Genomic DNA, 72,089 nt, shown 5'->3' on the forward strand with positions numbered 1-72,089 from the left:
GTTAATATTAATTGTTCCTCAAGTAATGTTACTTTTGTGCTTGAAATTTGACCATTAGAAACATGCCAGATGGCCATTGGTTAGGCTTTGTGTCCTAAATTGTCATTTCCCACCACGGAAGGTTGCAACTATAAATAGCCACCACGCTCCAACATTTTTTGTTGGCTGCTCCGCTTGAAATGTTGAGAAGTTGATTTAGCACCCCTCTCGAGAGATTTGAGTGTAAGATCCAGTGAGGGAAAATCAAGAGCCGAAACATAGATAGTGGTTGAGCATCACAGTAGATATCTGAGTTAGAACACTTGTACATATTACTCTTAAGAGTTGCACACTCTCTAGACAGATAGGTGATGGCTTGAGTGTAGAAGAGTAATTGTCTTCACCAAGCAAAGTCTTAACCAACCAAGAGTAATTGTGGTTCATGAAGAAGTCTATCGAAGGTTTGTAGATTGTTGATAAGAATCTACCCCGAGTGAGTTCAACTAAAGTCTGGTAAGCTTTGGGTTGAAGGAGAACAGGACAGACAGAGGTTTTCTCTTGTGTTCAATCACAAGTCCCTCCAACCAGACGTAGCTCTTTTGTAGAAGAGTGAACTGGTCTACAAATCATCTATCAAAATCGATCACCACTGGTTCACTCTACTCTACTTCATTTCTTTAGTAGTTTATTTTCTATGTTGTGTGTCTCGATAGATGTCACTAATTGTAAGTGCATCTAGTGCCACCCCTAGTTGGTTTTGGAGTACTGACGACAAACTTGGTTGAGGGACTAATGTGTTTGTGAGAATTGTAGGATAACATAGGTAGTAGTCCCTTATTGATTCGGTTTACCTACCGGAGATGGCCCCTAAAAATGTGTGAAGACATTGAAGACAATGGTGCTCTGTGAAGATATTCACAGTGAAGATTATGACACGAGAAGACATGCATGTGAAGACTATGGAGTGCGAAGACGTAGTTGTTTCTTAGTTTTCTTTTCTTCTTTGTTGAGTCATAGGAACCACTGTACTGTTAAGTGGGGTTCAAGTGAAAAAGTCAGAGTGACTGAAGTGATGCTCAACCAAAATCCTATGTCTTCGAGCGAAGACACTGAGAGCAAATCTCATCCAGAGCTGGATGAGTCAGCTTTACTTGTAGCCCAAGTCAAGCTGCCGCGTGTGTTTGAAATCCGACTGTTGGACACATGTCGGTTCCTTAGTAATCTAGGGTCATTTCGGACATATCATGTCAGGTTGCCTTCGGGCTATAAATAGCCCACCATAAATTGGTGGCTACTCAGGGTTAGTGCACGGCTTTTGTCGTTTGACAGCAACCCACCTCCGAAGCATTTGAGAGAGAGATCCTTGCGAGGACAAAGCCCAAAACATCCAGAGCCAAAGAGTGTTAGGCATCACTGAAGTCTTTCTGTCCGCGTGACCTGAAGACTTGCTACACTTGAGGACTGTGAATCCTCCAGCCGGTTAGGCGTCGCGTTCTGAGCATCCAAGAGCCATTGTGGATTGCCAGTGAATGAAGTCTGTGAAGGTTTGGAAGTCTACCTTGAAGACTTACCAGAGTGATTGGGCAAGGACTGGGTGTCCTTAGCTCAAGGGGAATAAGGTGAAGACGCGGTCTTCTGAGTTAAATATCAGCCTCCCTAACCAGATGTATAGTTTTCACAGCAACTAGAACTGGTCTACCAAATCCTTGTCTTCACCAAGCAACTAGTTCTATCCTTCACTTCCCTTTACTTTAGAGTTTGTCTTCATGAAGTCATTGTCTGCCTGTCTGATCTGATTGACTTCAGTGAGTGAAAGTCTATCAATTGTTTGGCTTCATACTGTCTTCCATCCTGATCCATACTACCTAGCTATCGATAGTCTTCGTGCTTTCACTTCATTGCTTACTTGACTATGGCTTGTCTACTGTAGTCTACCTTCCACTGCATATCGATTGGTTCATTTCTACTGTTTGTCTTCAAAGACCTCATGTTTTGAAGACTTCCGTAAAAATCACCTATTCACCCCCCTCTAGTCAATAACTAGCACTTCAATTGGTAACAGAGCAAGGTGCTCCCTTGTTCTGTGTGATTCGGTTTAACCACCTGGACTTTTAGCTATGTCGACTGCAGGGATAATCAAGGTCTCTGCTGCATGCCCGGTCTTCACCCCTACTGGAAGAATAAGATGCGCATGCATCTTGAAGCCATTGATGTCGACCTCTGGTATGTCGTCAAGAATAGCATTCCCAAGGTCGGTGAAGGTGTCACCACTGTTGATGTCAAGCGGTTCATTCAACCGGATTCAACTGCCAAGAACATCATCTGTGGTCATCTGACCAAAGGACAGTATGGCCGTGTGAGTGCACTGGAAACTACGAAGCTGGTCTGGGACTGGCTCTCGAAGGTCAACGAAGGCGTCTCAACTCAGAGAGATTCAAGGATTGATGTTCTTCGCAACCTCTTCAACCGCTTCAAGAGAAACGACAATGAGAATGTCCAGCTGACATTTGATCGCCTCACTGATATCACAAATGAGCTTCGAGCACTTGGCGCCACCGAGATCACCAAGCACGAAATCATCAAGAAGCTCCTGAGATCACTTGACAGCTCATTCGACACACTGGCCCTGATGATTCAAGAACGTCCTTGATACGTCTCCAACGTATCTATAATTTTTAATTGTTCCATGCTATTATATTATCTATTTTGGATGTTTAATGGGCTTTAATATGCTCTTTTATATTATTTTTGGGACTAACCTATTAACCGGAGGCCCAGTGCCAGCTTCTGTTTTTTTGCCTATTTTAGAGTTTCGCAGAAAAGGAATACCAAACGGAATTCAAATGGAATGAAACCTTCGCGATGATCTTTCTTGGACTGAAAGCAAACCAGAAGACTTGGAGTGGAAGTCTGGAACTCTGTGAGGCGGCCACGAGGCAGGAGGGCGCACCTAGGGGGTAGGCGCGCCCTCGCCCTCATGGGCCCCACGTGGATCCACCGACGTACTTCTTTCGCCTATATATACTCTTATACCCTAGAAACATCGGGGGGAGCCACGAAACCACTTTTCCACCGCCGCAACCTTCTGTACCCGTGAGATCCCATCTTGGGGCCTTTTCCGGTGATCTGCCGGATGGGAAATCGATCACGGAGGGCTTCTACATCAACACCATAGCCTCTCGATGAAGCGTGAGTAGTTTACCATAGACCTTCGGGTCCATCGTTATTAGCTAGATGGCTTCTTCTCTCTCTTTAATCTTCAATACAAAGTTCTCCTCGATGTTCTTGGAGATCTATTCGATGTAATACTCTTTTACGGTGTGTTTGCCGAGATCCGATGAATTGTGGATTTATGAACTTGATTATCTATGAATATTATTTGGTTCTTCTCTGAATTCTTATATGCATGATTTTATATCTTTGCAAGTCTCTTCGAATTATCGGTTTAGTTTGGCCTACTAGATTGATCTTTCTTGCAATGGGAGAAGTGCTTAGTTTTGGGTTCAATCTTGCGGTGTCCTTTCCCAGTGACAGTAGGGGCAGCAAGGCATGTATTGTATTGTTGCCATCGAGGATAAAAAGGCGGGGTTTATATCATATTGCTTGAGTTTATCCCTCTACATCATGTCATCTTGCTTAATGCGTTACTCTATTCTTATGAACTTAATACTCTAGATGCATGCTGGATAGCGGTCGATGTGTGGAGTAATAGTAGTAGATGCAGAATCATTTCGGTCTACTCGACACAGACGTGATTCCTATATTCATGATCATTTCCTTAAATATCTTCATAACTATGCGCTTTTCTATCAATTGCTCGGGAGTAATTTATTCACTCACTGTAATACATGCTATCTTGAGAGAAGCCACTAGTGAAACCTATGGCCCCTGGGTCTCCTTCTTATTATATTTCGTCTCTTTTATTTACATCGCATCTCGTTTACTATTTTGCAATCTTTACTTTCCAATCTATGCAACAAAAATACCAAAAAATATTTACTTTACTATCTTTATCAGATCTCACTTTTGCGAGTGACCATGAAGGGATTGACAACCCCTTTATCGCGTTGGTTGCAAGGTTCTTGATTGTTTGTGCAGGTACTAGGTGACTTGTGTGTTGTCTCCTACTGGATTGATACCTTGGTTCTCAAAAACTAAGGGAAATATTTACACTACTTTGCTGCATTACCCTTTCCTCTTCAAGGGAAAACTAACACATGCTCAAGAGGTAGCAGTCCTGACTTCAAGACTCTCGATTCGTCTGAAATACTTGAGAGGTTCAACACACATGAGTTCCAGTTATCTGAGAGGAGAGATATCTATGGCCCCAACTATGGCCTAACCCGGGCTTTGAAGGCAAAGGTTGTGTGCTCATCAGAAGAAGAATCTGACTGCAGCTCTGGGGATCCTAAAGACATTGGAAAGGAGCTAGCTATGCTCATGAAGATGTTCCAGAAGTTCTCCAAGAAGAAAGGATTCAGAAAGTCTTCAAGATCCAGCTCATGAAATGATGAAGCCTCCTCTCGTGACCACAAGAAGAGAACATGCGACAAGTGCAAGAAACCTATTCACTACATCTCTGAATTTCCTCAATGGGACAATGAGACCAAGAAGAAGAAGAAGAAGAAGAAGAAGAGCAAGGAATATGATTCTGATGACAACAAGAAGAAGAAATCCTCAAAGTCTTCTTCAAAGTCTTCATCAAAGCCTTCATCATACAAGAAGAGCTCATCAAGCAGGGCTCGTGCGTTTGTTCGCAAGGAGATGGATTCATAGGAGGAGTCTTCTTCTGAGTAGGCAGAGGAGGAGTCCGATTCAGGCGTGGCAAGCCTGGCTCTAGCTTCAGCTTATGTCGCCAAGTCCATCTTCAACACTGAAGACAATGGCCTCATCGCTGACGCCGATGCTGATGATGAGTGAAAGGGCATTTCCCTACTTTATGTTTTGGATGATGATGACAACCCTTTGTGGTCTAATCGTATGCTATATGTTCCAGGTTCTCAATGCTTAGGCTTACATCGGATTGCTATTGCCTCTCGAAGGAAAAGATCGAAGACGTGTCCTCTATGCTTTTATTTTCTTTGGTCGTAGAGTACCCGTACTATCAAGAGGGAATCCTCATTAGGAAGCTCTGGGGGAATCAGTTCATGTACACTTTCCTCACCCCTTCCTTGTCTTCCTCAGTTGTGTGTGTGAGAGAGAGAGTTCCCCCTGTCTTTCCCTCTTGTTTCTGCTCTTCCCAGCGGTTGTACCGCTCCCTGGAGCGGTTGTACCGCTGTAGCTTGACGCTCTCCAGCTTTGACCGAGCAGTTGTACCGCTGCCTCCGGGCGGTGGTACCGCCACCTTGCTCAACAAAGGCTAGGACGGTGGTTCCGGCCATGCACCGCTCAAGTACCGCTCAAGGCTCTGTTCTAATGCGGTTCTCGGGCGGTGGTGGCCCGGTTGATCCGGTCGATCCTCGTTGACCGGTACCACCGGTGGTCTGAGCGGTTCTTCCGCTCAGAACTTCGCCGTCCAAGAGCTCAGAGCCATGCAGTTGTTCCGGTCTTGCACCGCTCAAGTACCGGTCTCGTCTCTGTTTCGAGGCGGTAGTTGTGCAGTGGCTGGGCGGTTGGTCCGGTCATTCTCTTAACCGGTACCACCGCCTAGTGGCTCGGTTGTACCGCCTGGTAGGGTTCTATAGCTACACCGTGAGTCCCGGTTGTACCGGGACAAGGACCGGTTGTACCGCTGCGGGGCTGAAAGCGTAGCAACGGCTGGATTTTTAGGGTTGGTATTTAAGAGAGCTTCTCCCACCTACCACACTCACCTTTGACCCCTCTCACTCCACCATTAATGCACCTCTAGATCTCTTGCCCGATCTCTCTCTCTATCCACCCAAACTTGTTGATTTGCTAGGGATTGAAGGAGGAGACCTAGATCTACACTTCCACCAAAGGATATTTGCTTCCCCCATACTTTCTTGTGTGGATTTTGTTACTCTTGGTTGTTTGAGCACCCTAGATGGTTGAGGTCACCTCAGAGCCATATTCCATTATGGTGAAGCTTCGTGGTTTTGTTGGGAGCCTCCAATTAAGTTGTGGAGAGAGCCCCAACCTTGTTTGTAAAGGTTCGGTCGCCGCCTTCAAGGGCACCAATAGTGGAATCACGGCATCTCGCATTGTGTGAGGGCGTGAGGAGAATACGGTGGCCCTAGTGGCTTCTTGGGGAGCATTGTGCCTCCACACCGCTCCAACGGAGACGTACTTCCTCTCAAAGGGAAGGAACTTCGGCAAAACATCCTCGTCTCCACCGTCTCCACTCTTGGTTATCTCGTGCCCTTACTTGAGAAAGCTTATTTGTTTCATATCTCTTGCTTGCTTGTGTTCCTATCCTTGTTGCATCATATAGCTTGCTCACTTAGTTGCATATCTAGACAACCTACTTTGATGCAAAGTTTAAATTGTTAAAGAAAAGCTAAAAATTGTTAGTTGCCTATTCACCCCCCCTCTAGTCAACCATATCGATCCTTTCAATTGGTATCAGAGCGTCGTCTCTTTATTAAGGACTTTACCATCCAAAGAGTATGGTTGATACCGTAGACGGTGTGGAGGAACACTCCGGTGTGAATCCGGTCTCGTCTACGGGCGATGGGGGAACCTCGGTCTCTCGGGAGGAGTTCAATGTGGCCTTGGAGACATTAAAAACCTCCATGACGACCGAAGTTGAGAGCATGTTTACTAAATTTCTTGAGGGGCTTAAACTATCCACCGCACCGTTGAAAGTGGGTGATCCCGCCAACAAGGTGACGGATGCTATCCCCGACAAGGGGGAAGCTAGTAGTGAAAAGGCTCCTTCTTCTAGTGGTAAGAATGGCACCGGCATCTTTGCCCATGTGGAACCACCACTTGTTTATGGTGGACCGATTCCTTCCACTCATTTGAATCATGCCGGTCCTCCTCCTAAGATTGTGAAAAATGAGGACTTTGGTTCTTGGGTTTACCGCTTTAAACGTCATTTAAATCATGTGAACACTAACCTTTGGAGAATCATTGAAGAAGGTTTCTATCCACATGATCCAAGCAACTTCACTCCTCGAGAAGCCGCAGACAATCAATTCAATGAGAATGCTGTCTTCATCATTCAAGATGCAATTCCACCCGAAGACCTACCTCATCTTCGTTCCTTCGCCTTGGCCAAGGATGCATGGCATTGTGTTGTCTCTCTCTACCGGGGAAGTGCAAGCATTCAATGCTCCAACTATGAAGTGGTACAAGATGAGGCCGATGAGTTTGCAATGAAAGAAGATGAAGAACCTCGTGAGCTTTATCGGAGAGTAACCAAACTCGCGGTCTCACTACGAGATCACGGGAGCAAGGACACGGGTGACAATTGGATCAAGCGCAAATTCCTCAAGGCAATGATGCCCTATCACAAGGCCATGTCCTCCGTCATTCGTCAAAGACCGGACTTCCACACTTTGACCTCAAGCGAAGTGTTGGATGAGTTTGTGGCCATGAACATTCTGGACAAGACCGCCGACAATGCGGTGCTTCGTTCCCAAAGGGCAAAGAGGCCTAATCTTGCATTGAAGGCCAAGCTCACCGTTGAAGAAGAAGAAGAGGAAGAAGAGGAGAGCAACCCCGATGATACGAATTATGCATATCATGAACACATGACACTTTCTTCAAGGCAATTTTGGAGCAAGAAAAACTCGAGGCCAAACTTTAGCAAAAACAACTCGAGTGGCACAAGGGGCAAGCAACGTGTAAGGACTTGCTACAATTGCGGCAACGTGAGTCATTTCGTTGCGGAATGCCCGTATGAGAAGAGGGAAGACAATGGTGGCAAGCTCATCCGAAAGGACAAGGCCAAGTCGTTCCCCAACAAGAACAACTTCACCAAGAAGATTGCTCCCAAGGCTTTGGTTGTGCAAGAAGAGTACAATGAGGATGATGACGATGATGAAGATGATGAGTCGGTTGCCATGGCCTCCGTTGCCATTGCAACAACGTCACGGGTGTCTCTCTTCGACTCACCCAATGAGAGCATCACTGCCAAGGGCCTCATGGCTAAAGCCACCAACAAGGTAACCTCCAACATCAAAACTACCATCATTAATCATCCTTCCCCGATGGATAGCATTAATGAACTTGAGGGAGCTAATGTGGAGGCTAATGAGTTTGAGGCCTTTATGGGCAAACTCAAGGGAAAATCCAAGAAGCACTTTGTTGCTCTCTTGGAACATCTTGGTGAAGCCAATGACATGATCGAGGCTCATGAAGACACCATCTCTAAGATGGAAGGGCATAGTCGTGACTATGCCAATGAGATTTCGGATCTCTCCAATGCTCTTGAGGAAGAGCGTGGTCTTCATTTGGCTCTTGAGGAGTCACACAACGTTGATCATGCTAAGTTAAAGAAAGATTATGATCATGTCCTCATTGTTTCTCATGTGCTAAATTCCGAGAAGGCCAAACTCGGGGTTGATCTTGCTAGACTCAAAGAGGAGTTTGATATACTTGACAAGGCCCACAAGGCCTTGAAGGGTATTCACGCTAGTCTCAAGGAGTCTCATGATCAACTCCAAGTGAAGCTAACTAAGGAGAAAGCAACTTTTCCTCATATGGTTTTAATTGATAATGCAAATGCTACTAACCCGTGTTGTGAGCATATACATCTTGTTGAGGAAAATGCAAAGTTGAAGGAGCAACTTGAGAGAGGTCGTGCGACTTGCATACAAGGAAAGAAGAACCTCAATGATCTCTTGATCAACCAAAAGGGAGGTGTGGCCAAGGAAGGGGTTGGGTACGTGCCCGACTCCAAGAACAAGAAGAAGAATGACAAGACCAAACGACCTCCTCCCCTCATGCAAAACTTTGTGAGGGAGGGAGAGAGTGGCCCCGAGGAGAAGAAGAAGAACAATGTCAAGAAGGGCAATGTCACCCCTCTCAACAAAGCCGGCGATTTTAACCCTTCTTATGTGTTATGTCGTGCTAGTGATGGGCATGTTTATGCCAAATTTGTTGGTTCTCTTCATGAGTACATTGAATGGTCTATTTGGGTTCCTAAGACCCTTGTTACTAACATCAAAGGACCCATTACAAAATGGGTACCTAAAACCAAGCATTGATCTCTTGTGGGTGTTTGCTTCTGGTGGTGGATCATGGTTGCTCGATAGCGGAGCTACAAATCATATGACCGGAAGCAAGGACTTGGTGGTGGACGTGCACAAAGTTCCATCTATGCCCACCAATGTCGAGTGGGATGACGCCTCATATTCTAAGGTATTGGGACTTGGCAAGGTGGTCATCTCTCATGATATCACGATCGAGAAGGTCATTCTTGTTGAGTCCCTTGCATACAATTTACTTTCCGTTCGTCAACTTGCAATCATGGGCTTTGCCACGTTCTTTGATATCGATACCGTGGCCCTCTTGTGGAGCAAGACTCTTAAAGTAGCTTTTGTTGGGCATGTCGAGAACGGTCTATATGTGATTAACTTTTCGGAGCGACCCACTAAGACCGCGACATGCCTAATGGCTAAAGTTGATATGGGATGGCTTTGGCATCGCCGTTTAGCCGATGTCAATATGAGATCTTTGCAAAGTCTCGTCAAGGGGGACCATGCCCGTGGACTAACGAATGTTAGTTTTGCTAAAGATCGTGCTTGCAGTGCCTGTATCGAAGGAAAGCTACATGAGAAGGCTCACCCTCCCATGACTATCATTTATTCAAAGAGGCCCTTGGAGCTCCTTCACATGGATCTCTTTGGGGCCCCATCCTTCGATAGTCTTGGAGGTAGGAAGTATTGCTTGGTGATTGTGGATGACTACTCAAGGTACACGTGGGTGTATTTCTTCAAGAGGAAGAGCGAGACCCAACAAACCGTCATTGACTTTGCAAATGAAGCACAGCGTCAACACAATGCAAAGATCTTGACAATAAGAAGTGACAACGGCACCGAGTTCAAGAACTACACCTTGGATGAATTTCTTAGTGATGAGGGAATCAAGCATCAATATTCTGCACCATACACCCCTCAACAAAACGGTGTTGCGGAGAGGAAGAACCGGACGTTGATGGATGCGGCAAGGACCATGATGGCCGAGTTCAAGTCTCCGTACAACTTTTGGGCCGAAGCCATCAACACCGCATGTCATGCATCCAATCGGCTCTACCTCCGCAAGGGCTTGAACAAGACTCCATACGAGATACTCACCGGTAACAAGCCCAACCTCAAGTACTTCCGGGTATTCGGGTGTAAGTGTTTCATTCTCAAGAAAGGTGTTCGGTTGTCTAAATTTGAGGCTAGAGCTTATGAGGGCATATTTGTTGGCTATGCTACAAACTCTCATGCTTACCGTGTCCTCAATAAATCCACGGGACTTATTGAGGAGACGTGTAACATGGAGTTTGATGAGAATAACGACTCCCAAGTGGAGCAAAGTGGCACTTGTGATGTAGGTGATGAAATTCCTCCCCAAGCCATAAGAAGAATGGGTGTTGGCTTTATCCTACCCATTGAGGAACCCCTTGTGGCCGAAGGAGAAGGAAAAAGCTCCACTCAAGTGGAGCCATCACCAACCCAAGGCCCACACGCTTCCAAAGAACAACATGAAGGCTCTCATCCTCAAGAACATGACCAAGGGCAAGATCACGCTCAAAACGGTGTTGACACATCAAGTGATGTCCAAGGTCAAGTTCTCTCCTCCGAGCAAGTTCAAGAACAAGAACAAGCCCAAGACGACGCTCAAGATGATCAAGTGACCACTCCTCGTCTCACCCCCGAGGAGGAATTAGAGCGTCGTGCCACCAAGGTTTCTTCCAAGCTCTCCACCAAGGATCATCTCATGACGAATGTGCTTGGAAGCTTAAGAAAGGGGGTAAGCACTCGTAGACAATTAGCAAATTATTGTGAGCATCGCGCGTTTGTCTCTTGTGTGGAACCCCACAAGGTCTATGAAGTGCTAGAAGATCCGGATTGGCTCAATGCCATGCATGAAGAACTCAACAACTTCGAGCGCAACAAAGTGTGGAGATTGGTGCCAAGACCGACTGGGAATCACAATGTCATAGGAACCAAGTGGATATTTAAGAACAAGCAAGATGCCCATGGGATTATCATTCGCAACAAGGCTCGTTTGGTAGCACAAGGCTACTCCCAAGTCGAGGGTATCGACTACGGTGAAACCTTTGCTCCCGTTGCTCGTCTTGAATCCATTCGCATGTTGATTGCATATGCTTCTCATCATAACTTTAAGTTACAACAAATGGATGTGAAGAGTGCTTTTCTTAATGGTCCTATTAATGAATTGGTTTACGTCAAGCAACCCCCTGGGTTCGAGGATCCCTTGTCGGAGTAAGTGACCACGGGTAGCCTAGCCGGCTCCCCCTGGCCTTTCTGAAAAAATTACGAGCCGATCCGGCTCTCAAGAATCCAAGACATGGGGCCGCCTTCCCCTGGCCGGCTGTCTCCCAGGCTGGCTATTGGAAGGCGGCCCGACTTCAGCCCTCATGAAGAAAGCCGCAGGAGGGCCGGCTCCGAGGAGCCGGCTGCGAGAAGGCCGACTCCAAGGAGCCGGCTCCCATAAAGCGGTCAAGACCGTACCCCCGAAGTCTGCATCCACATAACGACGATGTGACAGAGCGTGGCTACAGTGAAGCCTGCCAGCCCCGAATCCCGGAGTGCGCCTGGCACAGTGCGCCGTACGGGTGGCCACGACCCGTCCGGCGCGGCACTGTTGCCACACTGACCCTGATGTCATCCATGATGGGCTACCAGTACGGCCCACGGGCGGTGGGCCCCTTCAGGAAGAGATACACCTGAAGGCGTCCTGGCCTCCCCCAGTCGGCCCGAGACGGAGCCGGCTCTCTCCAGCCGGCTTGCCACCCCCTCGAAGGAGACGCCCCATTAAGGAGACAAGACGCGGTGAGGCTACAGTGGTCACCCGCCGGACGGCAGCACTATAGCCATGCTTACCTTGGCGAAGCCCTCGTCACCAAGATTGAGCAACAGTAACCAGCCACCGACAAGGCCCTGGACAGTGGGGCCTGCCTATCGACCAGGGAGCCGGCAGCCGGCGGGCCCAGCAGCCGGCGTAGAAGCCGGAGAGTGAAGACACAGACGGCTGGGCCCCACGCCCAGCCGGATTAACATTGTAGCCCCGGGGGGTAGGCCTATATAAACCCCCTGGGACACCCATGCAAAGGGTGGAGCCCTGCTAGTTTTAGAAACCACGTAGGGAGGAAAAGAGAGCAAGCAAAGCCCTTCTTCCTCCTCACGCCAAACAGCTCAAGGAGCATCGTGTAGCTACTTGTTCATCTAGTGATCATGCGGAGACCCCGCAGAGCAGAAGTAGGGGTGTTATCTCCACGGAGAGCCCCGAAGCTGGGTAAGATTCGCCGGCGTGCATGTCTTCGCCTCATCCCGTTTCAGGCACCGGCGATGTTTTATTGGCTCCCACAATGATAAGCCACCCGCTGGCATATGTCACACCTACCACCCGACATTTGGCACCCACCGTGGGGCCAGGTGCACCGTCGTCCGGAAACCTGTTCTGGACGGGAACCCTCTTCCTCCCCCGCGAGCGTAGCCAGCCCGGCACGCCCGATAGCGCTTGCCACGACGCACTGCAAGGCGTCACCAACGCCTGCGCAGCGAGCAGCCTCACTGATCTCCTCGACAAGACCCTCATCTCCGACGAGCTCGCCTCCGATGCGGGCACCGACCACCTCGTCAACCTCCTCGGCCGGCTCCATGTCTCCGGCGAGGCTGCTGTGGACTTGGAGTCGGTTGGCTCCACCGATCCGATGCCTGTCGACTCCGACACGACCTCGTTCGACACCTTCCCCACCAACGTCACGATCTACAACGACCTGCTTCCCCGAGCCGATGGCTGCGACGCTGTCACCACCGAGGTGATGGTCATCGGCCACGACGGCGCTGCTGACGAGAGCGCCCACGACGCCCCGCACGCGGCGGTCCACGACTTGTCCATCCCCCTCCCGGCCGACGCCGACACTGAAGCACTGGAGGCTCGCCGCCTCGCCCTCCTCACGGAAGGCCGGAAATTGGTTTCCATGAGACGCCTCGCTGAGGCCCAACGATGCGAGGCCGACCGCGCCGCCTTTGGCACGCCGACCCTAGGCAGGCCCAGCCGGGTCGGCGTTGTCAGACAGCGCGGCGCTGTCGTTGCCGACACGTTAGGAGTCGACCGCCCAGTCTATGCCACTCCACTCGAGAACCTGCGCGCCGCCCAGGCGGCCGTAGACGAGCTAGACAGACTGGGGGCCAAAGAACTCCCCCACATGACCCGACGCATCCAGCAGCTGATCGATGCAGCCGCGCAACGGCACGAAGCCGACGCCCGCGCGGAAAGCCCTCCCCCGCGCCGAGATTACGGCGCGACGTCCCAGACGCCGACTGCGGGTAGAGACCGCGCACGGCGCAAGAAAGAGCCGGCTGCCTGCCGAAGCCAAACCCGGATCTCCATCAAGCGAGACGCAGAAGGCCACCCTCGGGTCGTGGAGTGGCAGGGCAACCCGCCTCCGCCTCGGCCCCGTGGAGAGAGATATCCCACCCCTCCGTCGGTGGCGCATCTGACTCTCAGCGGCCGACTAGGTCGCCGCGAAGGAGTCGGCAAAAACGACGCCCGCCATCGGATCGACCGCCTGGCGCGATCCCTGGCGCTGGAAGAAGAAGACGATGTCGGTCCGCCTTGCTTCTGCCCCCGCATCCGCGACGAGCCCTTCCCCAAAGGGTTCTCGCTCCCAAGAGACACGCCCAAGTACAACGGCTCCCTGAAGCCGGAAGATTGGCTGATCGACTACTCCATAGCGGTTAGCATAGCCAACGGCAACAGGCGCGTTGCCGTGAAGTACGTGCCCCTCATGCTGCAAGGCACGGCGCGGACCTGGCTCAACAGCCTCAAACCACGCAGCATCAACAGCTGGCTAGACTTCACAGAAGCCTTCGTCCGCAACTTCACCAGCACCTACAAGCGGGCTCCCAAGCCCAGACAGCTCTCCTTGTGCGTACAAGGCCCCGCCGAGTCAACTCGCGACTACCTCACGCGTTGGGCCGAGCTCCGCAACTCTTGCGAAGGGGTGCACGAGGTGCAAGCCATAGAATACTTCACAGCCGGGTGCCGAGAAGGCACCCTCCTCAAGCACAAGCTTCTCTGCGACGAGCCGACTACCCTCGACGAGCTTCTGGACATAGCGGACAAGTACACCACGGCCGACTCCTCAATGAAGACCGAGCTCCGGGTAGACGCGTCCGGAAAAGTACTCAACCCGGCGCCCAAGACGCCGAGTGGGGATTCCGGCCGACGCCCACACTCGAATGACCACAAGCGCAAGGGCCCCGCGCCGCCTCCCGCCAGTCGGCAGGTGGCCACAGTTGAAGACGTGCCGCCCGAAGGGCGGCCCGCGCCCAAGAAACCCAAGGACGGCAGGCCAGCTTGGCAGCCGGCCTTCTCCTACGAGCAAACTCTCGACGCCCCGTGCAAGTTCCACAGCGGCGCAAAGCCGTCCAACCACACAACCCGGAAGTGCCATTGGCTCACCCGAATCTCCAAAGGCGAAGGGCTCGCGCCGCCTCCGCCTGCCGGCCCGCCGCCTCCGGTTCCGCCGGCACCAGCCGCTCGGCCCGCAGTCGGAGCCGTGCATGATGAGTTCCCCGACGAGCATACCGCCTATATCGTCTTTACAAGCTAGCCCGAAGACCGGCGCAGCAAACGCCGAGAGAACCAGGAAGTCAGCATGGTTGCTGCCAACCCCGCCGAGCACATGCACTGGTCAGAAAAACCTATCAGCTGGAGCCGGGCCGATCACCCAGAGGTGATGCCATCTCCCGGCTCTTATGCGTTGGTTCTGGATGCCACCCTTGCCACAGACAGACGCGCCGCCCGCTTCTCCCGTGTGTTGATAGATGGCGGGAGCAGCATCAACATCTTGTACCGCGACACCCTGGAGAAGCTGAACGTCAAGACAAAGCAACTCATGCCTACTCGAACAGTGTTCCATGGCATCGTACCCGGCCTGTCCTGCGCCCCCATTGGCAAGATCAAGATTGATGTACTTTTTGGGGACAAGGAGCATTTCTGCCGGGAAGCGATCTGGTTTGAAGTGGTGGACCTGGAGAGCCCTTGCCATGCATTGCTTGGCCGACCTGCCTTGGCCAAATTCATGGCAGTTTCCCACTATGCATACCTCAAGATGAAGATACCAAGCACCAAAGGCGTCATCACCGTAGCCGGCGATTACAAGAAGTCCTCTGAGTGTGCAGCAGCCAGCAGCCGGCTGGCCGATTCCCTTGTGATTGCCGAAGAAAAGAAGATGTTGGACCGAGTCATGGCCATAGCCGGCAAGCAGTCGGCCTTGTCCCCCGATCCCAAGGAGCATGATGCTCAAGGATCTTTCCAGCCGGCCAAGGAGACGAAGAAGATACCTCTTGACCCCGAGCACCCAGAGAGGTTTGCCGTCATCGGGGCAAACCTAAACAGCAAATAGGAAGGCGAGCTCGCCGATTTCCTCCATGAGAATCGGGACATCTTTGCATGGTCCCCCAAGGACATGCCGGGCGTCCCGAAGGAATTCGCCGAGCACAAACTACATGTCCGAGAAGACGCAAAGCCAGTCAAACAACCCCTCCGCCGACTGTCAGAGGAGAAACGCAGGATTGTGGGAGAGGAGATAGCCCGGCTTCTGGCAGCCGGCTTCATTATGGAAGTTTTCTTTCCAGAGTGGCTCGCCAACCCGGTCCTCGTGCTAAAGAAGAACAACAAGTGGCGCATGTGTATAGACTACACGAGCCTCAACAAGGCCTGCCCCAAAGATCCCTTTGCCCTGCCGAGGATTGACCAAGTGATAGACTCCACGGCCGGATGCGAGCTGTTGAGTTTCCTGGATGCTTACTCAGGGTATCACCAGATAAAGTTGGACCCGGCAGACCGCCTTCATCACGCCATTCGGAGCCTTCTGCTACCTGACTATGACATTCGGCTTGAGAAATGCTGGTGCCACTTTTTAGCGTTGCATGCAGAAGTGCCTCCTCAAGCAACTCGGCAGAAATGCCCACGTCTACGTAGATGACATTGTGGTGAAGACGGAGAAGCACGACACCTTGCTGGAAGACCTCAAGGAAACATTTGAGAACCTACGCCGGTTCCAAATCAAGCTTAACCCCGAGAAATGCATGTTCGGAGTGCCAGCCGGCCAGCTCCTAGGCTTCCTGGTCTCCGAACGCGGCATCGAATGCAACCCAGTAAAGATCAAGGCCATTGAGAGAATGGCAATTCCCACCAAACTTCGAGACATCCAGAAGTTTGCCGGATGCTTGGCCTCCCTAAACCGCTTCATCAGCCGGCTCGGAGAGAAAGCTCTCCCCCTCTACCGCCTCATGAAGAAGACCACTCACTTTGAGTGGAATGACCAAGCTGACCAAGCTTTCCACGAGCTGAAGAAGATGCTGGCCACACCGCCAGTCCTAGCGGCGCCGACTGAGAAAGAGCCCATGCTCCTCTACATTGCCGCAACCAGCCGGGTGGTCAGCACCGTCATCGTAGTCCAACGCCCAGAAGAAGGCCGAGCCCAGCCGGTCCAGAGGCCGGTGTACTATTTGAGCGAGGTGTTGTCTACATTGAAGCAGAACTACCCGCACTACCAGAAGATGTGCTATGGCGTGTACTTCGCCGCCAAGAAGCTGAAGCCCTACTTCCAAGAGCATCCCATCACGGTCGTATGCACCGCCCCGCTGGCCGAGATCATAGGCAGCCGGGATGCATCCGGCCGGGTGGCGAAATGGGCCATCGAGCTGGCCCCTTACACGATCTTCTACCAGCCTCGCACCGCCATCAAGTCCCAAGCATTGGCCGACTTCCTCGTCGACTGGGCCGAGACCCAGTACCTACCGCCGGCTCCCGACTCCACTCATTGGCGCATGCACTTCGATGGGTCCAAGATGCGCACCGGCTTGGGAGCTGGCATCATCCTCACCTCTCCCAAAGGCGACAAGCTCAGATACACGCTGCAAATTCACTTTGCCGCCTCCAACAACGTGGCCGAGTACGAGGCGCTCATACGCGGGCTCCGACTTGCCAAAGAACTCGGCATTCGCCAGATCCTATGTTATGGCGACTCGGACTTGGTGGTCCAGCAATCATCCGGCGACTGGGATGCTAAGGACGCAAATATGGCAAGCTACCGCTTCCTCGTTCAGCAGATCAGCGGGTATTTTGAAGGATGCGAATTCCTCCACGTACCACGAGCCGACAACGAGCCAGCTGATGCTCTGGCTCGAATAGGCTCCACCCGGCAAGCAATACCAACCGGCGTCTCTCTACAACGCCTCCTCAAGCCGTCTCCAAAGTCCGATTCCATCTTCGTGCCGCCTGACCCCGACGCGGCCGGGTCTGACTCGAAGAACCAAGCAGGTGGCCCGGGGACTTCGATAGTCGGCCAGGGGGTATCAGCAGGCGGCTCGGGGACTTCCGTAGTTATGCCCAACCCGGGGACTGCCTCACCCGGCTCGGGGACTGCGGTAGTCGGCCCAGAGACTACACCAACACAACAGGCGGCGGCCGACTCCAGCATTTCACCGCCCAGCCCGCCCGCCCTGGTCACAGTAGCCGTTTTGGCAATAGAAGAAGTCGCAGCTCCGTCATGGGCTCAATCCATCCTGAACTTCCTAATAAACCAAGATCTGTCGGCTGACAAAGTAGAGGCAAGACAAGTCCAACGCCGAGCCGGAGCATACACAATCGTCAACAGAGAGCTCGTCAAGCGCAGTGTCACTGGAGTCCTCCAGCGATGCGTCAAGCAAGAGAAGGGCATTGCAATCCTCAGAGACATCCACCAAGGAGAATGCGGCCACCATGCAGCCTCAAGATCACTCGTCGCCAAAGCCTTCCGCCATGGTTTCTTTTGGCCGACTGCTTTGGATGACGCCAAGGAGTTAGTTAAACATTGCAAAGGGTGCCAACTCTTCAGCTCCAAGCAACACATGCCGGCTTCAGCACTCAAGACCATTCCCCTCACCTGGCCCTTCACCGTTTGGGGACTGGACATGGTGGGCCAATTCAAGACGGCGCACGGCGGCATGACACATCTGCTTGTCGCCGTGGACAAATTCACCAAATGGATTGAAGCAAAGCCAATCAAGAAGCTGAATGGGCCGACTGCCATCACATTTACCACAGATATAACAACTCGGTACAGCGTGCCACACAGCATCATCACCGACAATGGCACAAATTTCGCCAAGGGAGCCTTGGCATGTTTCTGCGCGACGCAAGGCATCCAGTTGGATCTAGCATCCGTCGCCCACCCGCAGTCAAACGGCCAGGTCGAGCGAGCCAATGGCCTCATCCTTTCCGGCATCAAGCCCTGACTGATCGTACCACTAGAGCGTTCAGCCGGTTGTTGGCTTGATGAGCTGCCGGCTGTCCTCTGGAGTCTGCGGACTACACCAAACAAGTCAACCGGCTTCACCCCTTTCTTCCTCGTGTATGGTGCCGAGGCGGTCATCCCAACTGACATCGAGTTCGACTCGCCTCGAGTAACCATGTACACGGAAGCGGAGGCCAAGGAAGCACGAGAAGACGACGTCGACCTGCTGGAAGAAAGCCGGTTGTTAGCCCTCAGCCGGTCCGCCATCTATTAGCAGGGCCTGCGCCGCTACCACAGCCGGAAGGTCAAGCCAAGATCCTTCCAAGAGGGCGATCTTGTGCTCCGGCTGATCCAGCGAACAGCCGGCCAGCACAAGCTCTCGGCCCCTTTGGAGGGCCCCTTCGTCATCAGCAGAGCCTTAGGCAACGACTCCTACTACCTGATCGACGCGCAGAAGCCGAAGGCACGAAAGAGAGACGACTCCGGCAAGGAGTCGGAACGACCATGGAACGCCAACTTCCTCCGAAGGTTTTACAGCTGAAATGCAGTATGTATCACGCTAACTTTTGTACTAAGTACGAGACAATAGGGCCCCTGAGGAGAGCTCGGGGACTACCATCTTTTGTCTATAAATGAAAAGTATCATGCTTATGGCCTTGTCATTGCATTCACTTTTTTCCGTCCGGCACCGGGTTCGACTAGTCGGCCCGGGGACTGGTCGCCTGGAGTTATATTAGAAGTCCTACCCACAGTCAGACAAGTAGTGTGCCGGCTCCCAAGCCTTCTCTTGCCAAAAGTCGCAGTTCGAAGAACCGGCTGTCCGGCTGGCAAGAGTTAAGGGCAGGAACGGGTGCCCACACGAAAAACGGCTAGGGACTAACGGACTAATATAACAAAAGCCGGTTTTTCTCCCACCGCCGACCGGCTACCAAAGTAGCCGGCCGGCCGGCTTCCATTCACCTCGCTCCAATCTAAGAAAGCTCGAGTACTTGCCTTCCCAGAAGGGGAAGACGGCAAAGGAAACAACCTAAGGATAAAAAGCATACGTGAACGGAAACCAAACATGCACACGATAATATTTACATAAAAGACCTTCAAAAGGCCAACATTCAACATAGTTTGGATACACCCCAGTGGGTGGAACTGCGGAAGCTTAATAAAATTGTTCAGAAGGCAATAAGCAGGAAAAAATAAGGACGGAAGATTAAGCCGGCGGAGCAACTGAAGAGCCGGGTAGGTCGGTGGAGACGGCAGTGCCGGCTGGAGGAGCGGCCGGCTGGCGAACCTCGGCATGATCACCCCCTCTCGCAGAGGGCGCGCTTGCGCGCGCCTCGTTGCTGGAGGCACGGTCAGGCTGAGGCTGGCTGGCTGTTCCACCGGCCGTCTCGATGTCTTCATCTTCCTCTACTTCGTCGTCTTCACCTTCGTCGCTGGAGGCGATTTCTTCTGCCGAGTCTTCACCCGCCACCGGATCCAGCCCGAACCACTCCTCCGGCTGGGCAACGCCGTCATCATTAATCTCGGGAGCGAAGACGCTGATGTCAGTACACGCGGCGATTGTCGATGCGCGCTGAGCGATAGCCGGCCGCACCTCCGCTAGCTCCTCGTCGGCCTCCAGCCGCCAGGTGCGCAGCTGGTCCAGGTTCAGCCCTGGATACCAAGCTCGGACGAACTCCAGCGCCCGCCCAACTCCAAGTCGGGCTGCCGACGCCTTCCAGGCCTCGAAGCGGCCAACCGCAACCTCCAGCCAGTCGGCAGTCCGACTCGGGGTGCGGGGAATCGCCTCGCTTGGCCAGAGGGCGGCCAACACCTGCGCTCCGGCGCGCTGGAGGCGGCGGAGCATACGATGAGCCGGCTGCAGCCGCGCTTGGACCGCCAAGAGTTGCTCTTCGAGCGACTTCAGCCCCCGCCTGCCGGCGCGCTTCGCGATGGGCCTCGATGGTTTGGACGGCGAGGACGGAGTAGCCAGGAAAGTAGTCTGCACAGAGAATAAAAAGCAGCTCAAGTCAGAACACAAGTCAAGCGGCAAGGGGCAGGCAAGGAGCGAGGAAGGCGACTTACCGTCGATCAAATCCTCAATACGGCCGAAGCCTTCATTCAGCGCTTGCCTAGTCTCAGCCCAGCCCGCCGCTTCAGTCTCAAACTCGGCCTTCAGGGCGGCTTCGTTATCCTGCGCCTTCTTCAGAGCCGCCTTGTGGCTCTCCTCCTGGTCAGCCAGCTTCTTGGCCAGGTGCTCACGCTCCAGGACCAAGGCGTCGTACTCGGTTTCCTTGTCACGAAGGGCGGCCTGCGCCTCGCTGAGCAGCCCCCTTAAGTCGGCGTTGGCTTTTGCGAGCACGAAAGACAAAAGAAAAACCAGTAAGGTGAAGTCGTCAGGAAAGATCCGACCCGACTGCTCAGCAGTCGGCCCGAATCTCGGGGACTACACCCAGTGGGTGCGCTGACGCGCCCCCACAGGAGATGAACGAAACCAAGTACGTACTCCGGCTGCTGATCAGGTCTTCGGTTCTCCGACCCAGCTCCTGAGCCTGGGAGTTGAAGGCGGCGGCGCGGAGGTTATGATACTCCTGGAAGATTAGACAGGAGGCGAGAATAAGGTAGTCGTCAAGGAAGATCCGACCCGACTGCTCAGCAGTCGGCCCGAATCTCGGGGACTACACCTAGTGGGTGCGCTGACGCGCCCCCACGGAAGAAATCAAGAGAACAAAGCAATAGAAGACTCACCCGGATGACGGCCTGCGTCGCAAGGAACTCCTAGGTGTATTGCTGCAGCGAGGCGGCTTGGGCCTGAAGCCGGTTCCGAACCTCTTGGGCCGCCACATTCAGCTCGCCCGTCCCGCCGCTGGGAGTCCACTCGGACGTGCTGGTGCTGGCCGCCTCCAAGGCCTCCGCCGTCCGGCGGGCACCCGAAGCTCGGTGCGGCTCCGGCGCAGCGGTGCCTCCCCCTGCGCACTGGCGCACTGCCGGCTGCACCTCGAGACCGGCTCCCGCTTCCGGCTCACCCCCAGCCGGCTGCTCTGGCGCCGCAGCCGACTGGCCGCCTTGGCCCGCTCCGGTTGGCGCTGCCGGCGGCGCCCTCTCCACGAAGATCACGGAGTCCTCCCTCCGCTCCATCACCGGCGGTTCTTGGTCGACCTCCTCCAGCGGAGGCACAGGAATGTTGGGGGCCACGGCGCGGAGGGGAATGGCTAGCAGCGGAGGCTGGTTGTGCGAAGCCTCCGCCTCCGTCTCCGCAGCTGCCGCCTCCGTCCGGGCCTTGGCTGCTGCGTCGGCCTGCTCCTTCGTCGCCTGGGCGGCCCTTCGCTCCGCCGCCTCCCGCTCCTCCCGCGCCCCTCGTGCGTTCCGCTCCGTGGCCTCCCTGAGGTCGGCGCGGGGATCCACGCGGCGGGAGCCTGAAGACCCTCCAGTCGGCCCGACTACGGAGCCGCCCGGACCCCGCTCAAGGGAAAGCGGCGCCCTGTCCGGCGAGCAAAGAAAGGTTTAGAAGAGTTTTCAATCGAAAAGAAGAACAACAAAAAATATATCCAAGCATTCGATGACTTACGCTAAGATCGCCTGCGGCTGCTTCACCGCCTTGCGGAAGTGGGCCGCCTTCTCGGCCGCCTCATCTCGCTTGGTCGCCACTGTGGAAGCCTTGGACTTCTTCGGACGGCTGCCGAAGAGGATCAACACGGCCCGACGCTTCTGGGCGCCGCCGCCAGCAGCCGGCGCGGCGGACGAGCTCGCGCTTTGATGATCAGGCGCCGGCTGGCGGCGCGGTGCGACTTCAACCTCGGCATCATCCGACCAGTCCTCGAAGCCGGCCGTTAGCCCCGCGCCTCCGGCCCCGTCGCTTTCCCCCATGATGGCGTCTTCCATGGTGGCCGCTCCCAAGTCCGGGTCGTCGGCGTCGTCCACCGTGCGGTCGGGGAGGAGCTGGCGCTCTACCCCCGCGGCCCCGGCTGCCGGCGGGAGAAGAGGGTTCTGCAAAAGGCAAACGAACTAATCAAGAGTCGGCTATCATGAGGCCGGCTACAAAAGGAAGAAAAGAAGAAAAAACTTACGATGGGCGAAGGGTTGGCGTGAGAGTACGGCCCCTTGCCGTACCGCCAATCCTCGGCGAGCTTGCAGTTGGAGATATAGTTCACCATGTAGGAGACCTCCGCATGAGGCATCTCCCTGGTGCTCAGCCGGCATGGGTCGAAGAGGCCGCTCATCTGACAAACCATGTGAGGCCGGCTTTGGAGGGGAAGAACCCGGCGCTCCACGAAGGCGGCCACCAAGTCGGCTCCGGTCAGGCCCTCCGACTGGATCATCACCCGAAGCCGGGAGACGGCTGCGTTCCCGGCCTGAGACAGCGACCAGGCCCGGTAGCTCCACGAAGGCTGCCTCCCAGCCGACGGGCCGGCTATGTAATCCGGCAGGTTGACGTAGTCGCCTTGCTGGGCGACGTTCCTCATGTAGAAATAAGACTTCTGCCAAAGCTTCACTGACTGGATCAGCGGAATGGACGGGAACGGATTGTTCTCGCTCGCCCGCCTCATGGCGATGAAGGCTCCACAGGGGGCGGGCACGCCCGCGACGACGGTGCCAAGTTTGCTCTGGAAGAATTCTGCCCAGAGCTCGAGCGTGGGGAGGACCCCAAGGAAGCCCTCGCACAGCGTGACGAAGGCCGACAGCAGCATCACCGTGTTGGGCGTGAGGTGATGCGGCTGGATGTTGTAGAATTCGAGGAAGGCCCGGAGGAACCCGCTCGCCGGAAGGCCGAAGCCGCGCAGGCAGTGCGAGCGGAAGATCACCCGCTCGCCTTCCTCCGGTGCCGGCGAAATCTCCTTCTCCGGCGCTAGACGAACCCGAACGAAGTTCTCGCCGGGAAGGCGTCACGTCTGGCGGAGGAACGCGACGTGGTCCTCATGGACGTTGGTGCCATCCCACGAGCTTGACAGCGCCATGGGGCAGCGCGGCGAGAAGCAAGACGATGCGGCGGCGGAACGGCGTGGCAAAGAGCTGCTGCAGGGAAGAGAAGAAGAAGGAGGGCGAGAAGGGGGCGGAGTGAGGGAGAGCGCGCGAGCCTCTGCCGCTCCCCTCCTCCTCCTACTTATAGACCGCGCGGCGGAGCCGAGGAGGCGCGGCGTGGGGGAACGTGGGGATCAACTGCGCCCACTCCCCCACGTCCCGCGATTACTGTGCCTTGATGGCAGAATAAAACCGCCGCGGGAAGGCGAGTGGTCCATGTGGGCCACGGAAGATCTGCGCTCGGACTGAGGCCTGCGAGTGGCGGGCCCGGGCCTGCGGCGGCGTCCCGTCACGTGCGTGCGTTGGCAGGATTTCCTCGCCGCGTGGCCCGCGTTCCCGCCTACGAGAAACGGAGCTCTCCGAAGTCGGCGCACACAAGCAAAGCCGGCCCCTCAGGATAGGAAGCTGACCAAGCTTCTTGTCCCTTTATCAGCCTCGAAGCTCGCTCAGCTTCGGGGACTACTGTCGGAGTAAGTGACCACGGGTAGCCTAGCTGGCTCCCCCTAGCCTTTCTGAAAAAATTACGAGCCGATCCGGCTCTCAAGAATCCAAGACATGGGGCCGCCTTCCCCTGGCCGGCTGTCTCCCAGGCCGGCTATTGGAAGGCGGCCCGACTTCAGCCCTCATGAAGAAAGCCGCGGGAGGGCCGGCTCCGAGGAGCCGGCTGCGAGAAGGCCGACTCCAAGGAGCCGGCTCCAATAAAGTGGTCAAGACCGTACCCCCGAAGTCTGCATCCACATAACGGCGATGTGACGGGGCGTGGCTACAGTGAAGCATGCCACCCCCGAATCCCGGAGCGCGCCTGGCACAGTGCGCTGTACGGGTGGCCATGACCCGTCTGGCGCGGCACTGTTGCCACACTGACCCTGATGTCATCCACGACGGGCTACCAGTACGGCCCACGGGCGGTGGGCCCCTTCAGGCAGAGAGACACCTGAAGGCGGCCTGGCCTCCCCTAGTCGGCCCGAGATGGAGCCGGCTCTCTCCAGCTGGCTTGCCACACCCTCGAAGGAGACGCCCCATTAAGGAGACAAGACGTGGTGAGGCTACAGTGGTCACCCACCGGACGGCAGCACTGTAGCCATGCTTACCTCGGCGAAGCCCTCGTCACCAAGATTGAGCAACAGTAACCAGCCACCGACAAGGCCCTGGACAGTGGGGGCTGCCTGTCGACCAGGGAGCCGGCAGCCGGCGGGACCCACCAGCCGGCGGGCCCCAGCAGCCGGTCCAGAAGCCGGAGAGTGAAGACACAGACGGCTGGGCCCCACGCCCAGCCGGATTACCATTGTACCGCCGAGGGGTAGGCCTATATAAACCCCCCGGGACACCCATGCAAAGGGTGGAGCCCTGCTAGTTTTAGACACCACGTAGGGAGGAGAAGAGAGCAAGCAAAGCCCTTCTTCCTCCTCTCGCCAAACAGCTCAAGGAGCATCGTGTAGCTACTTGTTCATCTAGTGATCATGCGGAGACCCCGCAGAGCAGCAGTAGGGGTGTTATCTCCATGGAGAGCCCCAAAGCTGGGTAAGATTCGCCGGCGTGCATATCTTCGCCTCATCCCGTTTCCAGGCACCGACGATGTTTTACTGGCTCCCACAATGATAAGCCACCCGCTGGCATATGTCGCACCTACCACCCTACATCCCTACTTTCCCGATCATGTGTATCAACTCGATAAGGCACTCTATGGCCTTAAACAAGCCCCACGTGCGTGGTATGACCACCTTACCGAGTTGCTACAAGACCATGGTTTTGAGGTTGGGCTAATCGACCCCACTCTTTTTACTAAGAAGGCAAAGGGGAGTTGTTTGTGTGCCAATTATATGTTGATGATATTATCTTTGGTTCTCCTAACAAAGCTTTCAATGAGGAATTTGCCGCTCTCATGACCTCAAAATTCGAGATGTCCTCCATGGGAGAATTTAAGTTCTTTCTAGGGTTCGAAGTGAAGAAAAGAAGAGAAGGAACCTTCATCAATCAATCCAAATACACTCAAGACATGCTCAAGAGATTCAAGCTAAGTGACATCAAGCCGGCCTCCACTCCAATGCCCACCAAGTGCCAACTTGACTTAGATCCCAATGGTAAAGTGGTGGATCAAAAGGTATATCATTCCATGATTGGATCCTTGCTTTACCTTTGTGCATCTAGACCGGACATCATGTTGAGTGTGGGAATTTGTGCATGATTTCAAGCCGCACCTAAGGAAAGTCACTATGTGGCGGTCAAACAAATCTTTCGATATTTGGCTCATACCCCGAACTTTGGCTTATGGTGCCCAAGAGGATCAAACTTCAAGCTTGTAGGGTACTCGGATTCCGATTGGGCGGGAGACAAAGTGGATAGGAAGTCCACTTTCGGAGGGTGCCAATTCCTTGGTTGCTCTTTGGTAAGTTGGTCTTCCAAAAAGCAAAGTTGTGTGTCTCTCTCGTCCACTGAGGCCGAGTATGTTGTAGCCGGGAGTTGTTGTGCACAACTCTTATGGATGAGGCAAACTTTAAAGGATTACGGTGTCATTTGTGACAAAGTGCCTCTTTGGTGTGATAATCAAAGTGCCATCAAGATCTCTCTCAACGCGGTGCAACACTTCAAGACGAAGCATATTGAGATCCGGTATCACTTCATCCGGGATCACATTAGGCGAGGAGAGATCGAGCTCAACTATGTCAACACTCATGATAACCTTGCAGATATCTTCACGAAGCCCTTGGATGAAACAAGATTTCGCGAGTTAAGGCATGAGCTAAATATCATTGATTCGAGCAATGTTGCTTGAACTCTTGCACACCCCACCGTACTCAACATGTTGTCTTGTTTAGATGTAGGCATGAACATAGGGGGAGTGATGTTCTCTCCATGAACTCTCCCTCCCCCCATTATGCATAAATTGATCGAGTCTTTCACATTAGCCATGTTTGATGGTACTTGTGCTTCAAAGACGAGTTTTGGTCATGGACCCAAGGATAATTCTTCGCGGTGCCATACCAATTGACTCAAACATAGGTGGCCTCGGCCACCGTCCTCTCTTCCAGAGGTTGGCGTTAGCCTTGTTGTTCACGTGTTGTTTTCTCTCTTTCTGTCTTTGCTCTTTGTGTTGGGTTCTCCTAGGGTGTTGCTTCTCTCCTATTGTGTGCCCCTTTCTTCCTCCCTTCGGATTGCACTCATTTGATCTTGGCTTGGGCATAGGTGGTCGGGCGGTACAACCAGTATCACGGGCGGTTCTACTGCTGGTACCGGGTTGTGCCGTCCCAATGGGTCTCCATTCGGTGCTTGGGCGGTTCCACCGCTCAAACCCACGGTAACCTACGTCCGGTACTACCGGTTGACGCCGTGCGGTACTACCGCTGCCTCCCAGGCACCGGAAGTATTGCCTCCAACCACCGGTCTGTACCAGACGAGCGGTACAACCGCTCCCCTAAGTGGTTCTACCGGGGCATGTCTACGGGCCTATATATACTCGACGGGGCTGAAGGGTTGTCTTTTTCCCTTCGTCCTCGTTCCTCTTCTCTTTGCCCTAGCCGCCGACCATCTCTACCCCTGCCCCAGAGTGCATCTCGCGCTTCGGATCCTTGGCTCTCCATGGATTCTCTCCGTGGAGGCCTCCCGATCTCTTCCCATGGATGGTGGTAATGCCTCGTGTTCTTTGCTTCTAGATCTTTCTAGGGTTCTTCCTTGTCTAAGGCATTACTTAACTTTCCGCGTTTAGTGTTCGAACTATGGTATAGAAGAGATCTTTGTTAGCCTCCTGTCTTGTTTGCAGCACTTAGAATTCAGAATATTACTTGTGTGATTCGTATGCCTCGGTTAGATCTATCTTCCCTGGTAGTGCCACTGTCAGCGGTTCTACCGCCCCTACGGGTGGTACAACTGCTGGAGCGGTACTACCGGCGGAAGATCCGGTACAACCGGAGTATATCAACCACAAAGCACCGTTCTATCTTCTCTATTGTTGCAACTTGTTCCTTTTCTGCTAGTGGGTGCAATCCTCTCATCCTTGTTGGGTTTTTGTGTATTCTTTTCGTGTGTGTGTGTTCAGGTGGCTCTAGTTCTCGCTCTGCTCCTCGCAAGACCAAGAAGAGGGCACGAAGGACCTTCCGCCCAGTTGTGTCTGATGATGAAGAAGAAGTTGTGATTCCCACCAAGCCCACTCGCCATGAAAAGTCTGCAGCTGCTAAGCAACGTGTGGTTATGCCGTTGCATCGTTGGAAAGCCAAGGATTGGGAAGCCTTCCGATCAAAGAATCCGTATGAGGTTCCCATTGCTCCCCGTTGGACCACCATTCAGTTCCGGAATGAGATGCAAGTGCGGATTGTTCATGAACTCTTTGAGCACAATAAGAACAGATATGCCAAGCAGTGGACAATTGATCTTGACCATTGGAGGAACAACATGGAGTATTTTGGTGAGGCGCTGGCTCTCTGCGAGGAGTTTGATCTTGTCAAGCTCATGTCAGTCAACTGTGACTTTGATGTTCAACTCATCCATCAGTTCTATGCCACGGTTCATTTTGGGGAAGATGATGCGCGCACTCTCACCTTCAAGTGTCGCGATGAATTGTTTCACGTTCCCTGGAGGGCATTCTACAATGCTATTGGGTACGAGGATACCGGTCTGGAAGGAAGGGGTGGCATTCATCCTCATGATTTTCCTGAGTCCATGCTTAAGGAGAAGCTTGCCCCTCTGTCCATTCGGGGCCATGGGATTATTGGAGAATCCAAGGATTTGGAGAAGGTCTATGACATCATGCACCGTGTGTTCCGCAATGTGCTCTTGCCCAAGGTGGGCAATCAAGATGAGATTCATGGTTATCTGGTTGATTTGATGGTTTCTATGAAGACCATGGTGGGGACAGGAGCAACATTTGATGTGTCAAATTGGATGTGGCATGAGATGTACAACATGGTCATCTACCGTAAAGGCCCAATCTATGCCTCGTTTGTCATGTGCCTTCTGAACTCTGTGTGGGCTGTTCGTCGTCCTGGAGAGCTCCTCACTTCTCCAGACAACCTCACTGTTCATGAGGTCAAGCTCCTTAAGAAGAAGAAGCATGCCGAGCCTCGCTTCCCTGAAAATGCTCCTGAGGATGTCTATGCTACTTCTGACGATGAGGACTTTGAGCTGGAGCCAGGGGCCAAGCCTTCGTGGGTGGCCAAACTTACTACCAAGGTGAAGAAGACCTTTTGTCTCCAGGCTGACATCCAGAAGAAGATGTATGAGGCAGATGTCAATGAGAAGCTTGCACGACGTCGCCAAATTGCAATGATGAGGCACCTCAACATGCCGGTTCAGAGTGGCTCTAAGAAGAGCATCACCCCAGAGGAGCATTGGATTTCTATCCATAGCACCTGGACTGATGATGAAGCCCCTCCCCAGCCATCCTCCTCGTTTGCAGCAGCTGACAATGTCATGGAAGAATCTGATCACGACGACGATGACGACTCTGATGATGAGGATCCAGATGCGACCGAGGAGTCAGAGGAGGACGCCTGAGCTTTGGGACGCTAGCTTCGCTCTTTTCCTTTTTGGTGTCTTGATGCCAAAGGGGGAGAGAGTTCTATAGGTCTCGGGGATTTGCTTGTTTTTGTTCGTGGACTTGTTTCGTTCCTTGCTGTGTGTGAGACTTATGTTACTTCTTTTACCTTTCCTTTCTTCGGCCATTATCGTTATTATTGCACAAGTATTATATTGTTTCTCCTTTTGTGCTCAAGTGGTGAGTCTATAAAATCTAGGGGGGGGGTCTATTCCTGAAAGTGTGCCCACGCTTTCTAACAGCTAGTTCCTGTTGGGGCACACATTCAGGGGGAGTTCCGTCTAGATTTCATTGACTTATCTCTTGCAAATCATGTTGTTGTCATCATCCACCAAAAGGGGGAGATTGAAAGGGCATTTCCCTACTTTATGTTTTGGATGATGATGACAACCCTTTGTGGTCTAATCGTATGCTATATGTTTCAGGTTCTCAATGCTTAGGCTTACATCGGATTGCTATTGCCTCTCGAAGGAAAAGATCGAAGACGTGTCCTCTACGCTTTTATTTTCTTTGGTCGTAGAGTACCCATACTATCAAGAGGGAATCCTCATTAGGAAGCTCTGGGGGAATCAGTTCACGTACACTTTCCTCACCCCTTCCTTGTCTTCCTCAGTTGTGAGAGAGAGAGAGTTCCCCCTGTCTTACCCTCTTGTTTCTGCTCTTCCCAGCGGTTGTACCGCTCCCTGGAGCGGTTGTACCGCTAGACCTTGACGCTCTCCAGCTTTGACCGAGCGGTTGTACCGCTGCCTCCGGGCGGTGGTACCGCCACCTTGCTCAACAAAGGCTAGGACGGTGGTTCCGGCCATGCACCGCTCAAGTACCGCTCAAGGCTCTGTTCTGATGCGGTTCTCGGGCGGTGGTGGCCCGGTTGATCCGGTCGATCCTCGTTGACCGGTACCACCGGTGGTCTGAGCGGTTCTTCCGCTCAGAACTTCGCCGTCCAAGAGCTCAGAGCCATGCGGTTGTTCCGGTCTTGCACCGCTCAAGTACCGGTCTCGTCTCTGTTTTGAGGCGGTAGTTGTGCTGTGGCTGGGCGGTTGGTCCGGTCATTCTCTTAACCGGTACCACCGCGTAGTGGCCCGATTGTACCGCCTGGTAGGGTTCTACAGCTACACCGTGAGTCCCAGTTGTACCGGGACAAGGACCGGTTGTACCGCTGCGGGGCTGAAAGCGCAGCAACGGCTGGATTTTTAGGGTTGGTATTTAAGAGAGCTTTTCCCACCTACCACACTCACCTTTGACCCCTCTCACTCCACCATTAATGCACCTCAAGCTCTCTTGCCCGATCTCTCTCTCTAGCCACCCAAACTTGTTGATTTGCTAGGGATTGAAGGAGGAGACCTAGATCTACACTTCCACCAAAGGATATTTGCTTCCCCCATACTTTCTTGTGTGGATTTTGTTACTCTTGGGTGTTTGAGCACCCTAGATGGTTGAGGTCACCTCGGAGCCATATTCCATTGTGGTGAAGCTTCGTGGTTTTGTTGGGAGCCTCCAATTAAGTTGTGGAGAGAGCCCCAGCCTTGTTTGTAAAGGTTCGGTCGCCGCCTTCAAGGGCACCAATAGTGGAATCACGGCATCTCGCATTGTGTGAGGGCGTGAGGTGAATACGGTGGCCCTAGTGGCTTCTTGGGGAGCATTGTGCCTCCACACCGCTCCAACGGAGACGTACTTCCTCTCAAAGGGAAGGAACTTCAGCAACACATCCTCGTCTCCACCGTCTCCACTCTTGGTTATCTCGTGCCCTTACTTGAGCAAGCTTATTTGTTTCATATCTCTTGCTTGCTTGTGTTCCTATCCTTGTTGCATCATATAGGTTGCTCACTTAGTTGCATATCTAGACAACCTACTTTGATGCAAAGTTTAAATTGTTAAAGAAAAGCTAAAAATTGTTAGTTGCCTATTCACCCCCCTCTAGTCAACCATATCGATCCTTTCAATGAGGATGACTCTGCTCCTACCTACTCCTTCATGGCACGTGGTGCCAAGGTAAACTCACGCGATGCTTACTTTCAAACATCCAGTGAAGATGACTCTGAATGTGAATCTAAACCTAGCTACAAAACACTTGCTAAAATTTCCACGGGGCAACAAAATGCTATGGAGCACATTCAAAAGTTGCTAGACAAAAGCGATGACATGTTGGACGTGGAAATGACTCGAACTTAGTCCTTAATTAAAGACATTAAAAATCTTCATGTTAAGTATGAAGAACTTGAAAGTCATCATGAAACACCCTCAGCTACTCATGAGAAGCTTTCCTATGATTATCTTCAAAGGAAGCAAGAACTTGAGAACCTGAGAGCGTATCATGAAGATCTTCAAAAGGAGAACGAGTCACTTCGCGCTCAACAGATCAGTGCCTCTCAAGAAGACTCTGAGCCACCATGTTTAAAATGTCTTGAGCGTGATAATGTTGTCTCTGTTGCTAAATGTTCTACTGCTGCTACTGTTGTTGTATCTTTAACTGCTGATGTGGCAACTAGCCCCTCTTATGAGGATACCACTATTATTGCTGATGATAATGCTAGGTTGAAGACATTGCTTCAAATAGGGATGTACAAAAGCCTCAAAGGGCATCAGACTCTATGTGATGTCCTCAAGAAACAGATTCTGAACCGAAACCCTAGGAAAGAGGGTGTTGGGTTCGAGAGGAAAACGAACGTTGATGGTTTATACTGGAAGTCTGAGCAGTACCCCAAAACCACATGGGCTGCTGCAAAGGGTCCTTTAGTGGATCCATCTACCTTATCTGGCTTCACTTGTGCCAACCCGATTATCATTGATGAATCCTTTGATGCAAACTATAAACTGTTTAAGAATCATAATGGTGAAGTGTTTGCCAAGTATATTGCTACTAACTGCAGGAATGGACCACCTTTGAAGAAGATCTGGGTGCCCAAAAGTTGTCTTGAGAAGCTTCCTGTGAATGTCATCATGACACCACCTGGGAAGAAGACAAACCCCAGACCAAAGGCTTCACATCGTCCAAAGGCTTCATACAGACAGATGGCTCGCCCGAGTCACCCTAACGCCAATGTTTTGCAGGAAAACCATACTCAGACTTATAAATATGAGCGTGTTTCGTCAAACCGCTATGTTCATAAGACCAAGAACTTTTTTGCTTATTCTTATTAGTATTATTCACCTCCTGCAAGGCTATTTTCTAGGGCCCCAAAGCCAAAGTTCTCAGATGCTGCACTTAGACTCATTGTTTCTAAGCCACCCCTGAAGATGTGGGTGGTTAAGAAAAATTAACTCTCTTTTGCAGGGAAAGGTCTCTAGCCAGAAATCAAAGACTTCTAATGCTTATGACGGGGACCTCAAACATCTTGTGGGATGCAAGATAAAATTCCAGAATGGTCTTACTATATATTTCGTCCCAGGATTTCTTGATAAACATCCTATCTACCCTAACCAGGATCTAAACTTTGATAATATGCTTGTTCGTCAAATGTTTATGCTTTACATTTCCCTTGGTGAAGCCTATCCCCAAAACTTCACTATAGGGTACGACACCAAAGGCTTCTGAGTGGATCATGGATAGTGGATGCACTAACCACATGACTGGTGATCGAAGTCTTCTTATGGATTCAAACCTATGACCGTCTGACAGAAGTCACATCACATTTGCTGACACTGGTAAAAGCAAGGTATTGGGCCTAGGTAGAGTTGCAATCTCAAAGGATCAGCGCATGGATAAAGTGATGCTTGTTGAATCCCTTGGTTTCAACTTAATGTCTGTCTCAATGCTTTGTGACCTGAACATGATTGTGATATTTGGAAAATATCGTTGCCTTGTGCTTATGGAATCTGACAATCATGACGATGACACGTCCCTTCGAGCTGCTTCACATGGACTTATTCGGCCCTACTCACTACTCTACCCTCACTACCACTGCTTTCCTCTATGGTTTCTTCATTGTTGATGATTACTCGAGATATACATGGGTGCACATAATTCTCTACAAGACTGAAGTGCAGGATGTCTTCAGACGATTCGCCAATTGTGCCATGACCAATTATGGCATCAAGATCAAGTACATCAGAAGTGACAATGACACTGAATTCAAGAACACCGGCCTCGACACTTATCTTGATACATTGGGCATCACACATGAGTTCTCGGCTCCATACACACCTCAGCAGAATGGCATCGTGGAGCGCAAGAATAGAACCCTCATTGAGATGGCACGGACGATGCTCGATGAGCACAAGACTCCAAGGAAGTTCTGGCCTGAAGCTATTGATACTGCATGTCATGTCATCAACCGTGTTTATCTTCACAAGTTCCTAAAGAAGACATCATATGAGCTCCTGACTGGTAAGAAGCCAAACGTCAGCTATTTCAAAGTATTTGGTGCTAGGTGCTGGATCAAGGATCCGCATCACACTTCAAAATTTGCACCGAAAGCACATGAAGGCTTTATGCTTGGCTACGAAAAGGATCCGCGCTCCTACAGAGTCTTCAACCCATTTCACTACAAAGTGGTTGAAACTGTGGATGTGTGGTTCGATGAGACTAACGGCTCGCAAAGAGAGCACGTGTCAAATGTGCTAGATGAAGCTACACCAAGTGAATCTATCATGCTTATGGGAACTAGAGAAATCATACCTTCAGAGGCACAGGCTAAAGAGGAAATCATCATCTCTGCACCTAATCAGCCTGAAGGCACTACTCAGCCTAAAGCCAATGCTAAAGATGAAGACAATGATCAACAAGGGCGAAATCTTCGTCTAGTTCATCCTCGTGTTGCAAATGAAGTACAGATTGAGAAGATAATTGATAGCATCAATGCACCTGGTCCACTCACTCATTCAAGAGCAACACGGCTAGCAAATTTCTGTGGGCACTTCACATTTGTCTCTATACCTGAACCCAAGAAAGTTAATGAAGCCTTCATGGAACCTGAATGGATTCAAGCTATGCAAGAAGATCTTCAACAGTTCGAGCTGAACAATATGTGGGAGCTAGTAAAGTGTCCAGATCCTCACAAGCACAACATTATCGGCACCAAATGGATCTATCGCAACAAACAAGATGAGCATGGTCAAGTTGTCCAAAACAAGGCTCGTCTCGTTGCTCAAGGTTACACACAAGTTGAAGGGATTGACTTTGATGAAACATTTGCTCCTGTGGCTAGGCTTGAAGCCATTCACATACTGCTAGCCTATGCCAACCATAATAACATTCTTCTGTACCAAATGGATGTAAAGAGTGCCTCTATAAACGGCAAAATTGAAGAAGAAGTGTATGTTGCATAACCACCTTGTTTTGAAGACCCAAAGTGTCCCGACATGGTATACATGCTCAACAAGGCACTGTATGGCCTCAAACAAGCACCTCGAGCTTGGTATGACACACTCAAAGACTTCCTGAAGAGCAAAGGCTTCAGACCTAGTTCACTAGATCCCACTCTATTCACGAAGACAAATGATGGTGAACTATTTGTATGCCAAATCTATGTAGATGACATTATCTTCGGCTGCACTAACAAGAGATACAGTGATGAGTTTGGGCATATGATGCAAGAGCAATATCAGATGTCCATGATGGGTGAGCTGAAATTCTTCCTTGGTATTCAAATCCGTCAGCAGAGTAATGGCATCTTCATATCACAAGAAAAATACCTCAAAGATTGCCTGTAGAAGTTTGGAATGCAATACTGCAAAGGGTACACGACGCCAATGCCAACCAAAAGTCATCTGGGCCCCGACGACAATGGTAAAGAGTTCGACCAAAAGGTATACGCTCCATGATTGGTTTTTTACTCTACTTATATGCATCTAGGCCAGATATAATGCTTAGCGTTTGCATGTGTGCCCGATTCCAAGCGGCACCAAAGGAATCGCATCACTTAGCCGTGAAGCGAATTCTTTGATATTTGGCTTACACCCCAACACTAGGATTATGGTATCCATAGGGCTCAGAGTTTGATCTATTTGGATTCTCAGATGTTGATTATGCTGGTGACAAGGTTGATCACAAGTCCACATCAAGAACATGTCATTTTCTTGGACGATCTCTTGTCTGTTGGTCTTCAAAGAAGCAGAACTGCGTATCACTCTCCACTGCTTAATCAGAATACATTGTTGTTGGATCTTGCTGCGCTCAGCTTCTATGGATGAAGCAAACTCTCAAGGACTATGGCATCCACCTGAAGCATGTGCCACTTTATTGCGACAATTAAAGTGCCATCAAGATTGCCAACAAACCAGTTCAGCACTCGAAGACAAAGCACATTCAGATTCGTCATCACTTTCTCAGAGATCATGTCATAAAGGAAGATATTGACATCATTCACGTCAACACTGAAGAGCAATTGGAAGATATCTTCACAAAGCCCTTGGATGAGAAAAGGTTTTGCAGGTTGCGGTGTGAGCTAAATATCTTAGAATCCTCAAATGTCCTATGAAAGGACACACACCCTAACGCTTATGCATATTGATGACTTAGATGTGCAACACACGAAGTAACGTATATCTTCAACCAATGAAGACTTACCCTCTAAGTGTGAATACATTAACGCGGGATTTGACTTCGGAGCGCCACGATAATTGTGCATCGTGTTTGGGTCTAATACTTCCTATACGGTGGGTAACGCCACCACCAAACTTTCTTGAAAATTTTCATCTGGCGTCATGATTGTTTTATCTTCGCATTTGGTTTGTCTTCAACATTGATTTGTGTAACGCCCTCGATGCGGCTATATCTCCCACATGTCGAAGCACGACTTAGAGGCATAACCGCATTGAAAGCAATGTCACAAGTGAGGTAATCTTCACACAACCCATGTAATACATAAGGAAAAAGATACATAGTTGGCTTACAATCGCCACTTCACACAATACATGAATAAAGCATTACATCATCCAAATACAATCAAGGTCCGACTACGGAACCAAAATAAAAGAAGAGCCCCAAATGCGACAAAGGTCCCCGATTGACCCCAACTGGGCTCCACTACTGATCAACTAGAACGAAACAACACAAAGGACAAGGTCTTCATCGAGCTCCTCCTGAGCTTGGTTGCGTCATCTGCACGGACTCATCGGCACCTGCAAGCTGGTTTTGGAAGTATCTGTGAGCCACAGGGACTCAGCAATCTCACACCCTCGCGATCAAGACTATTTAAGCTTATGGGTAAGGTAAAAGGTATGAGGTGGAGCTGCAGCAAGCGACTAGCATATATGGTGGCTAACATACGCAAATGAGAGCGAGAAGAGAAGGCAACGCACGGTCGATACAAGTATGATCAAGAAGTGATCCTAAAACAACCTACGTCAAGCATAACTCCAACACCGTGTTCACTTCCCGGACTCCGCCGGAAAGAGACCATCACGGTAACACACGCAGTTGATTCATTTTAATTAAGGTCAACTTCAGGTTTTCTACAACCGGACATTAACAAATTCCCATCTGCCCACAACCGCGGGCACGGCTTTCGAAAGTTCAAATCCCTGCAGGGGTGTCCCAACTTAGCCCATCACAAGCTCTCACGGTCAACGAAGGAATAGACCTCCTCCCGAGACATTCCGATCAGACTCGGTATCCCGGTACAACAAGACATTTCGACAGGGTAAAACTAAACCAGCAACACCGCCCGAATGTGCCGACAAATCCCGATAGGAGCTGCACATATCTCTTTCTCAAGGCACACCGGATCGTCCAAACTTCTGGTAGGCCAGCCCAGAGTTGCCCCTGGTGGCCACCGGCGGCTGACAAGTTGGACCAACACTCAGAGGAGCACTGGCCCGGGGGGGTAAAATAATGATGACCCTTGGGCGCGCGACCCCCAAGGGAAAAGAAAAAGGCTGGGTGGCGAATGGTAAAACCAATGTTGGGCATTGCTGGAAGAGTTTTACTCAAGGCGAACTGTCAAGGGGTTCCCATTATAGCCCAACCGCGTAAGGGACGCAAAATCCGGGAACATAACACCGATATGACGGAAACTAGGGCGGCAAGAGTGGAACAAAACACCAGGCATAAGGCCGAGCCTTCCACCCTTTACCAAGTATATAGATGCATTAATTAAATAAGATATATTGTGATATCTCAACAAGTAAACATGTTCCAACCAGGAACAACATCTCCATGTTCCAACAAGGAACAAAACTTCAATCTTCACCTGCAACTAACAACGCTATAAGAGGGCTGAGCAAAGCGGTAACATAGCCAATCAACGGTTTGCTAGGACAAGGTGGTTAGAGGCTTGACATGGAAATTTGGGAGGCTTGAAATCAAGTGGTAGGCATCGTAGCATTGGCATAGCAAAAGAGCGAGCAAACTAGCATAGCAAAGATAGTAGTGATTTCGAGGGTATGATCATCTTGCCTGCACAGTTGTCAGAGTTGATTGGATCCTCGAAAGAAAACTCAACGGGCTCCTCGTTAGTAAACTCGTCTCCCGGCTCTACCCAAACAAGACAAACAAGAAACAAGTATACAATCAACCACGTGCAAGGATCAAGCAATATGATGCAATGATGATATGCTATGCGGGATGCGATGCGGGATGCAAAATGCAAGATATGACAGAAATGCAAGAACCTGGCCTCAACTTGGAAAACCAAGCGTGCCACTGGAAATATGAGATGAAATCTCTTGAAAATGATATAAAGAACGCCGGAATCGGAGTTACGGTTTTGAAATGGCAAGCGATTCAAAAATGACACCGGTCTGCGATTTACAGCAAGTAGGCATCTAAATGCAACGAAAAGAACATGCTACAGCACCCAAACATGACAACAAAATACATGGCATGGATGCACACAAGATGCTTAACAAAAGTCTAGCACTGAGCTACGGCCAATTCATCCATTAACAGGTTCAAACAAGCATGGCAAAAATGCATATGGTAAACAGATTTCAGACTTAGTGAAATTAACACTTGTCTGGAATTTCAGATCAGGTAGCACTCTTCGGAGCAACAAAACTACATGCTACAGGACCTGAACATGGCAAATTAAAGCATGGCATGGAGCTACTCAAAGAGCTTAACAAAAGTCCCTTAGTGATAATGAGCCAAAACGGATCAGAAAATACAATTGCAAGCATGTGAACATAGCAAAAACATAACCAGATCACAGACTTGGTGAAAACTGACACATGCTGAAATATAACTCAAGTAGGCATGTTTACGAGCTCGATGCACTCACTACGCTGTAAGCCATGGCAAGACAAGCACACATCCATCAAGAAGGCACAAAATGCAAGCTAGACATGGCAAGAACAATAGCATAGCATGCACGGATCAACTACAACATCATCGGCAAAATTGCAAACAAGTTGACAATCTGCCCAGATTCACAAAGTAGCAAAAGTAGAGCTCGATTGACTCAAGCTAGGGTGCTCCATAATTGCAAACAAAGGCATGGATGGATAGAGTACTACAATAATAACAAAACATCCTTACTGATCATCCTGAAAAGAGGCACGGATCACTAGGAAAAAATATGAACATATGACAACATGAGATAAACAGCTCAAGGACTTAGTGGAATTGCTAAGTCCTTGAAAACAGAATTAGCAAGTGCACCACTTTGCAAGCTTGCACAAGTCACCACACACATCACAAAAATAAATGGGTTGCACCTCTGGAAAGATGACAAAACCCTTAACAAAACACATGTAGAGCATCAGGGCATAACATGCACACATTAATCATGGCAAAAATGACAAAAAGCTAAATGGGGTAATAGATCTAACAATTATCTCAAGTAGCCCTCTTCTAACAGCATTTCAAGCATCAAGATGAGCTCAAATGAAAATGATGCAATGGGATGAAATGATGTACTCTCTGAGATGAACCTTTTGATATGCTATATGCATGAATCGGAGCTACGGCTGCAAAGTAGCATGATGAAGATAGGCACATGGATTAGGGTTTCGGGGACTTAGTAGAATTTCAATGAGCGTCAAATAGTTATGAGTCCCACGGGCGGGATTTAGTCGGGCTGCTCACCACTGGGCTGAGCCCATATGTGGAGGAGGGAGTTGGGTCGGAGAAGGTGGACCGGCCCAGCCAGGCCGGCCGGAGCTGGGCCGCGACTGCGGGCCCACGCGGAGGGTCAACGCTTCGAGCGGGGATCTGGTTCCCGATCCATGGCAGCGACGGCGCACCGGGATCCCGGCGAGGGCGGAGGGCACAACGACGGCCGGAGAGCGACGGGAAGCGCCGGGGATGGATAGATCCGGGCGGTGGCTCACCGGATCCGGTGCGGAAAAGGCGGGAGCGGCTCGGGACGACGAGCTTGACGCCTCGTCGTCGGCGAGCACCTGCCGGAGAGAGAGGCCGTGAGAGAGACCAGGGAGGGAGGAGCAGAAGGCGGGGCCGGCGCGAGCTCACCGCGGCGGCAATGGTACGTCGTGAGGCACGACCGGGCGGCCGAGAAGACTCCGGGCGGGGATCCGGCGAAGCCTCGCCGGAGTTCCACGGCGGCGGCGCGACGCGATGGTGGAGGCAGCGAACGGGCTGCGTGGCTGTGGAGCAGGGCCGTTTCGGCCCGGCATGGGCCGGATCCGGGCATGGCAGGCCCGCGCGGCGGGGAAATGGGCACGGCGACGCTTGTCGGCTCCGGATTGGACGAAAGCGGCGGCGGACATGTCCGGGCTGCGGGGGAGAAGTGTCCGGCGGCGCGGAGAGGATGAAGTTAGGGTTTCATCCGCGAATTTCAGGAGGGGGAGGTGTTTATATAGGTAGAGGGAGCTAGGAGAGTCCAAATGAGGTGCGGTTTTCGGCCACGCGATCGTGACCGAACGCTCTAGATGATGGAGAGGGTTTAGGTGGGTTTTGGGCCAAATTGGAGGGGTGTTGGGCTGCAACACACACGAGGCCTTTTCGGTCCCTCGGTTAACCGTTGGAGTATCAAACGAAGTCCAAATGATACAAAACTTGACAGGCGGTCTACCGTTAGTAAACCAAGGCTGCTTGGAAAGTCTCGGTCCAATCCGGAAATGTTTAATCCCCACACACGAAAGAAAGGTAGAAATGACCATCGGAGGAGAACGAAGCGCCGGAATGCAAAACGGACAACGGGAAAAATGCTCGGATGCATGAGACGAACATGTATGCAAATGAAATGCACATGATGACATGATATGCAATGCATGACACGCAAGCAATGACAACGCAACAACAGCGAATAACTGGACAACACCTGGCACATCGGTCTCGGGGCGTTACAATCTGACTTCAAGGTTTATCTTCGCAATGTTGATTTGGTCTTTTTATGATATATATATATATATATATATATATATAAATATAAACACTATTCTTATCACGGGATCAGAATAATATTCTGATCACAACCTGACCTGCCCCGCTAGTAGCACGTTGAACTTCCGTGTGAACTAGGTTGAACTTCCGCCAACATTGCCTAAATGGGGCTTGCGATATACCGTTGGAAAGCTATGGACACCAATATCATAACCCAACTTAAATTTTTGGCAAAATATAAGTGGTTTAAGAGTAGTTTTGAAAACCGTTTTTTCTTTGCATAAAAAACGTGAATCGTATTTTCGATCGCATTTCTAAACCGTTTATCGGAATGAGGCATATAATATGGCGTTGGAAAGCTGCTGCAAAACCGCTCCTTCCACATGTTGAAAGTTTTCTCTAATTCCCTATGGTTAAAGAGTAATTTGAAAAAACGTAAAATTTCGTAAACCGAACAGCTGAGTTCATTTTTTCGATGTCATTTCTAAACGGCTAATCCAATGGAGGCATATGATACGGCGTTGGAAAGCTTATGAAAATGCGCTACTTTTTCATCTTGAAAGTTTTTTTCTAATTTTGAATGGTTTAAGAGTAATTTAGAAAATGGTCCAAGTCCTACCGAGTTCGTATTTTCGAGCTAATTTTTTAACTGTTTGTCCGAATGCAGCAAATGATATGGCGTTGGAAAGCTTGAACAAATGCGAAACTTTTTTGGTATGTATTGTTTCTCCCAATTCTTTACTGTTTTAAGTCAGTTACGAAAATGGAAAAAAAACATATTTTCGCCGTAATTTCTGCAAACTTTATCGGAATGGGGCAAATAATATACCGCTGAAAAGCTACGGAAAATGCGAAACTTTTTCATGTTGATGGTTTTCTCTGATTCCTAGCCGTTTTCAAGTAATTTCGAAAACGGCGGGAGCATGCGTTCTGCCTTTATCGCGAAACAAATTCTTCGAAAATGCACCGCGTGAAGAACCTGAACTTCTCGGCGCGTGTACGTGAACTTCACTCTGTTTTTCAAGTGATTTTTTGCTCGTAGGTCTCCATCCACTGCTCGTAACTCCATCCACTCACCGGAATTGAGCAAGTGATATACCAGTGGAAAGCTGCTGTAAGCACATAACTTTCCCGTGTTGATCGTTTTTTCATACTCGTGATGATTTTAAAAGTTTTTCATCTAAAATTCATTCAGCATAGTAGTTGAACTTCATACTGTTTTCACGTTGGACTTCTGCGACGTATTTTCTTTTGTAATTTTCTCATCCATTCGTCAGTGTTACACAAATGATATTCTTGTTGTACAAACCTCTCTCACAATATTTTTTTTAACTTTCTTCGACGGATTACCTGAACTTATAACGACAACAAATTTAGCCTTTGCATTTTTATTCCTTTTTAATACAAAATGCACACCGTGTAGAATGTGAACTTCTGGTAGTTTATCAACCTGAACTTCTCTCGGTTACGCGAAAATATCTAAGTTTTCTATAAATATTAATTTGAATTTCTTAATCCTTTTTTTGTGAATTTTGAAGTGCTCCATTTTTAAAGTTGAACTTCTTGTTATTTTATTTTTGAACTTCTTGCTTCCATTGTTTCATAACGAGGGAAATTTGAGTTTTCTATAATCATCTAACTTCTGCATCTTTTTAATATGGACTTCCTCGTTTTATTTCTTAATCTTTTTTATGAAATTTTGAAGCGCTCTATTTTTAAAAGTTGAACTTTTTGTTTCCATTCTTTAATAACGAGGAAAATCTGAGTTTTCTATAATCATCGAACTTCTCCATCTTTTTAATTTGGACTTCTTGGTTTTATTTCTTAATCTTTTTTATGAAATTTTGAAGCGCTCTATTTTTAAAAGTTGAACTTCTTGTTATTTAATTTTTGAACTTCTTGTTTCCATTGTTTAATAACGAGGAAAATCTGAGTTTTCTATAATCATCGAACTTCTCCATCTTTTTAATTTGGACTTCCTGGTTTTATTCTTAATATTTTTTTATTAAATTTTCAAGCGCTCAATTTTGAAAAGTTGAACTTCTTGTTAATTTATTTTTGAACTTCTTGTTTCCATTCTTTAATAACAAGGAAAATCTGAGTTTTCTATAATCATCGAACTTCTCCATCTTTTTAATATGGACTTCCTGGTTTTATTTCTTAATCTTTTTTTCAATTTGAACTTCATGGTTGATTCTTCAATACAAAGGGACATTTGAGTATTTTAATAACGGTAAAATCTCAGGGCCTCCCTGTATTTTGTAGTTTTATTAATCGAAACCAACATACTAAAAACACAATTTTTTGTATCAACTCATACTGTTAAACTTCAGGAAAAAGTACAAAACAAGAAAGTAGACAACATGATGTACAAATGGGGACCAAATAAACTAACGGTCAGATTCCCTTCTTATGCCTCACTGAATTTCACATGTACAAATTGACTTCATTTCACTGTTTGACCTTCATCATACACCTCGTATATCCAGCTCAAAATCAAAATGAAAACCATGCCTCTCCAAACACAACATGTGCATAGAGAGCTATAGTTGTTCCTTTACAACTATTTCTGAACTTCTACGGCCAATCCATTTTTTGTAGTAGATGCATAATAACTATAGAAGAGAGATTTTTTTGCGGGATGGACAGAGAAGTTTAACGTCGAGGAAGAGTAGGATGCCCCGACAGAGGAGGACATTGGCTGGAAGTGGCCTCACAAGAAGCAACACTGCATCGCAGCAACACTGATTCTCACGAAGGGCGACCATCTTCCTGAACTCAGACCATCTTTTCGAATGGCGGCACACCTGTCCCTTGCACCTCATGTGTGACCTTCTCCCCTGCCATGTGGTGAACTTCTTTCTCGCGCTGTTCATGTAGGTAGCGAGCAGCAGAGCGGCATGGAGGATCCTGGAGACACAAACTTTTGATCATAAATGAGAGAAAAAAGCACCAAATAGTAGGGGGCTACTGCTACTAAACCAAATACGGAAGGCTCCAGCCACAACATGTTTGAAATGCCATAAACATACATGATTTTCAAAATAATGTATACATTGTTCTATGATTTAGTTCATGTGTGCACAAACATTATTTCAAAAGAAGAGAATGTGCCATTTGTACTAATCTAGAATCAAAATTATGTGTGAAAATAATAACTGAAGCATAACAAGAAGGTGCTCGATATATCCACAACAACACAAAGTCTCCAAGATATTTGCAAAACTGAAACATAACAAGAAGGTGATCACATGGTACAAGCGAATGGTATTGGTTTGGAAGCAGAGAGCTCCCAATCACCTTGCCTTGGTAAATATCCACGGCTACGATGTGCTTCAGCTCACCGATGGTGTTGTACATGCTGTCGACGTTTGAGTGTGTGTGATGACGGCTGAACACACACATCGAGCCTGTCCATATGCTGCTTTTTTCCAGAAATGATGATACACCTAATAATCAACTGATTAGGTAGTGGCGTCATATCAACCAGAAAGTAAGATGTTTTCAGGATGTGTGCACATGCACGACAACTAGCCATGACACTGGAAGATGAGTTGCACTAGCATTAATCAATTTGGCCTGCTGAAATCAACACGGTGAACTGCAGCAATGCTAATTACTATAGAAAATGGTCAAGAATAGTCAACCGTGTAGCATGATATAAGAGATTTCTGAACTGAATCAATATGGGTTTAATAAGAAATACTCCAAGGCAGTGGCATATTTGAGCATATGAATGAGCATGTAAACATTTAAATGTAAAAAGTAAATCTGTTTCCTACTGGAAAATACATCGAATCAAAAAAATGACTAATTACGGCCGAAAGCACCATAAGTAATTAAAAGTTGAGAGGATAATTGAACGGAGCAGTTTAAGGTAGCAAGCAATTTCTCCCAACATGGTGATTTTCTATTTTTGGACCATATTTTCAGTCGGTATAGGCATGGGAGAAGGATGCTCACCATCGACAGGAGGAGTCTCGATGAAGGAAACTGGTATGCAGTAGGAAGTTCAGGAAGCAGTGTCGGGCGGGAGGTAGGCAGCGGCCGACGCTTGGAGAGGAGGATGGCGGGGGTTGCGGGGTGAGGATGTCCGGTAGCTGGGGCAACTGCTGCGGGCGCGACGGCGGTCGTCGGTTGCGGTGGCCGGTGGAGGTCCAGCAGCTTTGGGGTGCATCGGGCCGGGTGGGTCGGTGGCGGAAGGCGTGCCTGGACTGAGCAGCCGGCGGAGGGAGCCGCACTGGGGTCGGGGGCAGCGATGGGACTAACCGGCCGGCTGTGGGAGGCGCGCTGGGGTCGGGGCGGCGTTGGGGCCGAGCAGCCGGCTGTGGGAGGCGTGTTGGGGTTGGGGCCGGCGATGGGGCCGAGCGGCCGGTGGCGAGAGGTGCGCTGGGGTCAAGGTGGCGATGGAGCTGAGCGGCCGGCGACGGAAGGCCTGTCGGGATGGGCGGCGGCGGCGACGGGGCCGGGGTGGCCGGTGACGGGAGGTGCGCCGGCACCAGGGGCCACCAGTAGTTGTGGAGAGGAGCGAGCGCTCCATGGCGCTGGATCGGGGAAGGGCAGGTTGGGGATCGGGGAGGAGGTGGTGGACGAGTGGATGTGGGCGTGGCCTTTTTTCTCTCCGCAGGTTCAGGAGGATATTAGGAAACATCCCATCGCTACCTATATAGGGCCCCGTGATCCAAATAGTTATTCTGATCCCGGGATTAGAATAGTGTCACTATATATACATACATACATATATATATATATATATATATATATATATATAGGGATTGACTATTCGTCACCCTGGGTGAGAATAGTTATTCTGCACCCCGCTCTATTTTACCGTCAATGCACCATAATTTTACGTTCCGTAAGTTTTTCTTATTTCTGACACAAAAAGAGACCGTAAGAAAATATATAATCGCCGAAAAAAATATTTTATGTTATGTAAAATTACAAACGTAAAAACATAGTGTAAAATGTATATAAACTGTAAATTTTCTTGTCTTATAACCTATATTTTTATTTTCTTATGCCAAATTTTATGTAGTGAATCAATAGAATGTAACTATTTGAATTTCAAATGTAATTTAATTATGAAGTGATGGTAAGATTGTTGGGGAACGTAATAATTTCAAAAAATTCCTACGCACACGCAAGATCATGGTGACGCATAGCAACGAGAGGGAAGAGTATCGTCCACGTACCCTCGTAGACCGTAAGAGGAAGCGTTATGAGAACGCGGTTGATGTAGTCGTACGTCATCACGATCCGACCGATCCAAGTACCGAACGTACGGCACCTCCGAGTTCAGCACACATTCAGCTCGATGACGTCCCACGAACTCCGATCCAGCAGAGCTTCACGGGAGAGTTCCGTCAGCACGACGGCGTGATGACGGTGGTGATGTTGCTACCGACCCAGGGCTTCACCTAAGCACCACTACGATATGATCGAGGTGGATTATGGTGGAGGGGGGCACCGCACACGGCTTGGAACAATCAACTTGTGTGTCCTAGGGTGCCCCCCTGCCTGTTGGGGAACGTAGCAGAATTTTAAAAAAATTCTACGCATCACCAAGATCAATCTATGGAGTCATCTAGCAACGAGGGAGAGGGGGGTGCATCTACATACCCTTGTAGATCGCGAGCGGAAGCGTTCAAGAGAATGGGGTTGATGGAGTCATACTTGTCGTGATCCAAATCACCGATGACCTAGCGCCAAACGGACGGCACCTCCGCGTTCAACACACGTACGGTTGGGAAGACATTTCCTCCTTCTTGATCCAGCAAGGGAAGGAGAGGTTGATGGAGATCCAGCAGCATGATGGCGTGGTGGTGGAAGCAGCGGTGATCTCGGCAGGGCTTCGCCAAGCTCCAATGAGAGAGAGAGAGGTGTTACGAGGGGAGAGGGAGGGGCCAGGGACTTGGGTGCAGCTGCCCTCCCTCCCCCCACTATATATAGGGCCCCTAGGGGGGCGCCAGCCCTAGGAGATGGGATCTCCAAGGGGGGCGGCGGCCAAGGGGAACTTGCCCCCCAAGCCAAGTGGGGCGCCCCCCACCCCTAGGGTTTCCAACCCTAGGCGCAGGGGGAGGCCCATGGGGGGCGCACCAGCCCACCAGGGGCTGGTTCCCCTCCCACTTCAGCCCATGGGGCCCTCCGGGATAGGTGGCCCCACCCGGTGGACCCTCGGGACCCTTCCGGTGGTCCCGGTACAATACCGATTACCCCCGAAACTTTCCCAATGGCCGAAACTAGACTTCCTATATATAAATCTTCACCTCCGGACCATTCCGGAGCTCCTCGTGACGTTCGGGGTCTCATCCGGGACTCCGAACAACTTTCGGGTTACCGCATACTAATATCTCTACAACCCTAGCGTCACCGAACCTTAAGTGTGTAGACCCTACGGGTTCGGGAGACACGGAGACATGACCGAGACGACTCTCCGGTCAATAACCAACAGCAGGATCTGGATACCCATGTTGGCTCCCACATGTTCCACGATGATCTCATCGGATGAACCACGATTGCGAGGATTCAATCAATCCTGTATTCAATTCCCTTTGTCAATCGGTACGTTACTTGCCCGAGATTCGCTCGTCGCTATCTCAATACCTCGTTCAATCTCGTTACCGGCAAGTCACTTTACTCGTACCGTAATGCATGATCCCATGACCAAACACTTGGTCACATTGAGCTCATTATGATGATGCATTACCGAGTGGGCCCAGAGATACCTCTCCGTCATACGGAGTGACAAATCCCAGTCTCGATCCGTGTCAACCCAACAGATACTTTCGGGGATACCTATAGTATACCTTTATAGTCACCCAGTTACGTTGTGACGTTTGGTACACCCAAAGCACTCCTACGGCATCCGGGAGTTACACAATCTCATGGTCTAAGGAAATGATACTTGACATTGGAAAAGCTCTAGCACACGAACTACACGATCTTGTGCTATGCTTAGGATTGGGTCTTGTCCATCACATCATTCTCCTAATGATGTGATCCCGTTATCAATGACATCCAATGTCCATAGTCAGGAAACCATGACTATCTATTAATCAATGAGCTAGTTAACTAGAGGCTCACTAGGGACATGTTGTGGTCTATGTATTCACACATGTATTATGATTTCTGGATAACACAATCATAGCATGAGTAATAGACAATTATCATGAACAAGGAAATATAATAATAATCATTTTATTATTGCCTCTAGGGCATATTTCCAACAGTCTCCCACTTGCACTAGAGTCAATAATCTAGTTACACTGTGATGAATCGAACACCCATAGAGTTCTAGTGTTGATCATGTTTTGCTCGCGGAAGAGGTTTAGTCAACGGATCTGCGACATTCAGATCCGTATGCACTTTGCCAATATCTATGTCTCCATCTTGAACATTTTCACGAATGGAGTTGAAGCGACGCTTGATGTGCCTGGTCCTCTTGTGAAACCTGGGCTCCCTGGCAAGGGCAATAGCTCCAGTGTTGTCATAGAAGAGAGTGATCGGCCCCGACGCATTGTGTATGACTCCTAGGTCGGTGATGAACTCATTCATCCTGATTGCTTCATGCGCTGCCTCCGAGGCTGCCATGTACTCCGCTTCACATGTAGATCCTGCCACGACGCTTTGATTGCAACTGCACCAGCTTACTGCCCCACCATTCAAAATATACACGTATCCGGTTTGTGACTTAGAGTCATCCAGATCTGTGTCGAAGCTAGCGTCGACGTAACCCATTACGACGAGCTCCTAGTCACCTACATATACGAGAAACATATCCTTAGTCCTTTTCAGGTACTTCAGGATGTTCTTGACCGCTGTCCAGTGTTCCATGCCAGGATTACTTTGGTACCTTCCTACCAAACTTATGGCAAGGTTTACATCAGGTCTGGTACATAGCATGGCATACATGATAGACCCTATGGCTGAGGCATAGGGGACGACACTCATCTTTTCTCTATCTTCTGCCGTGGTCGGACATTGAGCTGAGCTCAATTTCACACCTTGCAACACAAGCAAGAACCCCTTCTTAGACTAATCCATATTGAACTTCTTCAATATCTTATCAAGGTATGTGCTTTGTGAAAGACCTATGAGGTGTCTCGATCTATCTCTATAGATCTTGATGCCTAATATGTAAGCAGCTTCTCCAAGGTCCTTCATTGAAAAGCACTTATTCAAGTAGGCCTTAATACTGTCCAAAAGTTCTATATCATTTCCCACCAAAAGTATGTCATCCACATATAATATGAGAAATGATATAGAGCTCCCACTCACTTTCTTGTAAACGCAAGCTTCTCCATAAGTCTGCATAAACCCAAACACTTTGATCATTTCATTAAAGCGAATGTTCCAACTCCGAGATGCTTGCACTAGCCCATAGATGGAGTGCTAGAGCTTGCATACCTTGTTAGCATTCTTAGGATCGACAAAACCTTCCGGCTGCATCATATACAATTCTTCCTTAAGAAAGCCGTTAAGGAATGCCGTTTTGACGTCCATTTGCCATATCTCATAATCATAGTATGCAGCAATTGCTAACATGATCCGGACGGACTTCAGTTTCGCTACGGGTGAGAAGGTCTCATCGTAGTCAACCCCTTGAACTTGTCGATAACCCTTAGCGACAAGTCGAGCCTTATAGATGGTAACATTGCCATCCGTGTCCGTCTTCTTCTTAAAGATCCATTTATTCTCTATCGCTTGCCGATCATCGGACAAGTCTATCAAAGTCCATACTTTGTTTTCATACATGGATCCTATCTTGGATTGCATGGCTTCAAGCCATTTGTTGGAATCTGGGCCCGCCATTGCTTCTTCATAGTTTGAAGGTTCACCGTTGTCTAACAACATGATTTCCAGGACAGGGTTGCCATACCATTTTGGTGTGGAACGTGTCCTTGTGGACCTTCGAAGTTCAGTAGCAACTTGATCCGAAGTACCTTGATCATCATCATTAACTTCCTCTCTAGTCGGTGCAGGCACCACAGGAACATCTTCCTGAGCTGCGCTACTTTCCGGTTCAAGAGGTAGTACTTCATCGAGTTCTACTTTCCTCCCACTTACTTCTCTCGAGAGAAACTCTTTCTCCAGAAAGGACTCGTTCTTGGCAACAAAGATCTTGCCTTCGGATCTGAGGTAGAAGGTATACCCAATGGTTTCCTTAGGGTATCCTATGAAGACGCATTTTTCCGACTTGGGTTCGAGCTTTTCAGGTTGAAGTTTCTTGACATAAGCATCGCATCCCCAAACTTTAAGAAACGACAACTTAGGTTTCTTCCCAAACCATAATTCATACGGTGTCGTCTCAACGGATTTAGACGGTGCCCTATTTAAAGAGAATGTAGCTGTCTCTAGAGCGTATCCCCAAAATGATAGCGGTAAATCAGTGAGTGACATCATAGATCGCACCATATCCAATAGAGTGCGATTACGAAGTTCGGACACACCGTTCCACTGAGGTGTTCCAGGCGGCGTGAGTTGTGAAACGATTCCACATTTCCTTAAGTGCGTACCAAATTCGTGACTTAAATATTCTCCCCCATGATCTGATCGTAAGAATTTTATCTTTCGGTCACGTTGATTCTCTACCTCATTCTGAAATTCCTTGAACTTTTCAAAGGTCTCAGACTTGTGTTTCATCAAATAGACATACCCATATCTACTTAAGTCATCAGTGAGAGTGAGAACATAACGATAGCCACCGCGAGCCTCAACGCTCATTGGACCGCACACATCAGTATGTATACTTTCCAACAAGTTAGTTGCTCGCTCCATTGTTCCGGAGAACGGAGTCTTGGTCATTTTACCCATGAGGCATGGTTCGCACGTGTCATGTGATTCGAAATCAAGAGACTCCAAAATTCCATCTGTATGGAGCTTCTTCATGCGTTTGACACCGATGTGACCAAGGCGGCAGTGCCACAGATATGTGGGACTATCATTATCAATCTTACATCTTTTGGTATTCACACTATGAATATGTGTAACATCATGTTCGAGATTCATTAAGAATAAACCATTGACCAGCGGAGCATGACCATAAAACATATCTCTCATATAAATAGAACAACCATTATTCTCAGATTTAAATGAGTAGCCATCTCGTATTAAACTAGATCCAGATACAATGTTCATGCTCAAAGCTGGCACTAAATAACAATTATTGAGGTTTAAAACTAATCCCGTAGGTAAATGTAGAGGTAGCGTGCCAACGGCAATCACATCGACCTTGGAACCATTCCCGACGCGCATCGTCACCTCGTCCTTCGCCAGTCTCCCCTTATTTCGCAGCTCCTGTTTTGAGTTACAAATATGAGCAACCGCACCGGTATCAAATACCCAGGAGCTACTACGAGTACTGGTAAGGTACACATCAATTACATGTATATCACATATACCTTTAGTGTTGCCGGCCTTCTTGTCCGCTATGTATTTGGGGCAGTTCCGCTTCCAGTGTCCCTTTCCCTTGCAATAAAAGCACTCAGTCTCAGGTTTGGGTCCATTCTTTGACTTCTTCCCGGCAACTGGTTTACCGGGCGCGGCAACTCCCTTGCCGTCCTTCTTGAAGTTCTTCTTACCCTTGCCTTTCTTGAAACTAGTGGTTTTATTGACCATCAACACTTGATGTTCCTTTTTGATTTCCACCTCCGCTGATTTCAGCATTGAAAATACTTCAGGAATAGTTTTCACCATCCCCTGCATATTGTAGTTCATCACAAAGCTCTTGTAGCTAGGTGGGAGCGACTGAAGGATTCTGTCAATGACCGCCTCGTCCTGGAGGTTAATGTCCAGCTGGGACAAGCGATTGTGCAACCCAGACATTTTGAGTATGTGCTCACTGACAGAACTATTTTCCTCCATCTTACAACTGTAGAACTTGTCGGAGACTTCATATCTCTCGACCCAGGCATGAGCTTGGAAAACCATTTTCAGCTCTTCGAACATCTCATATGCTCCGTGTCGCTCAAAACGCTTTTGGATCCCTGGTTCTAAGCTGTAAAGCATGCCACACTGAACGAGGGAGTAATCATCAGCATGTGACTGCCAAGCGTTCATAACCTCTTGGTTCTCTGGGATGGGTGCATCACCTAGTGGTGCTTCTAGGACATATGCTTTCCTGGCAGCTATGAGGATGATCCTCAGGTTCCGGACCCAGTCCGTATAGTTGCTGCCATCATCTTTCAGCTTGGTTTTCTCTAGGAACGCGTTGAAGTTGAGGTTGACATGAGCGTTGGCCTTTTGATCTACAAGACATTTTGCAAAGGTTTTTTAGACTAAGTTCATGATAATTAATTTCATATAATCAAATTATTTAATGAACTCCCACTCAGACAGACATCCCTCTAGTCATCTAAGTGATACATGATCCGAGTCAACTAGGCCGTGTCCGATCATCACGTGAGACGGACTAGTCATCATCGGTGAACATCCCCATGTTGATCATATCTTCCATACGACTCATGTTCGACCTTTCGGTCTCTTGTGTTCCGAGGCCATGTCTGTACGTGCTAGGCTCGTCAAGTCAACCTAAGTGTTTTGCATGTGTAAATCTGGCTTACACCCGTTGTATGTGAACGTTAGAATCTATCACACCCGATCATCACGTGGTGCTTCGAGACAACGAACTTTCGCAACGGTGCACAGTTAGGGGGAACACTTTCTTGAAATTATTGTGAGGGATCATCTTATTTACTACCGTCGTTCTAAGCAAATAAGAAGCAAAAAAACATGATAAACATCACATGCAATCAAATAGTGACATGATATGGCCAATATCATCTGCTCCTTTTGATCTCCATCTTTGGGGCGCCATGATCATCATCATCACCGTCTTGACACCATGATCTCCATCATCATGATCTCCATCATCGTGTCTTCATGAAGTTGTCTCGTCATCTATTACTTCTACTACTATGGCTAACGGTTTAGCAATAAAGTAAAGTAATTACATGACGTTTATGTTGACATGCAGGTCATAAATAAATTAAGACAACTCCTATGGCTCCTGCCGGTTGTCATACTCATCGACATGCAAGTCGTGATTCCTATTACAAGAACATGATCAATATCATACATCACATATATCATTCATCACATCCTTTTGGGCATATCACATCACATGGCACATGCTGCAAAAACAAGTTCAACATCCTCTAATTGTTGTTGCAAGTTTTTACGTGGCTGCTATAGGTTTCTAGCAAGAACGTTTCTTACCTATGCCCAAACCACAACATGATATGCCAATTTCTATTTACCCTTCATAAGGACCCTTTTCATCGAATCCGATCCGACTAAAGTGGGAGAGACAGACACCCGCTAGCCACCTTATGCAAATAGTGCATGTCAGTCGGTGGAACCAGTCTCACGTAAGCGTACGTGTAAGGTCGGTCCGGGCCGCTTCATCCCACGATGCCACCGAATCAAGATAAGACTAGTAACGGCAAGTAAATTGACAAAATAAATGCCCACAACAACTTGTGTTCTACTCGTGCATAGAACCTACGCATAGACCTGGCTCATGATGCCACTATTGGGGAACGTAGAAGAATTTTAAAAAATTTCTACGCATCACCAAGATCAATCTATGGAGTCATCTAGCAACGAGGGAGAGGGGAGTGCATCTACATACCCTTGTAGATCGCGAGTGGAAGCGTTCAAGAGAACGGGGTTGATGGAGTCGTACTCGTCATGATCCAAATCACCGATGACCTAGCGCCGAACGGACGGCACCTCCGCGTTCAACACACGTACGGTTGGGAAGACGTCTCCTCCTTCTTGATCCATCAAGGGAAGAAGAGGTTGATGGAGATCCAGCAGCACGACGGCGTGGTGGTGGAAGCAGCGGTGATCTCGGCAGGGCTTCGCCAAGCTCCAACGAGAGAGAGAGAGAGGTGTTATGTGGGGAGAGGGAGGGGCCTGGGACTTGGGTGTGGCTGCCCTCCCTCCCCCCACTATATATAGGGCCCCTAGGGGGGCGCCGGCCCTAGGAGATAGGATCTCCAAGGGGGGCGGCGGCCAAGGGGAACTTGCCCCCCAAGCCAAGTGGGGCGCCCCCCACCCCTAGGGTTTCCAACCCTAGGCGCAGGGGGAGGCCCATGGGGGGCGCACCAGCCCACCAGGGGCTGGTTCCCCTCCCACTTCAGCCCATGGGGCCATCCCGGATAGGTGGCCCCACCCGGTGGACCCCCGGGACCCTTCTGGTGGTCCCGGTACAGTACCGATTACCCCCGAAAGTTTCCCGATGGCCGAAACTGGACTTCCTATATATAAATCTTCACCTCCGGACCATTCCAGAACTCCTCGTGACGTCTGGGATCTCATCCGGGACTCCGAACAACTTTCGGGTTACTGCATACTAATATCTCTACAACCCTAGTGTCACCAAACCTTAAGTGTGTAGACCCTACGGGTTCGGGAGACACGCAGACATGACCGAGACGACTCTCCGGTCAATAACCAACAGCGGGATCTGGATACCGATGTTGGCTCCCACATGTTCCACGATGATCTCATCGTATGAACCACGATGTCGAGGATTCAATCAATCCCTATTCAATTCCCTTTATCAATCGGTACGTTACTTGCCCGAGATTCGATCGTCGGTATCCCAATACCTCGTTCAATCTCGTTACCGGCAAGTCACTTTACTCGTACCGTAATGCATGATCCCGTGACCAAACACTTGGTCACATTCATCTCATTATGATGATGCATTATCGAGTGGGCCCAGAGATACCTGTCCATCATACGGAGTGACAAATCCCAGTCTCGATCTGTGTCAACCCAACAGATACTTTCGGGGATACCTATAGTATACCTTTATAGTCACCCAGTTACATTGTGACGTTTGGTACACCCAAAGCACTCCTACGGCATCCGGGAGTTACACGATCTCATGGTCTTAAGGAAATGATACTTGACATTGGAAAAGCTCTAGCAAATGAACTACACGATCTTGTGCTATGCTTAGGATTGGGTCTTGTCCATCACAGCATTCTCCTAATGATGTGATCCCGTTATCAATGACATCCAATGTCCACAGTCAGGAAACCATGACTATCTATTGATCAATGAGCTAGTTAACTAGAGGCTCACTAGGGACATGTTGTGGTCTATGTATTCACACATGTATTATGATTTCTGGATAACACAATTATAGCATGAATAATAGACAATTATCATGAACAAGGAAATATAATAATAATCATTTTATTATTGCCTCTAGGGCATATTTGCAACACTGCCCCCGTATATAAAGGAGCAAGGGGGGAGGCCGTCCGGCCCTTGCAGGGCGCGCCAGGAGGAGGAGTCCTCCTCCTAGTTGGAGTAGGACTGCCCTTTCCTACTCCTACTAGGAGGGGGAAAGGAAGGAGGAGAGGGAGAAGGAAAGGGGGGGCTGTCCCCCTTCCCTAGTCCAATTCGGACCAGAGGGGGTGGGCGCGCAGCCTGCCCGGGCCGGCCCTCTCTCTCTCTCCACTAAGGCCCATGTGGCCCATTACTTCTCCTGGGGGGGGGGGTCTGGTAACCCTCTGGCACTCCGGTTTTCTCCGAAATCACCTGGAACACTTCTGGTATCTGAATATAGTCATCCAATATGTCAATCTTTATGTCTCGACCATTTTGAGACTCCTCGTCATGTCCATGATCATATCCGGGACTCCAAATACTACCTTCTGTACATCAAATCACATAAACTCATAATACCGATCATCATCGAACGTTAAGCGTGCGGACCCTACGGGTTCGATAACTATGTAGACATGACCGAGACATGTCTCCGGTCAATAACCAATAGCGGAACCTGGATGTTCATATTGGCTCCTACATATTCTACGAAGATCTTTATCGGTCAAACCGCATAACAACATACGTTGTTCCCTTTTCATTGGTATGTTACTTGCCCGAGATTCGATCGTCGGTATCTCAATACCTAGCTCAATCTCATTACCGATAAGTCTCTTTACTCGTTCTGTAATGCATCATCCCGCAACTAAATCATTAGTTGCATTGCTTGCAAGGCTTATAGTGATGTGCATTACCGAGAGGGCCCAGAGATACCTCTCCGACAATCAGAGTGACAAAACCTAATCTCGATTTATGCCAACTCAACAAGTACCATCGGAGACACCTGTAGAGCATTGATAACCCACAAGTATGGGGGATCACAATAGTTTTTGATAAGTAAGAGTGTCGAACCCAACGAGGAGCTAAAGGCAGAACAAATATTCCTCAAGTTCTATTGACCACCGATACAACTCTACGCACGCTTGATGTTCGTTTTACCTAGAACAAGTATGAAACTAGAAGTACTTTGTATGTGTTGTTGGATAGGTTTGCAAGATAATAAAGATTACGTAAATAAAAAGTAGGGGATGTTTAGGTAAAGACACAACTAAGTTAGTTTTAGTAAAGAGCTTTTTGTTACAAGAAAGTTATTTGTCCCTAGGTAATCGGTAACTAGACCGGTAATCATTATTGCAATTTTATATGAGGGAGATGCATAAGCTAACATACTTTCTCTACTTGGATCATATGAACTTATGATTGGAACTCTAGCAAGCATCCGCAACTACTAAAGATCATTAAGGTAAAACCCAACCATGGCATTAAAGTATCAAGTCCTCTTTATCCCATACGCAAACAACCTACTTACTCAGGTCTGTGCTTCTGTCACTCACGCCACCCACCATAAGCAAATCATGAACATATTGCAAACCCTACAGCGGGAATCCCTCACGCTTGCGCGACACGGAGAGCACCATAGGACAACACCAATAATAAAACATGCAACTCAAACCAATCACTACCATCAAATAACCCATAGGACAAAACGGATCTACTCAAACATCATAAGATAGCCATACATCATTGGGAAATAATATATAGCGTTGAGCACCATGTTTAAGTAGAGATTACAACAGCTAAGAGAGAGGTCACACCACTGCATAGAGGGGGGAAGAGTTGGTGATGATGGCGGTGAAGTTGTTGGTGAAGATTGCAGTGATGATGATGGCCCCCGGTGGCACTCCGGTGCCACTAGAAGCGAGGGGGAGAGAGCCCCCCTTCTTCTTCTTCTTCTTCTTCTTCTTCTTCCTTGACCTCCTCCCTAGATGGGTCAAGGGTTTCCCCTCTGGTCCTTGGCCTCCATGGCGTGGGAGGGGCGAGAGGCATAGCTAGCCGTGGGAGGCGGGAGCAGGTGGAACCGATGGGGTGTTTGGTTTGGGCGCCTGGAGGAACAAGACAAGAGATAGAAGATACACAATAGATATTGGATGGCAATCCAACGGCTGGTAGGCAGAATCGTTTCTTGACTAGTAATTAAGTCGACACCACCTTGGATAGGCTTTTTCCTTGTAGGTTCCAAATGTCAGAATCCAAATTTGTCATGGTCATGCAGCCTTTCTTATGAAAATTTACAACCCATTTGGTGTGTTAGTTCAAAATAAATTTGTGGGTGCTGATGGGGGCTAATCATTTGGATTCTGTAAGGCACAATGAGCTCAAGCAGCCGGCGAGAGTGATGTTATTTCCCTTGGTTGGGATTTGTTACAATATTTCACTCTTAATTAAACAAATGGCAAGCCATTTGCCTCATTTCAAAGAAAATATGACAGTCACAGCCAAGTTGAAAAGGGAAACAATATCTAACTCCAGCTTACAAACTGTATAAAAACACGTGGGTTAATTGTTCATCAGGTTTAGACAAAACCCAGATTGAAAAGGGCAACAACATCTAACTCCAGCACTATTTTCAGCGGTCACAGTCAAATGGATCGGTCACGTCCATAGAATGAACATCATGGGTCCTAAAATTTACTGGATTATGACCACAATATGTTGTAAATAGAAGCCCGACATGTTCAGAAGCCCTTTTGTCCACCTGAAACTCCTTTTTTTAATCTTCAACATACCCATCCGTCAAAACCATGCTGCTGATAAACTTAAGCCTAATGGACAATAATAACCTCGCATTCAGTAGGAAGAATGTGACAAATCTAGTGTTTGCATGGTTGGCTACATATCGTTCCAGCATTATTGTCTTCAATCGAATGTCATGAGAAGTGAGAAAATCCCGGTGCTTACGAATACACTGATTGGTTATAACTCTCTTACCCCGTCATGTTGCCTAAATAGACATGAAGATTGAAAACAGTTAAGGTCTAAAAAAAGAGTGTCGAAAGAGCAACAACCGAACGGTTAATTCTAGTACACTATATGCGGGCTTCCAATGTGTGTGAAATTATCACCTTTATATACAACTTCTCCAGACATGGAAAGCATTGCAGCAAGCCAATAATCTTGTTTAGAATAAAACAATTCATTTGGATATATAAGATCTTGACAGAATCCAGCACCATTGGTAGGCTATCCAAGGAGAAACTCTTAATTGAGCATAGAACATAATATTAGTACAAAATGTATACTCCAAGATGATATAGAACTTATGCGCAGAAATTTAAAATACAGCTTATGATTACAAGTGTAGATGATAATATACAATACCCGAAGAACTGTGGAGCCAAACACCATCTTGAAATGAGCACATAGATCATGTATTACACCCAAGGTCTCCAATTTAGGCGCAGAGATGACGGTTATTTGCGATGGTGAATAACTAAAATCAAGGATCAACCTTTGAAGTGAAGGGGCATCTTCAATGATGAGTTGTCTTCCGTCAAAAGAAATTCCAAATCTTACAAGGTTAGGCGACTTTATTTGGAGACAACCGATTCTAACTGTGAAAACAAGCACCAAGCACTCCAGGGCAGGGCAACTAGAGTGGATGATGCTATGCAATGAGGCCTCCGATATAAGAACCCGCACAAGTGAAAGTTTTTTGAGAAATGGGAGTCGAAGATTTAGTACCAGATTGTCTGCTAGGTAGCACAGCACAAAGGTGGCGGTGTGGAGAGAGGAGGAAAATCGCGAGATGGACATCGGTGCTGAGGGCACAAGTACATGGAGTATGGTATCTGGTAGGTGATTTCCTGGGGAATAGTGGAACTCAAGCAGTTGTAGTTCTGTGAATTCAGGGGATTTTAGCCAGGTGTCCACCATGTAGGGCATGCTATGCTTGCTCAGGTAGCATGACGGGATGCAGATGCTTTGAACAGAGCCCTGGTGGGAGGAGATGATGGCTCTGGGGAGTTCAAAATCATTAAAGAGAGATAGTTGATGACACTCGAGATTAAGAGGTGTGCACGCCATAGAGGGCGCCACCGAGTTGAGAGGACTTGGGTGTGGTAGCAATCCTTGGTGGGGAGAAGCGAGATGATCTCCCCAAGGATGGTGTCCGGGAGATCGCTAATGCGGTCCACCAGAGATTCTACGGGTTCCTGGGATCCGGTGGGGGCAGGCTTGCCACTTCTCCCCACGCTGCTGGGTGCGGGATCTACAACAGGCATCGCCACAGGCGGGAGCCTCATCTTCTTGGCGCCCGGGTCAGTCGACTCCATTTTCCTCGAGGGCATCGCATCAAGCTCATGGATTTGAGCAGAGTAACGAATGACGAGCCTAGTTGTAGTGAGAATGAAGAATAAGGGGAGCCGGGGTTTTCTGTAGTAGTGAGGAAGAAGGGCAGCTGGGGTTTCTGTAGGAGTGAGGTGAGGAATTTGGGGGTATGAGTGGAGCGAGCTGACGTGAGGTGGGTGGGAGTGAGGAGGAAGAAGAGCACCCAGGTTTTTTTGGGGGCGGTGTGCTTGGTAGCGCCTCTCATTAAGTAAACATATGAGCTTTTTAATTGATTTTATTATTTACTAGGATGGATGGGCTGTTTTTTCTTGGGCTCAGAGAAACAATTACTACTAGTGTAGTGGAGACACTCTACAGCTACCCAGAAAACAATTACTACTAGTACGGTGGATACACTATCGCTTTAGGCTCCTCTGAGGTCATCAAAACGTCTCCCTCTACTGAATGTCATTTTACTTTGGTTCACTGGCATGCAGGCCATGTAGCGCGTGGGCCCAAATGCCATCCACCAAATTAGAAGGCAGTATGCAGGCGGAGGGTCACACCGCTCGTAGCGCGATAGTAACGAGCCGTCATATCACAAAACCCCACCTCCCCGCAATCTAAGTTTGACAGACGAAGCAACCATCATTTCACTCTTCGCCGAATCCCTTCTCCCTCACCGTCTTCAAGAAAGCCAACACTCGCATCTGCCATTGTTCTTCTCTCCCAACGAAGGGAAGGTAAGCGGATCCGTGATGTTGGTATATTTTCTTTCATAAAAAAAGAACTTCTGCAAAGTAGTAACCGATCCTCACTCTTTTTTTTCATTGTCATTACGATTGTGTTTTTCTTTCAGTTGTCTCCTAGTATTCGTCAGTTTCATGATGGGCCAAGGAGAACCAGGCAAAGATTTACCGATGTTGGAGCAGACGAGAGAAGCTGATCCCCACGAGACAGAGAGCTCCAAGAAGATGGAGGCAGCCACCGAGCCGACCCCAGATACACTCACAACCACTATTGAGAGGGTCAACGCCCCGTTTGAGGTTACAACCCTCGTGGTCCTGGAGGAGCAGTTTTCCCCCTTCGAGGATGTGCCCCCCCGCTGAGCTGCCCAAGGTGATTTTCTTCTTTGCCAATCTCGATTGTGGTTTTTCATCTAAGTACGTGGTGATAAATAATGCAAAATTTTATTAGCTTCGATGCCATGCTACCTTCCCTGTCATGCATACTTTTGACTCTACATAATGATTTAAATAACTTGTGTTTCTTATATTGGAAAGTAATTCATAATTTTTTCTATTTCAATTAGAGACCTGATGCAGACAAGGATTGTGTGGTTGTACATGTCACTCGCTATGAGGTGGATGACCTAAATATACACAGTGGAAAAATAAAGTTCTTAGGCCGTTGGATCCTGGAAGCCATTTGCACTTATACCAAAGTTGAGATGTACTCCAGCCTCACTGTTGTCAGGTGTGTTGTCCAGGGTGTACTAAAGCACAAGAAGTTCAAAGCTACTCCTTCGTTTGTGAGGCATACTGTTCTTGTCAAGCTTACACAGGAAGATGACGTGGCATGCCTCCACAAACAAGTTTATGAGTGGCAAGGCCACAAGGTTATCTTCAGGAAGGTTCACGGGATTGAGCTGCTGCCGGATGTCCTCGATGATGTTCATGGCAAGGTCCGTCTTGTGTCCACCCCAAATTAGATCGAGGCATGAAATAGTTGCCCCAGCTAGTGTTTAAAAGTAGTTTGGATTGTGTCTAATTATCCAAACCTTGCCTATTGTCGAGCCCTCTGGGGCTAGTACTCTGTTTGAATCCGTCTATGGGAACTACTGCTACTTTTGTGTGCCCATGAATCATGTGAGATCCATCCTAATTGTTGGCAAAATAGATGCGTCCTCACTAGTTTTTTCATGTAATATGGCATGGTAAGACATAAGTTGTCACGGTTTATCATACGAGCAGTGTGTGTTTGATGAAATAGAATACTTGTTCGAGTACTATGCACTGGCATATACATAGGGTACGTAAGTACTTGTAAACATTGTTGGTGCTAACCTACTTGTAAGAAGTTGTGCAAAACACGGCACATTGGCTCAGCTTGCTTCAACACTGGAAAAGTCGGCTATCGACCAGCTAACAATCAATAATCTGTTGTCTGATATAAGCAACTACGTATCTTGTTACAGTGGTTCATGCAATTAACTGAGGCCACAATGTAAATTTCAAACGTTCACACGCTAGTCTAGTGTTCATGTGGAACATTCACATTAAACTCGGCTTCATAAAATACTTGAAAAGCATAAGTTAAGCAATTGTATACATCTCAAAAGACAAACATTTACTAGTTCACAGCAAAAGACAAAGTTGTGAGAAGGTTTACAAATCAGGAAAAATCAAGCAAGGCTTCTCTGAGCAAAGGGCCTCCCTAGGCAGGCTTTAATTTCCTAGAGTTCACTCTGGTTTTTCTTGTTGCCACCATCCAGGGTTAGGTTCTCTCATTCCAGAATAACCAGTTATAATTGTGTTCTAAATTGGAATGCTGAACTGAACCATCTAGTGTACTGACCATCTGAACTTCTTGTATAGTTCCACCAAATTTAAGTACTGCTATTTGCAGAAATAAGCAGACCACAATGCCTCTTGTCCGCGCACCTGTCCCAAAAACATCCGTGGAGCTGTGCTAGCTAGTCCTCTGTCCATCCGTAAACTGGGAGAAAGTGAATTCCCGAATATGATGCATTTGTTTTCGCTCGTCCCTGCACTGAATCAGGAAGTAAAACATACAAATCAGCTTCTTTTAGATTGCGTTGGTCATTCTATCTAGTTACTACCAATGTAGGAATACCTGGAATATGGGTGGTTAGACGACAACAGCTAGGAATAGCCATCTCATTTTGTGCACTTCTACTAAAACTAAGGTGTGTACTTTTGATTGCACAGATAGAAATGATATGGAGACAGACATCGCTATTTCCGCAAATATGAAATACTGTTATTTAAACAGTGACAGCTATTTTCAGTGGCATATGATTAACAACAACATCTATTGTGTTATAATTAGCACTACATTGACAATATGAAAGTGCCATTAAGTAAGAAGTAGCATCACATCACATCACATCAACACTGCCACTAGATTAACAGCAGAACAATAGCAACATTAGTATTACTGTGATGAGAGTAGCACATGGTCAGTAAATGTGCAATCAAATTTGTGCAGTTCCACTAGGATGAAGCAATGTTAGCGGTGTGAGATTTAAGTGTAACTACAAAAGCACAATTCATGGGAAATAAAGCAAGACGGAAGCATTTCATAAAATGGTGGCGACATTGCTTCAATTTATCGATGGCACTAGACCATTACTTAGTAGTGACATTAGGTGGCATTGCTTCAATTTATCGACGACACTAGACCAATACTTAATAGTGACATTATGTGGCATTGCTTAATGCTTCATGTGATTTTACATTAACGGTAGCGATATGGGCGTAGGGATAGCAGGGACATAAAATGGTGAGGCAGACGTGGTTGCCGAGAGCGGCAAAAACTCAGGCAGCATGTCTGCATTTGTTCCATTTTTATGTCCTCGACGAGATTTTCCTATGTGAGCACAGGAAATCTAGACCTGCTCATTATTAGATGCGTTGTCCCCCAACACCCCTTACTTTCTTTCCTTTTATGACCAAGAGATAGGTCCACTTCCCCCACCCTTCGCCATCCACCACGCTTTCTTCACCTTTCCAACAAAGAGACCACTTGGGTAGCCAGTATCTACTACTTTCCCCCGTTTCCTCTTAGAACCAAGTCCTAGATTCATGCTACAACTTTCCCACTTTCTTCCCTGTTTGAACCAACTCTTAGATTCGATTGTATGGACTAGCTTTACCTATAATAATAGGAAAAGTCTAGGTGGCTTTGGAACACCAGACGGAAGTAGAAAAAGATCCACACGCAGCTATGTGGGGAGCTAGGGCAGTAGAACAAGGCAGGTTTCGAAGGAATATATACTTGAGGGTTGTCGGGATGTGGCAAAGACGGCGTCGGGAGGCCGCATCTTGGCCATAATACCGCACGGAGGAAGAAGGGGTCGGAGGCCCTCTCGAGCCGCCATTGTCTCGGAGAGAATGGCGCGGCCGCCGATCGGGGCGCGCGGGCAGCTGTTGGTCTCCTCCCTCGCCACCGACGACCGCGTGAATGATGCACCTACACCCCTGCCCCGGCCGAGGTTGTCCGATCGTATTTGTGACTAGCCGTGAGCAGAGAGAGAGAGAGAGTGTGGCCACCTATGTCTTGCTTAGATCTGGAGAGCATGAGAGAGTGAAAGAGAGGAACCCTAGTAAAGCAAGCGCCGAGGCTCCTGCTTATATATATAGTGGAGTGATTTTGTTGTAGCAGCCATTATTAAATTGAATATGCGTGAACCACTATTTTCATTTAAAGTTCAAGTAAAAATAAAACTCGATCAATAACGTGCCACCACTTCCAGGTCGCACTATCAACTCACCGCATCCAGGACGCACTATGTACTGTATCATTCACGTGCGGTCCCCGACCCTCCATCAAGTTGAAAACTAGACTAGTCAAAATGTCAATTGGGATGCCTCTTTGTAAACAAATGCGCTCCTAGCTTCAAAAAACAACACGATCCTATGTGTACCCGTGAGTGGGTGTGAGAGAACTAGTGCGTGCGTGCACCGCTTCTCTTCGTGAGAGTACAATATACTACACCCAAAGAATGTTCGCCACAAGAGAAATAGTATAAGTTGTGACGTGTGAGTTAAATTAAAAGGTGTGTGATGTCTTTTATTTTTTAGAAGTTCTGAGGGTAGGGTGTGAAGAGCACATATGTGTGTGACATCTACCTATAGATAGACAGTTGGTGCGAGAGGACTCAGGAGAGTCGCGACTCGTGAGGGTGCGTGTGTGCGTGAGAGAGAGAGAGGGGGGCACGTATCAATGCAATGCATGTGTCCGTAAATCATATCTGACAAACGTTTGCCGCAAGCCGTTTCCTGACGAACGCCGTAAGAACCGTTAGATCAGCATCAGATAGTATCAGTTTTTCCATGGCATTTAACAGAATAGCCACTTCTCTGACACACAAATCTTCCACGTGAGTGTTAGAAACTGTCGTATGCTCCTCCCTCAGTTCCAAAATGTACTGCATATAGCTTTATTGAAAATTCGAACCTCGCAAACTTTTACCGAGTTTTCGTATACCAAAATGCACATATAGAATACTCAGTATATATCATTTCATTCATCTTCGAGAGGTAACTATAAAGATGGGGGAGGAGTGTACAAAGAAAGACCGCCGTATCACCTGCAGCAATTTCAACATTCTTTGGTGTGGAGGAATATCATAGGAACTCTACATGATAGGATTTTTATAGGATTTTTTCCTTTAGAGCCAATTGGTTCATAGGAATAGATTTATATACTCCACATTTCAAAGGAAAATAAACATGATATCATTTTTATAGCTTTAGAGCCACTTGGTTCATATGAATGGATTCCTATACTCCCACAATTTCAAAGGAAAATAAACATTAGCGTATATTCAATAGAAAAGTTCCTATGATGTGAACCAAATGACATCTCTTTTCTAATCCATCCTCATAGGAATTGAGATACATGTCATCTCTAGATTCAATCGAAAAGTTCCGATGATGTGAACCAAATGACATCTCTATTCTAATCCCTCCTCATAGGAATTGAGATACATGTCATCTCTAGATTCAATAGAAAAGTTCCTATGATGTGAACCAAATGACATCTCTTTTCCAATCCCTACTCATAGGAATTGAGATACATGTCATCTCTTTCCCTACAACTTCCATATATACGTCTTCTATTCCTAAATATCTAGTACAACCCACTAGTAGCTTTTTTCATAGACATGCAACTATGGCACATGAACACGTCATGCATGCAAGTCATAAATCACATTGTTTTTGTACTCTATGCATGCAAGCACCACATCATCAGTTCGTGCATGTTACTCATAAGTTATTTCTTGCATTAGATTTTGTATTGATAATGTATGTGTTTGTCACATGCACACATATGTAGTTCACATTCACATTTTTGTTAGAAATGTCATTCTTTTAACTGCAATTCATTTTTTCTCTTTGTATTACATTTTCATTTTAAGCATACATTCACTTCCCATTAGTTATAGATGTTTTGGAGGAACTTTTATGCATTATTTTGAGTAGCAAATTTCACGTGGCCGCGTGAAAGTGCTAGTGATCGACTAGAGGGGGGGTGAATAGGCGATTTTTATGAAAGTCTTCAAAACATGGAAGTTTCGAAGATAAACAATAGAAATAAACCTATTACCATGCAACGGAAGGTAGACTACACTAAGCAAGCCATAGTCAGGTATTCAATGAAATGAAGGCACAAAGACTAATAGCAGCTAGGCAGTATAGATCAGGATGGAAGATAGTATGAAGCCAATCAGAACAAGCAGTCACTCAGTGAAGACAAAAGATAATGCAAACAGGCAATGACTTCACAAGGACCAACTGAAAATAAAGAGATGGGAAAGATAGAACCAGTGGCTTGTTGAAGACAATGATTTGTTGGACCAGTTCCAGTTGCTGTGACAACTGTATGTCTGGTTAGGGAGGTTGAGATTCAACTCAGAAGACCGTGTCTTCACCTTATTCCCCTTGAGCTAAGGACACCCAGTCCTCGCCCAATCACTCTGGTAAGTCTTCAAGGTAGACTTCCAAACCTTCACAGACTTCGTTCACCGGCGATCCACAATGACTCTTGGATGCTCAGAACGCGATGCCTGACCGGCTGGAGGATTCACAGTCCTCAAGTGTAATAAGTCTTCAGATCACACAGATAAGAAGACTTCAGTGATGCCTAACACTCTTTGGCTCTGGGTGTTTAGGGCTTTGTCCTTGCAAGGAATTCTCTCTCAAAGGCTTCGAGGTGGGTTGCTCTCAAACGACAAAAGCCGTACATAGGATTTTGGTTAAGCATCACTTCAATCATTCTGACTGGTTCACTTGGACCCCACTTAATAGTACGGTGGTTCCTATGACTCAACAAAGAAGAAAACGAAACAACGAAACAACTAAGTCTTCGCGCTCCATAGTCTTCACACAATGTCTTCTCTTGTCATAGTCTTCAATGTGAATACCTTCACATACCACCTTTGTCTTCAATGTCTTCATACATTTTTTGGGGTCATCTCCGGTAGGTAAACCGAATCAGTGAGGGACTACTACCTGTGTTATCCTGCAATTCTCACAAACACATTAGTCCCTCAACCAGGTTTGTCGTCAATACTCCAAAACCAACTAGGGGTGGCACTAGATGCACTTACAATCTCCCCCTTTTTGGTGATTGATGACAAACTGGTTGAAATTTTCAACGGGGATAAAAGTATGTGAAGTTGTAAAGGATTTAAGTAGGGACAATTCCATTTCTCCCCCTAACTTGAGCCACCACCTGGCATTTGCCCCTAATTTTCAGGTATGCTAAAAAATACCCCTCTTCCGTTAAGTCACCTTACAGAAATGCCCTTTTCTGCCGTTACCGTCCGATCAAAGGGGTTTGACCGTCCGATGAACAGTAACATGGTGAACAGTAAATTTGAAAAAAATAGCAAAAAAATCCAAAAAAATCTGAAATTTTGTGGGATCGAAGATACTCAAGGGAGCAAGGTGCGTACAAATTTTGGCATAGTTTGGACATTCCAGGAGCTCGTGTCAATGGAAAAACTTTAAAATGTACGCTGTAAATAGTAAATTCAAAAAAAATTGTAAGAAAATTCAAAAAAATATGAAAAAATTTGGAATCAAAGAGGCTGGGGTGCGCAAGGTGCGTGCAAATTTTTGTTGTGTTTCGACACTGTAGGAGCTCGTGGAGAAAAAAACTATATTTGGCACAGAAAAAAACTCTGAAAAAATGCACTATTTTGTTTTTTTGCTAGAGCACCTCGCATGTCATTTGATCAAAAAAAGTTGCAAGCGCCTTGCGCACTCAAGCCTCTTTGATTCTAGAAAAATTCATACTTTTTAAATTTTTCTTGCTTTTTTTTGAATTTACTGTTCACAGTGTATAGATTTACATTTTTTCCTTTCCCATGAGTTCCTGAAATGTCCAAATAGCGTGAAAATTTGCACGCACCTTGTGCCCTTGAGTATCTTCGAGCCGACAAAATTTCAGATTTTTTTTTGATTTTTTTGCTATTTTTTCAAATTTAATGTTCACCATGTTACTATTCACTAGATGGTCAAAGCCCTTTGACCGGACGGCAAGGGAATTTCTATTAGGGGCAAATGCCAGGTGGTGGCTCAAGTTAGGGGGAGAAATGGAATTGTCCCATTTAAGTATTGTCTTCGTAAGTAGCAGGAAGGCTCCCCCTGAAGATGTGCATATAAGTATTTTGCTTTTGAATGCATATGCACATGGCAGGTTGTACTTGCGGAGCTCCTCTTCTACTTATGAAGACAATTCATCATGCATGAAAGGATATATTGAAGATAATGACATGCATAATGAAAAATGGACGTCTGCAAAATGACTTCGTGCGGAATTTATCGTCGCACATGAGGAATTTATCATCGCATCACATAGTGTCGAAAAGGTAGCAGACGACCAACAAGTTTAAGTGTTACAACTCAAAATGAACCAAATGTTTGAAAAGCGAGAGTTGTAAACACTTGGCGAATGTAGCAAAAAGTAAAGCAACCACCCATATGGACCCGCTTGAAGACTATCAACTCATATGCTTCTCCCCCTTTTGTCAGTAATGACCAAAAAGGTTTGAAGACATAGAGCTTCTACTCATTCCCATGAGGAGTAGGCGAAGCAGCAGGGTCGTCGTTGAGGTACGGTGGTGCAGAAGAACTTGGTGCAGTGTCGACACACGCTGAAGTTGGAGGAGGTGAAGTGGCATCATCTTGGTCATCGATGACTCTGGCATTCACCGTCGCAGCTGAGGACAAATAGCCAGAGTCTTCAAGTGAGGGAGTCCGACACAAGTGAGCATTCCTTGGAGGAGTTGAGTCAAACTTGAATCTTTCTGTGAAGCCATCGTCTTGCAGATCAGCTTCAGCACTAAGCAATGTCAAACTCTTCCAAGACCTCCGACAGGTTTCATGTGTAACAAAGGCATTCTTGGTGGCAAGATTGCGAATGCGATTGACGTCCACCAAGAGGCTTTGCATCTGACGCTTAAGCCAGTTGTGATGCTTATCCTGTTTCTGATGAAGCGCGACGAGAAGCTCTCGATCATTGAGAACACGATATCGCTTCTGAGGCCTTTGGGCAATGGTGCTACCAGTGGCGTCAGTTTGAGTGTGAGGGGCACTTGTGTTACCAGCCAAGGGATAAACACGAGAGACTGCCTGAACTCCTTCAATGGGCTAGGTGAATCTTTGACGATCAACATTGTGAAGATAAATCGGATCCTTAGCAGGCTCTGGGTAAATAGCTTCAACAGACAGATCAACCTCTGGCAACAATACAAGATGATTGCGTGCAGAGGGATGATAGTTGAAGGCAGAGTGAAGCTTGATAAGATGCATTACCCATGGAGCATAGAACTTCAGACCAAAAATGTCGGAGCCAGATGCAACCAACTGCCTGATGAAGAAGTCTTGAGCATTGAAGCTGATGCCATTGAAGATATAGAAAACCAAAGTCTTCATTGCTCCTTCAAGCTTCGCTGCAGATGAATGTCCTTTGATAGGCCATAGAGTTTTTCTGATGATATGGTAAATGGTGCGAGGCAGATACTCTAGGTCTTCAACAAAGAATTCAGATGGGTATTCAGCAGCATGAGGCAAAGGCTTCATCATGCTCAGCATTTGGCTCATGTTGGGTTCTGGCTTCTGAAAAATGCTCTCCAACGCATTCTGGTGTTGTTGACAACCTGGTTCATAGTATTCACCAGGAGTGGGCAGGGCTGTGAGCTCAATGATATCAAGAGCTTTGGCTTCATGATGGACATTGCCTGTCATCCACTCAAGGACCCAAGTCTTTGGATCCTTGTTGTAGCCTCGAATGTGAAGAGTTGCATCAAACTATAATGGAAGCTCTTCATTCCAGTGTTCCTTGTCTGTGACAAATTACAGGAGTCCAGCGTCTCTGAAGCAGTCCAACGCTTCTTCTAGACAGGGCAGGCCAGCTATAGCTTCAGTGACGAGACACATATGTGGAAATATGCGCCCTTGATTGTATAAGATGCATGAATAGTAGCTGCGCTGCTGATAGCTCTAGAATCGATCCGATGAAATGCGAGGTTTGGATTATGGGTTCTTGGCGCTGTTGAAGAAGGTGTTATGTGCCACGAAGCCATTCACATTGAAGACCCCAGGTGAGGTTGCAGTGCCTGAGAATCTTGGAAGTCTTGGCTTGGGCTTCTGGACTTGAGGCCTGTGCTCGACATGATAGTCAAATTGTGGACCCGCAGCAGGTGGAGGAACCAGAATGGGCCATCGGACCATAACAGGCTGACCACGATCAAATGCCAGCTCAACAGTATGAGGTCTTGGAGGGGGTATAGGAGCATTGGCATTTTCGTTGACATGGGCTGCAAGTGGCACAATAGCTTCAGGAGGAATGATTACGTCTGGTGCAACATTGGCTTCAGGCGCCACATTAGCTTCGGCCATGACAACGTCATTGGCTTCAGTGTTGATGTTGGTGGCCGCCTCAGTATTGGTAACCTCCACTTCAGGAGCTAGAGGGTCGGACACGTTCTCCTCGAGAACAGCTTCAGGAATGGTTGGTGGTGTAGCAACTCTTTCTTCATCACGTGGTTCTTCTTCTTCATCGGCTGATGCAGCCGGAACATCTTCATCCGTTTTGGCTTCAGACTCAGAGACGTTCTCAGTTGGAGTGTGTAAGTGCATCTAGTGCCACCCCTAGTTGGTTTTGGAGTATTGACGACAAACCTAGTTGAGGGACTAATGTGTTTGTGAGAATTGTAGGATAACACAGGTAGAAGTCCCTCATTGATTCGGTTTTCCTACCAGAGATGACCCCTAAAAATGTATGAAGACATTGAAGTCAAAGGTGGTATGTGAAGACATTCACATTGAAGACTATGACATGAGAAGACATCGCGTGAAGACTATGGAGCGCGAAGACTTAGCAGTTTCGTTGCTCTGTGTTTTTCTTTGTTGAGTCATAGGAACCACCGTACTATTAAGTGGGGTCCAAGAGAACCAGTCAGAATGACTGAAGTGATGCTTAACCAAAATCCTATGTCTTCGAGTGAAGACTATGAGAGTGAATCTTGTCCAGAGTTGGACAAGTCAGCTTTGCTTGTAGCCCAAGTAAAGTTGTCGTGTGTGTTTGAAATCTGACCGTTGGAACACGTGTCAGTTCCTTAGTGATCCAGGGTCATTTCAGACAAATCAGGTCGGGTTGCCTAGTGGCTATAAATAGCCCACCCCCTACAACCATAAATGGTTGGCTACTTAGAGTTAGAGTACGGCTTTTGTCGTTTGAGAGCAACCCACCTTGAAGCTTTTGAGAGAGAATTCCTTGAGAGGATAAAGCCCTAAACACCCAGAGCCAAAGAGTGTTAGGCATCACTTAAGTCTTCTTGTCTGTGTGATCTGAAGACTTATTACACCTGAGGACTGTGAATCCTCCAGCCGGTTAGGCGTCGCGTTCTGAGCATCCAAGAGTCATTGTGGATCGCCGGTGAACGAAGTCTGTGAAGGTTTGGAAGTCTACCTTGAAGACTTACCAGAGTGATTGGGCGAGGTCTGTGTGACCTTAGCTCAAGGGGAATACAGTGAGGACTAAGTGTCCTGTGCTGCGTGTTCAGGACTAAGTGTCCGGGACTGAGTGTCCTCAGGTTTAAATACCTATCCGCCCTAACCAGACGTACAACTGTCACCGCGGTTGGAACTGCTCTACCAAACCTTTGTCTTCATCACGCACACTGGTTCTATCCTTCCCATCTCTTTATTTACAGTTGGCTCTTGTGAAGTGAGTACCTATTTGCATTATATATCCTTCCCATCTCTTTATTTACGTTATGCCCTAACCCTAATCATATCGGTCATACCGAGTTGCATGTCGGTCCCACCTAAAACCCTAACGGTCACTAGCTTTGCTGAATCGGTCCGACCGAGTTTAACCATTCGGTCCCACCGAGTTTGGGAAGTTATGTGTAATGGTTAGATTTTGTGTGGAGGCTATATATACCCCTCCACCACCTCTTCATTCGTGGAGAGAGCCATCAGAACGAACCTACACTTCCAACTTACTTTTTCTGAGAGAGAACCACCTACACTTGTGTTGAGACCAAGATATTCCATTCCTACCATATGAATCTTGATCTCTAGCCTTCCCCAAGTTGCTTTCCACTCAAATCTTCTTTCCAGCAAATCCAAATCCTGTGAGAGAGAGTTGAGTGTTGGGGAGACTATCATTTGAAGCACAAGAGCAAGGAGTTCATCATCAACACACCATTTGTTACTTCTTGGAGAGTGGTGTCTCCTAGATTGGCTAGGTGTCACTTGGGAGCCTCCGACAAGATTGTGGAGTTGAACCAAGGAGTTTGTAAGGGCAAGGAGATCGCCTACTTCGTGAAGATCTACCGCTAGTGAGGCAAGTCCTTTGTGGGCGATGGCCATGCTGGGATAGACAAGTTTGCTTCTTCGTGGACCCTTCGTGGGTGGAGCCCTCCGTGGACTCGCGCAACTGTTACCCTTCGTGGGTTGATGTCTCCATCAACGTGGATGTACGATAGCACCACCTATCGGAACCATGACAAAAACATCCATGTCTCCAATTGCGTTTGAATCCTCCAAACCCTTCCCTTTACATTCTTGCAAGTTGCATGCTTTACTTTCCGCTGCTCATATACTCTTTGCATGCTTGCTTGAATTGTATTAAGATTGCTTGACTTGTCCAAAGTTGCTAAAATCTGCCAAGAACTAAAATTGGGAAAAGGCTAGATTTTTATTTGGTCAAGTTGTCTAATCACCCCCCCTCTAGACATACTTTCGATCCTACACCCGTGTAGCCTATCAGCCCGATGTCCAAAGGTCTAAACCGGGGTAGGTTTGAAACTTCACCGAGATGGCAGTCTCGACCGCCTCCAAGAAGCATTCATACGCCGTGGGCGCCTAAACACCCATGCGCTCGGCTGAAATCTATCCCACCCACCATTTGGGACACCTGAGATTACTATCCTACCCCCGACCCGCAATATGTCCTAAATTTTAGATGCGGTCAAAGTTTGTAACTTTCCCCAAATTTCAAACAAGCGCGTCCCAAACCGAAACATTGTTCCCCCTTAGTTCTCCCCTCCCTCTGTTTCCCCATTCATACTCCATGGGTGTCGTGGACCTAACATGGCAGATGCCCTAGCGAAAGGACTTAGGTGTGGAGCCATCGCAGCTAGGTTAATGTGAACGGGTTAAACGGGACAAAGGACACAAAAAGTTTACCCAGGTTCGTCCCCTTTCAACGAGGTAAAATCCTACTCCTACTTTAGGTTGTATTGCTTGAGTTTTGATTACCAGGGAGCGAAT

The sequence above is a fragment of the Triticum urartu genome, chromosome 5 (genome assembly GCF_003073215.2).
Source record: "Triticum urartu cultivar G1812 chromosome 5, Tu2.1, whole genome shotgun sequence".
NCBI classification, from domain to species: domain Eukaryota; kingdom Viridiplantae; phylum Streptophyta; class Magnoliopsida; order Poales; family Poaceae; genus Triticum; species Triticum urartu.